The sequence below is a fragment of the Medicago sativa genome, chromosome 6 (genome assembly GCF_051527215.1).
Source record: "Medicago sativa cultivar Bolivia chromosome 6, Bolivia_mono, whole genome shotgun sequence".
NCBI lineage: Eukaryota > Viridiplantae > Streptophyta > Magnoliopsida > Fabales > Fabaceae > Medicago > Medicago sativa.
The window spans coordinates 27,481,044-27,553,132 of record NC_140754.1 but is presented as its reverse complement, the minus strand read 5'-3'; the positions used below and the strand labels follow the sequence as shown (position 1 = coordinate 27,553,132).

The following is a 72,089-nucleotide window of genomic DNA, read 5'->3' as shown; positions in this document are numbered from 1 at the left end:
ATCTGCCCCTCAAGTATACGACATTGTGCAGATAGAAGACAAGTTTCAGTTTCTTCCAAAAGTTGTAGAAGAAGATAATCATTAAAATCTTCCATACTTTACGGTCGTTAAATATCTCAACAAAGAAGAAAAATAATACTAACACACGACATTAGAAAATCAACAAAAATAAAATAAAATTTTTATTGTAGAGCAAAAAATTTGAATTGAGAAAAAAAATAAAATCTAACAGTGATTTGGCAATCCCCGGCAACGGCGCCAAAAACTTGATAGCGATTTTCGCAAGTGTACGAACTCGTGCAAGTAGTAAAGTAAAACGGTAAGACCGAGTGTCGAACTCGAGGATCGCGTTATACTGTCGAATAATATTTATAACTTAATTGAACAAAAAGGTACTGAATTTGGTCGATTGCAATAATGAAAATTAAGCAAAGTAAAATTAGTTTAAACGTTATAATAATAAAATTGTCAGGGATGAGTTTCACTAGATGACTGTCTTGAGTTAACAACTTGAATATGACTATTGAATCGACTTATCGAATCATTACCGAATTCGCTACTTTATTCTTGCCCTAATTCCTTAGTGACAGAACCATTAATCCTAACCTAATTCCTTAGTGAATTTAAGATTAGAATTAAGCATGATTGAACAAGAATTCGTAATTGGTTTCAAGGGTTTGCATCTATTCCTAGACTACAAGGCAAGAATTTCTTATCTCAAGCGTTTATAAATTCAACTTCCGTTTCACATTATAAACCGTAAATCAATTTAAAGGCAGCCAAGCAATAAAAGCATTAAAAACAGAGATAAGAAAAATGATTCAATAAACTTCTTCAATAATCAAAAGAAAGTCACATAACAAAAGTTGTCATCTGAATAATCTCATCCCTAACAACAGGAAAATTAGCTACTCATGATGTTTGTCAAAAGCTAAAAGAGAATTGAAAATTACACATAAAATTGCAGTTGAATGATGATCAAAACCAGTTGAATCACCCTCCAATTGGTCTTCGAAACCGCAGCCGTCACTGTGCTTCGCGTAATCGTATTTCTCCTTCAGTTCTTTCGACCCCTCAATTCTTCTTTTCCTCTGGCTTTTATACCCGCTTTCTCAAATACCATGCTCCTCCACGTGTGCAGATTTTTTTAGGCTTTTTCTCTTGTTTCTCGTTGACCTTTCTTTGCTGCATTAGTGTAGTGAAAGTGGGCCCTTGTACATTGAGTTTTTTTCTTTGTGGCAAATGCATACAATTTTGGTGTAAGGCGACAACATGAGTAAAAGATAAGGCCAATTACACATCATATGTGCTACCAATGCAAAACACAATCGACTTCAATAAAAAGCTAGTAGAGAAGATGGTTATGCACTTGTTGGAAATTTGTCTCGTGTTGAACATTGCTCATCGGTCTTTGATGCTTCAAAACATGACTGCTCGAAACTAAGTTCACTTTATCAACTCAACCTATCAAAAATAAATAGAGACAGAAACTCCAAGAATTTGTTTGGTTAAAGATAATTATAAACAAGAATAACCAACACAACCGCGAATTTTCAAAATCCTCTTTTAATATCAGTTTGACTCCAAAAACACTCTGAATTGATTCAACTTAACTTAAAACTACTTAAAAATGATGGTAAAAATTCTAACTATTGAAGAATTATCACAACCCCAAACTTAATATGTTGCTTGTCCTAAAGTAACGAAATTAACAAAAGTTAGAATTTGCACAAATTCAAAAATGACATACCTTTCTGGGAGGGTGCTCAGATCCTCATTCGTCCCACTTCCGGCGTTGACTAACTTACCAATTTCGCTCAAGCGGGGCAGACTTAGAGAAGATAATTCATACTTTCAACCACACTCTATTTCCTATTCTCTTCCTCACCAATTCTCAAAGGCAGTGGGGCTGGTCATGGCGTTTGCCCGCTCAAATCAACATGTTAATGAATTTTGCTATGAACTTGTAGAAATTCTAAACAGTCATTCAAAGTCATATAATCACGCACACTTTAGAGGTCTTTCAAGGTTATAACGTGGCTTAGGTTAAGGTGGGATATATTTGGGAAAGTAGGTTAATCAAAAGAATTGGAGTTAGATACACTACATATCCCTAAACATTAAAGTACTACTCACCTTCAATCTCTTTGTCAAAACAACATGAGTACTAGTAGAACTGCTTATTTATTTTATACATTTTTTTTTCATCTTTGAAGAGACCAATTTTTTTGATTGCTTGGCTCTAATTTTTCTATTTTTTTCTTGTAGACCAATTTTATTTTATTTTTATAATTAAGTCTACCAATTTTCTTTCACTTATTTTTGTTTTGTTTTTTTTTTTGACAAGGTTCTACTAGTACCCCACCCCAAACTTAAAATGTTGCTAGTTCCAACAGCAACCCCAAACTTAGTTTCAAACCAATACCAAGTACCTATGTATCTATCTAACTCAAAAAGAAATTAAACAAATATAATATAGTGGGTTCAAAACTTGTGACATGATTCGTCACCAAAACAACAAATAAAATTTTGCATGAAGGCTCAAAGGGGTTAGCAAAGGATAATTATAATAATAAGGGTGGCTTGAAAAGGCTCAGAGTACCAAACAAGTGCCTCATGTGTATGAAAATACGACCAATAGTCTGTAGAAAACCAATACAGGCTCCAGAAAAATAACATTCAAACATGGATACTCACATATGAAAGAATTAAAGTAAAAAGTGGAAAATGTTTGGCTCAAATTCTCACCGGTTATGCTATAGAAAAGAGATGGTGATTCTGATGAATATCTTCTGCAGCAAGCCCCATAGCCATTATGCTCTTGAACTTTGTCAGTAAGCTAGCCCTCTGCCGTGGCGGTCAGAACAATTCTCTGAGACAAAAACAATTTTTTTTTTGAAATGGAAAGGTTAGAGTATTCATGCAAACTCAACAATCAATGCTACGAGTGGCAACCAGTAAGTGGTTATGTGATAATAATTTTTATTTGAGAAAAATAAAAAGCAGAAAGAAAGGAAAAAAAAATTGCTTACCGACGTGGGTTGCCTCCCACGAAGCGCTTTTTAATGTCATTAGCTTGACACATCAACCACTGTTAAGGTGGCATATATGATACAAAGAACGCATCATCCTTCTTCTTCCTTTTGTTGGGTAAGAACTCCATGAACTTGAAAAATAGATGATGTTGCTTCCATATCCTTTTCAAGTTGGCAACAATGAACACGACATAAATGGCATCTAGGACCTCATCAATCTCTTCCTTTTTTCTTGCCTTGCTGCTAAAAAAATTTGGAGAAATGTTTTGTTGATGAATATTTGGTTGGGCATCTAAATCTCCACAAAGTTGAGACTTTTGAGTTTCCTTACCAACTAGACCATCCTTAATGTTTATCAATTCCCCCTCATCTTCTTTCTTTTCCACAACACTGAATTTATCTTCAATCTTCAGCTTCTCAAACTCAACCACTTGCTCAAATAACCTTTGACATTGACTCTCAAATCTTTCGATTGAACCTTGATTATTATTCATGAATTCAATCAAAACATCCTTGATGTAAAATTTCTTGTCATATGATTCGTTGGGAAGAATTTTAATAGGTAGCATTTGCTCCAAATTAATTTTTTCCATGAGAAACTCATCTTGTGCTTCCAAAACCAATAGATCTTCACCTTCTGGTAGTGGGACATAACAATCAAAAGTGTCACTCTTATGCCCTTCTATACAAAAATCAAATCTATGAGGTAAAAACCGAAGGAGGTCCTTTTCAAATGTATCTCTCATGATCTGCCCCTCAAGTATACGACATTGTGCAGATAGAAGACAAGTTTCAATTTCTTCCGAAAGTTGTAGAAGAAGATAATCATTAAAATCATCCATACTTTACGGTCGTTAAATATCTCAACAAAGAAGAAAAATAATACTAACACACGACATTAGAAAATCAACAAAAATAAAATAAAAATTTTATTGTAGAGCAAAAAATTTCAATTGAGAAAAAAAAAATCTAACAGTGATTTGGCAATCCCCGGCAACGGCGCCAAAAACTTGATAGCGATTTTCGCAAGTGTACGAACTCGTGCAAGTAGTAAAGTAAAACGGTAAGACCGAGTGTCGAACTCGAGGATCGCGTTATACTGTCGAATAATATTTATAACTTAATTGAACAAAAAGGTACTGAATTTGGTCGATTGCAATAATGAAAATTAAGCAAAGTAAAATTGGTTTAAACGTTATAATAATAAAATTGTCAGGGATGAATTTCACTAGATGACTGTCTTGAGTTAACAACTTGAATATGACTATTGAATCGACTTATCGAATCATTACCGAATTCGCTACTTTATTCTTGCCCTAATTCCTTAGTGACAGAACCATTAATCCTAACCTAATTCCTTAGTGAATTTAAGATTAGAATTAAGCATGATTGAACAAGAATTCGTAATTGGTTTCAAGGGTTTGCATCTATTCCTAGACTACAAGGCAAGAATTTCTTATCTCAAGCGTTTATAAATTCAACTTCCGTTTCACATTATAAACCGTAAATCAATTTAAAGGCGGCCAAGCAATAAAAGCATTAAAAACAGAGATAAGAAAAATGATTCAATAAACTTCTTCAATAATCAAAAGAAAGTCACATAACAAAAGTTGTCATCTGAATAATCTCATCCCTAACAACAGGAAAATTAGCTACTCATGATGTTTGTCAAAAGCTAAAAGAGAATTGAAAATTACACATAAAATTGCAGTTGAATGATGATCAAAACCAGTTGAATCACCCTCCAATTGGTCTTCGAAACCGCAGCCGTCACTGTGCTTCGCGTAATCGTATTTCTCCTTCAGTTCTTTCGACCCCTCAATTCTTCTTTTCCTCTGGCTTTTATACCCGCTTTCTCAAATACCATGCTCCTCCACGTGTGCAGATTTTTTTAGGCTTTTTCTCTTGTTTCTCGTTGACCTTTCTTTGCTGCATTAGTGTAGTGAAAGTGGGCCCTTGTACATTGAGTTTTTTTCTTTGTGGCAAATGCATACAATTTTGGTGTAAGGCGACAACATGAGTAAAAGATAAGGCCAATTACACATCATATGTGCTACCAATGCAAAACACAATCGACTTCAATAAAAAGCTAGTAGAGAAGATGGTTATGCACTTGTTGGAAATTTGTCTCGTGTTGAACATTGCTCATCGGTCTTTGATGCTTCAAAACATGACTGCTCGAAACTAAGTTCACTTTATCAACTCAACCTATCAAAAATAAATAGAGACAGAAACTCCAAGAATTTGTTTGGTTAAAGATAATTATAAACAAGAATAACCAACACAACCGCGAATTTTCAAAATCCTCTTTTAATATCAGTTTGACTCCAAAAACACTCTGAATTGATTCAACTTAACTTAAAACTACTTAAAAATGATGGTAAAAATACTAACTATTGAAGAATTATCACAACCCCAAACTTAATATGTTGCTTGTCCTCAAGTAACGAAATTGACAAAAGTTAGAATTTGCACAAATTCAAAAATGACATACCTTTCTGGGAGGGTGCTCAGATCCTCATTCGTCCCACTTCCGGCGTTGACTAACTTACCAATTTCGCTCAAGCGGGGCAGACTTAGAGAAGATAATTCATACTTTCAACCACACTCTATTTCCTATTCTCTTCCTCACCAATTCTCAAAGCCAGTGGGGCTGGTCATGGCGTTTGCCCGCTCAAATCAACATGTTAATGAATTTTGCTATGAACTTGTAGAAATTCTAAACAGTCATTCAAAGTCATATAATCACACACACTTTAGAGGTCTTTCAAGGTTATAACGTGGCTTAGGTTAAGGTGGGATATATTTGGGAAAGTAGGTTAATCAAAAGAATTGGAGTTAGATACACTACATATCCCTAAACATTAAAGTACTACTCACCTTCAATCTCTTTGTCAAAACAACATGAGTACTAGTAGAACTGCTTATTTATTTTATACATTTTTTTTTCATCTTTGAAGAGACCAATTTTTTTGATTGCTTGGCTCTAATTTTTCTATTTTTTTCTTGTAGACCAATTTTATTTTATTTTTATAATTAAGTCTACCAATTTTCTTTCACTTATTTTTGTTTTGTTTTTTTATTTGACAAGGTTCTACTAGTACCCCACCCCAAACTTAAAATGTTGCTAGTTCCAACAGCAACCCCAAACTTAGTTTCAAACCAATACCAAGTACCTATGTATCTATCTAACTCAAAAAGAAATTAAACAAATATAATATAGTGGGTTCCAAACTTGTGACATGATTCGTCACCAAAACAACAAATAAAATTTTGCATGAAGGCTCAAAGGGGTTAGCAAAGGATAATTATAATAATAAGGGTGGCTTGAAAAGGCTCAGAGTACCAAACAAGTGCCTCATGTGTATGAAAATACGACCAATAGTCTGTAGAGAACCAATACAAGCTCCAGAAAAATAACATTCAAACATGGATACTCACATATGAAAGAATTAAAGTAAAAAGTGGAAAATGTTTGGCTCAAATTCTCACCGGTTATGCTATAGAAAAGAGATGGTGATTCTGATGAATATCTTCTGCAGCAAGCCCCATAGCCATTATGCTCTTGAACTTTGTCAGTAAGCTAGCCCTCTGCCGTGGCGGTCAGAACAATTCTCTGAGACAAAAACAATTTTTTTTTTTGAAATGGAAAGGTTAGAGTATTCATGCAAACTCAACAATCAATGCTACGAGTGGCAACCAGTAAGTGGTTATGTGATAATAATTTTTATTTGAGAAAAATAAAAAGCAGAAAGAAAGGAAAAAAAAATTGCTTACCGACGTGGGTTGCCTCCCACGAAGCGCTTTTTAATGTCATTAGCTTGACACATCAACCACTGTTAAGGTTGCATATATGATACAAAGAACGCATCATCCTTCTTCTTCCTTTTGTTGGGTAAGAACTCCATGAACTTGAAAAATAGATGATGTTGCTTCCATATCCTTTTCAAGTTGGCAACAATGAACACGGCATAAATGGCATCTAGGACCTCATCAATCTCTTCCTTTTTTCTTGCCTTGCTGCTAAAAAAATTTGGAGAAATGTTTTGTTGATGAATATTTGGCTGGGCATCTAAATCTCCACAAAGTTGAGACTTTTGAGTTTCCTTACCAACTAGACCATCCTTAATGTTTATCAATTCTCCCTCATCTTCTTTCTTTTCCACAACACTGAATTTATCTTCAATCTTCAGCTTCTCAAACTCAACCACTTGCTCAAATAACCTTTCACATTGACTCTCAAATCTTTCGATTGAACCTTGATTATTATTCATGAATTCAATCAAAACATCCTTGATGTAAAATTTCTTGTCATATGATTCGTTGGGAAGAGTTTTAATAGGTAGCATTTGCTCCAAATTAATTTTTTCCATGAGAAACTCATCTTGTGCTTCCAAAACCAATAGATCTTCACCTTCTGGTAGTGGGACATAACAATCAAAAGTGTCACTCTTATGCCCTTCTATACAAAAATCAAATCTATGACGTAAAAACCGAAGGAGGTCCTTTTCAAATGTATCTCTCATGATCTGCCCCTCAAGTATACGACATTGTGCAGATAGAAGACAAGTTTCAGTTTCTTCCGAAAGTTGTAGAAGAAGATAATCATTAAAATCATCCATACTTTACGGTCGTTAAATATCTCAACAAAGAAGAAAAATAATACTAACACACGACATTAGAAAATCAACAAAAATAAAATAAAAATTTTATTGTAGAGCAAAAAATTTCAATTGAGAAAAAAAAAAATCTAACAGTGATTTGGCAATCCCCGGCAACGGCGCCAAAAACTTGATAGCGATTTTCGCAAGTGTACGAACTCGTGCAAGTAGTAAAGTAAAACGGTAAGACCGAGTGTCGAACTCGAGGATCGTGTTATACTGTCGAATAATATTTATAACTTAATTGAACAAAAAGGTACTGAATTTGGTCGATTGCAATAATGAAAATTAAGCAAAGTAAAATTGGTTTAAACGTTATAATAATAAAATTGTCAGGGATGAGTTTCACTAGATGACTGTCTTGAGTTAACAACTTGAATATGACTATTGAATCGACTTATCGAATCATTACCGAATTCGCTACTTTATTCTTGCCCTAATTCCTTAGTGACAGAACCATTAATCCTAACCTAATTCCTTAGTGAATTTAAGATTAGAATTAAGCATGATTGAACAAGAATTCGTAATTGGTTTCAAGGGTTTGCATCTATTCCTAGACTACAAGGCAAGAATTTCTTATCTCAAGCGTTTATAAATTCAACTTCCGTTTCACATTATAAACCGTAAATCAATTTAAAGGCGGCCAAGCAATAAAAGCATTAAAAACAGAGATAAGAAAAATGATTCAATAAACTTCTTCAATAATCAAAAGAAAGTCACATAACAAAAGTTGTCATCTGAATAATCTCATCCCTAACAACAGGAAAATTAGCTACTCATGATGTTTGTCAAAAGCTAAAAGAGAATTGAAAATTACACATAAAATTGCAGTTGAATGATGATCAAAACCAGTTGAATCACCCTCCAATTGGTCTTCGAAACCGCAGCCGTCACTGTGCTTCGCGTAATCGTATTTCTCCTTCAGTTCTTTCGACCCCTCAATTCTTCTTTTCCTCTGGCTTTTATACCCGCTTTCTCAAATACCATGCTCCTCCACGTGTGCAGATTTTTTTAGGCTTTTTCTCTTGTTTCTCGTTGACCTTTCTTTGCTGCATTAGTGTAGTGAAAGTGGGCCCTTGTACATTGAGTTTTTTTCTTTGTGGCAAATGCATACAATTTTGGTGTAAGGCGACAACATGAGTAAAAGATAAGGCCAATTACACATCATATGTGCTACCAATGCAAAACACAATCGACTTCAATAAAAAGCTAGTAGAGAAGATGGTTATGCACTTGTTGGAAATTTGTCTCGTGTTGAACATTGCTCATCGGTCTTTGATGCTTCAAAACATGACTGCTCGAAACTAAGTTCACTTTATCAACTCAACCTATCAAAAATAAATAGAGACAGAAACTCCAAGAATTTGTTTGGTTAAAGATAATTATAAACAAGAATAACCAACACAACCGCGAATTTTCAAAATCCTCTTTTAATATCAGTTTGACTCCAAAAACACTCTGAATTGATTCAACTTAACTTAAAACTACTTAAAAATGATGGTAAAAATACTAACTATTGAAGAATTATCACAACCCCAAACTTAATATGTTGCTTGTCCTCAAGTAACGAAATTGACAAAAGTTAGAATTTGCACAAATTCAAAAATGACATACCTTTCTGGGAGGGTGCTCAGATCCTCATTCGTCCCACTTCCGGCGTTGACTAACTTACCAATTTCGCTCAAGCGGGGCAGACTTAGAGAAGATAATTCATACTTTCAACCACACTCTATTTCCTATTCTCTTCCTCACCAATTCTCAAAGCCAGTGGGGCTGGTCATGGCGTTTGCCCGCTCAAATCAACATGTTAATGAATTTTGCTATGAACTTGTAGAAATTCTAAACAGTCATTCAAAGTCATATAATCACACACACTTTAGAGGTCTTTCAAGGTTATAACGTGGCTTAGGTTAAGGTGGGATATATTTGGGAAAGTAGGTTAATCAAAAGAATTGGAGTTAGATACACTACATATCCCTAAACATTAAAGTACTACTCACCTTCAATCTCTTTGTCAAAACAACATGAGTACTAGTAGAACTGCTTATTTATTTTATACATTTTTTTTTCATCTTTGAAGAGACCAATTTTTTTGATTGCTTGGCTCTAATTTTTCTATTTTTTTCTTGTAGACCAATTTTATTTTATTTTTATAATTAAGTCTACCAATTTTCTTTCACTTATTTTTGTTTTTTTTTTTTTTGACAAGGTTCTACTAGTACCCCACCCCAAACTTAAAATGTTGTTAGTTCCAACAGCAACCCCAGACTTAGTTTCAAACCAATACCAAGTACCTATGTATCTATCTAACTCAAAAAGAAATTAAACAAATATAATATAGTGGGTTCCAAACTTGTGACATGATTCGTCACCAAAACAACAAATAAAATTTTGCATGAAGGCTCAAAGGGGTTAGCAAAGGATAATTATAATAATAAGGGTGGCTTGAAAAGGCTCAGAGTACCAAACAAGTGCCTCATGTGTATGAAAATACGACCAATAGTCTGTAGAGAACCAATACAGGCTCCAGAAAAATAACATTCAAACATGGATACTCACATATGAAAGAATTAAAGTAAAAAGTGGAAAATGTTTGGCTCAAATTCTCACCGGTTATGCTATAGAAAAGAGATGGTGATTCTGATGAATATCTTCTGCAGCAAGCCCCATAGCCATTATGCTCTTGAACTTTGTCAGTAAGCTAGCCCTCTGCCGTGGCGGTCAGAACAATTCTCTGAGACAAAAACAATTTTTTTTTTGAAATGGAAAGGTTAGAGTATTCATGCAAACTCAACAATCAATGCTACGAGTGGCAACCAGTAAGTGGTTATGTGATAATAATTTTTATTTGAGAAAAATAAAAAGCAGAAAGAAAGGAAAAAAAAATTGCTTACCGACGTGGGTTGCCTCCCACGAAGCGCTTTTTAATGTCATTAGCTTGACACATCAACCACTGTTAAGGTGGCATATATGATACAAAGAACGCATCATCCTTCTTCTTCCTTTTGTTGGGTAAGAACTCCATGAACTTGAAAAATAGATGATGTTGCTTCCATATCCTTTTCAAGTTGGCAACAATGAACACGGCATAAATGGCATCTAGGACCTCATCAATCTCTTCCTTTTTTCTTGCCTTGCTGCTAAAAAAATTTGGAGAAATGTTTTGTTGATGAATATTTGGCTGGGCATCTAAATCTCCACAAAGTTGAGACTTTTGAGTTTCCTTACCAACTAGACCATCCTTAATGTTTATCAATTCTCCCTCATCTTCTTTCTTTTCCACAACACTGAATTTATCTTCAATCTTCAGCTTCTCAAACTCAACCACTTGCTCAAATAACCTTTCACATTGACTCTCAAATCTTTCGATTGAACCTTGATTATTATTCATGAATTCAATCAAAACATCCTTGATGTAAAATTTCTTGTCATATGATTCGTTGGGAAGAGTTTTAATAGGTAGCATTTGCTCCAAATTAATTTTTTCCATGAGAAACTCATCTTGTGCTTCCAAAACCAATAGATCTTCACCTTCTGGTAGTGGGACATAACAATCAAAAGTGTCACTCTTATGCCCTTCTATACAAAAATCAAATCTATGACGTAAAAACCGAAGGAGGTCCTTTTCAAATGTATCTCTCATGATCTGCCCCTCAAGTATACGACATTGTGCAGATAGAAGACAAGTTTCAGTTTCTTCCGAAAGTTGTAGAAGAAGATAATCATTAAAATCATCCATACTTTACGGTCGTTAAATATCTCAACAAAGAAGAAAAATAATACTAACACACGACATTAGAAAATCAACAAAAATAAAATAAAAATTTTATTGTAGAGCAAAAAATTTCAATTGAGAAAAAAAAAAATCTAACAGTGATTTGGCAATCCCCGGCAACGGCGCCAAAAACTTGATAGCGATTTTCGCAAGTGTACGAACTCGTGCAAGTAGTAAAGTAAAACGGTAAGACCGAGTGTCGAACTCGAGGATCGTGTTATACTGTCGAATAATATTTATAACTTAATTGAACAAAAAGGTACTGAATTTGGTCGATTGCAATAATGAAAATTAAGCAAAGTAAAATTGGTTTAAACGTTATAATAATAAAATTGTCAGGGATGAGTTTCACTAGATGACTGTCTTGAGTTAACAACTTGAATATGACTATTGAATCGACTTATCGAATCATTACCGAATTCGCTACTTTATTCTTGCCCTAATTCCTTAGTGACAGAACCATTAATCCTAACCTAATTCCTTAGTGAATTTAAGATTAGAATTAAGCATGATTGAACAAGAATTCGTAATTGGTTTCAAGGGTTTGCATCTATTCCTAGACTACAAGGCAAGAATTTCTTATCTCAAGCGTTTATAAATTCAACTTCCGTTTCACATTATAAACCGTAAATCAATTTAAAGGCGGCCAAGCAATAAAAGCATTAAAAACAGAGATAAGAAAAATGATTCAATAAACTTCTTCAATAATCAAAAGAAAGTCACATAACAAAAGTTGTCATCTGAATAATCTCATCCCTAACAACAGGAAAATTAGCTACTCATGATGTTTGTCAAAAGCTAAAAGAGAATTGAAAATTACACATAAAATTGCAGTTGAATGATGATCAAAACCAGTTGAATCACCCTCCAATTGGTCTTCGAAACCGCAGCCGTCACTGTGCTTCGCGTAATCGTATTTCTCCTTCAGTTCTTTCGACCCCTCAATTCTTCTTTTCCTCTGGCTTTTATACCCGCTTTCTCAAATACCATGCTCCTCCACGTGTGCAGATTTTTTTAGGCTTTTTCTCTTGTTTCTCGTTGACCTTTCTTTGCTGCATTAGTGTAGTGAAAGTGGGCCCTTGTACATTGAGTTTTTTTCTTTGTGGCAAATGCATACAATTTTGGTGTAAGGCGACAACATGAGTAAAAGATAAGGCCAATTACACATCATATGTGCTACCAATGCAAAACACAATCGACTTCAATAAAAAGCTAGTAGAGAAGATGGTTATGCACTTGTTGGAAATTTGTCTCGTGTTGAACATTGCTCATCGGTCTTTGATGCTTCAAAACATGACTGCTCGAAACTAAGTTCACTTTATCAACTCAACCTATCAAAAATAAATAGAGACAGAAACTCCAAGAATTTGTTTGGTTAAAGATAATTATAAACAAGAATAACCAACACAACCGCGAATTTTCAAAATCCTCTTTTAATATCAGTTTGACTCCAAAAACACTCTGAATTGATTCAACTTAACTTAAAACTACTTAAAAATGATGGTAAAAATACTAACTATTGAAGAATTATCACAACCCCAAACTTAATATGTTGCTTGTCCTCAAGTAACGAAATTGACAAAAGTTAGAATTTGCACAAATTCAAAAATGACATACCTTTCTGGGAGGGTGCTCAGATCCTCATTCGTCCCACTTCCGGCGTTGACTAACTTACCAATTTCGCTCAAGCGGGGCAGACTTAGAGAAGATAATTCATACTTTCAACCACACTCTATTTCCTATTCTCTTCCTCACCAATTCTCAAAGCCAGTGGGGCTGGTCATGGCGTTTGCCCGCTCAAATCAACATGTTAATGAATTTTGCTATGAACTTGTAGAAATTCTAAACAGTCATTCAAAGTCATATAATCACACACACTTTAGAGGTCTTTCAAGGTTATAACGTGGCTTAGGTTAAGGTGGGATATATTTGGGAAAGTAGGTTAATCAAAAGAATTGGAGTTAGATACACTACATATCCCTAAACATTAAAGTACTACTCACCTTCAATCTCTTTGTCAAAACAACATGAGTACTAGTAGAACTGCTTATTTATTTTATACATTTTTTTTTCATCTTTGAAGAGACCAATTTTTTTGATTGCTTGGCTCTAATTTTTCTATTTTTTTCTTGTAGACCAATTTTATTTTATTTTTATAATTAAGTCTACCAATTTTCTTTCACTTATTTTTGTTTTTTTTTTTTTGACAAGGTTCTACTAGTACCCCACCCCAAACTTAAAATGTTGTTAGTTCCAACAGCAACCCCAGACTTAGTTTCAAACCAATACCAAGTACCTATGTATCTATCTAACTCAAAAAGAAATTAAACAAATATAATATAGTGGGTTCCAAACTTGTGACATGATTCGTCACCAAAACAACAAATAAAATTTTGCATGAAGGCTCAAAGGGGTTAGCAAAGGATAATTATAATAATAAGGGTGGCTTGAAAAGGCTCAGAGTACCAAACAAGTGCCTCATGTGTATGAAAATACGACCAATAGTCTGTAGAGAACCAATACAGGCTCCAGAAAAATAACATTCAAACATGGATACTCACATATGAAAGAATTAAAGTAAAAAGTGGAAAATGTTTGGCTCAAATTCTCACCGGTTATGCTATAGAAAAGAGATGGTGATTCTGATGAATATCTTCTGCAGCAAGCCCCATAGCCATTATGCTCTTGAACTTTGTCAGTAAGCTAGCCCTCTGCCGTGGCGGTCAGAACAATTCTCTGAGACAAAAACAATTTTTTTTTTGAAATGGAAAGGTTAGAGTATTCATGCAAACTCAACAATCAATGCTACGAGTGGCAACCAGTAAGTGGTTATGTGATAATAATTTTTATTTGAGAAAAATAAAAAGCAGAAAGAAAGGAAAAAAAAATTGCTTACCGACGTGGGTTGCCTCCCACGAAGCGCTTTTTAATGTCATTAGCTTGACACATCAACCACTGTTAAGGTGGCATATATGATACAAAGAACGCATCATCCTTCTTCTTCCTTTTGTTGGGTAAGAACTCCATGAACTTGAAAAATAGATGATGTTGCTTCCATATCCTTTTCAAGTTGGCAACAATGAACACGGCATAAATGGCATCTAGGACCTCATCAATCTCTTCCTTTTTTCTTGCCTTGCTGCTAAAAAAATTTGGAGAAATGTTTTGTTGATGAATATTTGGCTGGGCATCTAAATCTCCACAAAGTTGAGACTTTTGAGTTTCCTTACCAACTAGACCATCCTTAATGTTTATCAATTCTCCCTCATCTTCTTTCTTTTCCACAACACTGAATTTATCTTCAATCTTCAGCTTCTCAAACTCAACCACTTGCTCAAATAACCTTTCACATTGACTCTCAAATCTTTCGATTGAACCTTGATTATTATTCATGAATTCAATCAAAACATCCTTGATGTAAAATTTCTTGTCATATGATTCGTTGGGAAGAATTTTAATAGGTAGCATTTGCTCCAAATTAATTTTTTCCATGAGAAACTCATCTTGTGCTTCCAAAACCAATAGATCTTCACCTTCTGGTAGTGGGACATAACAATCAAAAGTGTCACTCTTATGCCCTTCTATACAAAAATCAAATCTATGACGTAAAAACCGAAGGAGGTCCTTTTCAAATGTATCTCTCATGATCTGCCCCTCAAGTATACGACATTGTGCAGATAGAAGACAAGTTTCAGTTTCTTCCGAAAGTTGTAGAAGAAGATAATCATTAAAATCATCCATACTTTACGGTCGTTAAATATCTCAACAAAGAAGAAAAATAATACTAACACACGACATTAGAAAATCAACAAAAATAAAATAAAAATTTTATTGTAGAGCAAAAAATTTCAATTGAGAAAAAAAAAAATCTAACAGTGATTTGGCAATCCCCGGCAACGGCGCCAAAAACTTGATAGCGATTTTCGCAAGTGTACGAACTCGTGCAAGTAGTAAAGTAAAACGGTAAGACCGAGTGTCGAACTCGAGGATCGTGTTATACTGTCGAATAATATTTATAACTTAATTGAACAAAAAGGTACTGAATTTGGTCGATTGCAATAATGAAAATTAAGCAAAGTAAAATTGGTTTAAACGTTATAATAATAAAATTGTCAGGGATGAGTTTCACTAGATGACTGTCTTGAGTTAACAACTTGAATATGACTATTGAATCGACTTATCGAATCATTACCGAATTCGCTACTTTATTCTTGCCCTAATTCCTTAGTGACAGAACCATTAATCCTAACCTAATTCCTTAGTGAATTTAAGATTAGAATTAAGCATGATTGAACAAGAATTCGTAATTGGTTTCAAGGGTTTGCATCTATTCCTAGACTACAAGGCAAGAATTTCTTATCTCAAGCGTTTATAAATTCAACTTCCGTTTCACATTATAAACCGTAAATCAATTTAAAGGCGGCCAAGCAATAAAAGCATTAAAAACAGAGATAAGAAAAATGATTCAATAAACTTCTTCAATAATCAAAAGAAAGTCACATAACAAAAGTTGTCATCTGAATAATCTCATCCCTAACAACAGGAAAATTAGCTACTCATGATGTTTGTCAAAAGCTAAAAGAGAATTGAAAATTACACATAAAATTGCAGTTGAATGATGATCAAAACCAGTTGAATCACCCTCCAATTGGTCTTCGAAACCGCAGCCGTCACTGTGCTTCGCGTAATCGTATTTCTCCTTCAGTTCTTTCGACCCCTCAATTCTTCTTTTCCTCTGGCTTTTATACCCGCTTTCTCAAATACCATGCTCCTCCACGTGTGCAGATTTTTTTAGGCTTTTTCTCTTGTTTCTCGTTGACCTTTCTTTGCTGCATTAGTGTAGTGAAAGTGGGCCCTTGTACATTGAGTTTTTTTCTTTGTGGCAAATGCATACAATTTTGGTGTAAGGCGACAACATGAGTAAAAGATAAGGCCAATTACACATCATATGTGCTACCAATGCAAAACACAATCGACTTCAATAAAAAGCTAGTAGAGAAGATGGTTATGCACTTGTTGGAAATTTGTCTCGTGTTGAACATTGCTCATCGGTCTTTGATGCTTCAAAACATGACTGCTCGAAACTAAGTTCACTTTATCAACTCAACCTATCAAAAATAAATAGAGACAGAAACTCCAAGAATTTGTTTGGTTAAAGATAATTATAAACAAGAATAACCAACACAACCGCGAATTTTCAAAATCCTCTTTTAATATCAGTTTGACTCCAAAAACACTCTGAATTGATTCAACTTAACTTAAAACTACTTAAAAATGATGGTAAAAATACTAACTATTGAAGAATTATCACAACCCCAAACTTAATATGTTGCTTGTCCTCAAGTAACGAAATTGACAAAAGTTAGAATTTGCACAAATTCAAAAATGACATACCTTTCTGGGAGGGTGCTCAGATCCTCATTCGTCCCACTTCCGGCGTTGACTAACTTACCAATTTCGCTCAAGTGGGGCAGACTTAGAGAAGATAATTCATACTTTCAACCACACTTTATTTCCTATTCTCTTCCTCACCAATTCTCAAAGCCAGTGGGGCTGGTCATGGCGTTTGCCCGCTCAAATCAACATGTTAATGAATTTTGCTATGAACTTGTAGAAATTCTAAACAGTCATTCAAAGTCATATAATCACACACACTTTAGAGGTCTTTCAAGGTTATAACGTGGCTTAGGTTAAGGTGGGATATATTTGGGAAAGTAGGTTAATCAAAAGAATTGGAGTTAGATACACTACATATCCCTAAACATTAAACTACTACTCACCTTCAATCTCTTTGTCAAAACAACATGAGTACTAGTAGAACTGCTTATTTATTTTATACATTTTTTTTTCATCTTTGAAGAGACCAATTTTTTTGATTGCTTGGCTCTAATTTTTCTATTTTTTTCTTGTAGACCAATTTTATTTTATTTTTATAATTAAGTCTACCAATTTTCTTTCACTTATTTTTGTTTTTTTTTTTTTTGACAAGGTTCTACTAGTACCCCACCCCAAACTTAAAATGTTGTTAGTTCCAACAGCAACCCCAAACTTAGTTTCAAACCAATACCAAGTACCTATGTATCTATCTAACTCAAAAAGAAATTAAACAAATATAATATAGTGGGTTCCAAACTTGTGACATGATTCGTCACCAAAACAACAAATAAAATTTTGCATGAAGGCTCAAAGGGGTTAGCAAAGGATAATTATAATAATAAGGGTGGCTTGAAAAGGCTCAGAGTACCATACAAGTGCCTCATGTGTATGAAAATACGACCAATAGTCTGTAGAGAACCAATACAAGCTCCAGAAAAATAACATTCAAACATGGATACTCACATATGAAAGAATTAAAGTAAAAAGTGGAAAATGTTTGGCTCAAATTCTCACCGGTTATGCTATAGAAAAGAGATGGTGATTCTGATGAATATCTTCTGCAGCAAGCCCCATAGCCATTATGCTCTTGAACTTTGTCAGTAAGTTAGCCCTCTGCCGTGGCGGTCAGAACAATTCTCTGAGACAAAAACAATTTTTTTTTTGAAATGGAAAGGTTAGAGTATTCATGCAAACTCAACAATCAATGCTACGAGTGGCAACCAGTAAGTGGTTATGTGATAATAATTTTTATTTGAGAAAAATAAAAAGCAGAAAGAAAGGAAAAAAAAATTGCTTACCGACGTGGGTTGCCTCCCACGAAGCGCTTTTTAATGTCATTAGCTTGACACATCAACCACTGTTAAGGTGGCATATATGATACAAAGAACGCATCATCCTTCTTCTTCCTTTTGTTGGGTAAGAACTCCATGAACTTGAAAAATAGATGATGTTGCTTCCATATCCTTTTCAAGTTGGCAACAATGAACACGGCATAAATGGCATCTAGGACCTCATCAATCTCTTCCTTTTTTCTTGCCTTGCTGCTAAAAAAATTTGGAGAAATGTTTTGTTGATGAATATTTGGCTGGGCATCTAAATCTCCACAAAGTTGAGACTTTTGAGTTTCCTTACCAACTAGACCATCCTTAATGTTTATCAATTCTCCCTCATCTTCTTTCTTTTCCACAACACTGAATTTATCTTCAATCTTCAGCTTCTCAAACTCAACCACTTGCTCAAATAACCTTTCACATTGACTCTCAAATCTTTCGATTGAACCTTGATTATTATTCATGAATTCAATCAAAACATCCTTGATGTAAAATTTCTTGTCATATGATTCGTTGGGAAGAATTTTAATAGGTAGCATTTGCTCCAAATTAATTTTTTCCATGAGAAACTCATCTTGTGCTTCCAAAACCAATAGATCTTCACCTTCTGGTAGTGGGACATAACAATCAAAAGTGTCACTCTTATGCCCTTCTATACAAAAATCAAATCTATGAGGTAAAAACCGAAGGAGGTCCTTTTCAAATGTATCTCTCATGATCTGCCCCTCAAGTATACGACATTGTGCAGATAGAAGACAAGTTTCAGTTTCTTCCGAAAGTTGTAGAAGAAGATATTCATTAAAATCTTCCATACTTTACGGTCGTTAAATATCTCAACAAAGAAGAAAAATAATACTAACACACGACATTAGAAAATCAACAAAAATAAAATAAAAATTTTACTGCAGAGCAAAAAATTTCAATTGAGAAAAAAAATAAAATCTAACAGTGATTTGGCAATCCCCGGCAACGGCGCCAAAAACTTGATAGCGATTTTCGCAAGTGTACGAAATCGTGCAAGTAGTAAAGTTAAACGGTAAGACCGAGTGTCGAACTCGAGGATCGCGTTATACTGTCGAATAATATTTATAACTTAATTGAACAAAAAGGTACTGAATTTGGTCGATTGCAATAATGAAAATTAAGCAAAGTAAAATTGGTTTAAACGTTATAATAATAAAATTGTCAGGGATGAGTTTCACTAGATGACTGTCTTGAGTTAACAACTTGAATATGACTATTGAATCGACTTATCGAATCATTACCGAATTCGCTACTTTATTCTTGCCCTAATTCCTTAGCGACAGAACCATTAATCCTAACCTAATTCCTTAGTGAATTTAAGATTAGAATTAAGCATGATTGAACAAGAATTCGTAATTGGTTTCAAGGGTTTGCATCTATTCCTAGACTACAAAGGCAAGAATTTCTTATCTCAAGCGTTTATTGATGACAGCTTGTCATTACGTAATTTTAGATGTATTTTAGCACAAAAATGGAGTTCACAATGAGACTTATGCAGCAAAAAGAGCAGAAAAACTGAAGGATTGCAAAAGAAGAAAACGTGTCACGATTGCATAGAAACGTGCCACGATTTGGGAAGCATCAGAACTCTTGGTTCGACATTGAAGAAACGTGTCACGATTGGTAAAACGTGACACGATTTGGTGAAACCCTAATTCAGTTTCTTGCTCCAGAAGGTAAAAACGTGTCACGATTCACTTAAAACGTGACACGATTTGGGCGATATTCTGTGCCTATTTAAGCTGAAGTCTATTCCAAAAACAAGGGTTACGAATTCTAGAGAGCCAAGTGCGATTTTGCAACTGCAAGGAAGGCCAGGAGGACGATTTCTTCATCTTCCAACCACTTTGTGTATGTTTTATTACCTCTAATGATTACGTTATTTGTAAACACTATTATGAGTAGCTAAATCCATTAGAGGTTAGGTCTGAGATGATTCGTTGTAACCCTAATTGAGATATTATGTTGTGAAACTCTATTTATTGTGAATGATATTCTAGTCTTTATTCAATTCAATTGTTCTTAATGCTTTTTATATCCTGATCAAATATAAATATGATTTTGTGGGAATGAATGACTACTGACCATAGCTTTCTACTTAGACCTATTGAATTGTTCTAATAAACATGGTTAGTCTAGGAATGGATAATCGTTTATTAGTGATATTAGGTTAACGTGCTTTAAACCTTCAAAGATTATTAGACCACCTAAGGGATTAGGGGCTGTAGTTTAAGAAGAGGGTCCTAACTCAAGGGATTGATTAGGACTATTTTGTTAACTATCGTGGGATTAGAAGATCATTCATACGAATAGGTGCAACATAACAATTAGGGGAACATAGATGATTCGAAAGACCTAAACTCATCTCTCTCTTATTCTTGAAAACCAATTTATTTTTAGCAATTACTTTTATGCAATCAAACCAATCTACTGCCTAGTGGCAAATCAAAATAACCTTTATACATCCTAAAATACAACGTAGTTGAATTATTGAGATTAAAAACAGTCCTCGTGGGATCGATATTTTACTACTTCGATAGTATTTGGTGCACTTGCCAAACGTCTATCAAGTTTTTGGCGCCGTTGCCGGGGACTGTTGATTTATTTCAACAAGGCAATTATGTTATAATTTAGGATTTCTGCAATTTAATTTTCTGTTTTTATTTTTTTTATTTTTCTGTTTTCATATTCATTTGATTACTTTGCATTGTGCAGTGCTACTAAGGTATTTTGCTGTTTATGCGAGGTAAAGTGAGCGCCGACGATCTCGAATTCGATCCAGAAATTGAAAGGACTGCTAGAGCACTCCGGAAAACTGTCCGGTCGCAAAGGTTAGCTCATTCAGTTCCACCGGGTGTTCGAGAACAAATACCGGAGCCACTCCCAACTGAATCTGAAACCATGGGAGAACCTGCACCAAGACCGAAGCTTGGAGATTATGGGTTAGCAACTCATCGCGGTCAACTGACCCACACTTTTCAACCAGCTAACCCCGTTGTCTTCGACATCAAGACAACTGTCCTCAACGGTTTGAGGGACAAGCAATTCGATGGGACTGAAGCTATGAGTCCTCATGAACACTTGAGCCGCTTTGCTGAAACTTGCGAGTTTTGTGTGCAACCAGCCACCGTGACTGAAGCACAAAAGAAACTAAGGCTATTCCCTTTTACCTTGACGGGAAGAGCAAAAGATTGGTTGCTAACAATTCCAAACGGGACTGTCCAAACATGGGAAGAGTTAGAGCTAAAGTTCTTGGAGAAATATTTCCCTACGTCTAAATATTGGGAAAAGAAGATGGAGATCTCTAACTTCAAGCAAGGAGAAGGTGAATCATTGTATGATGCTTGGGAGCGATTCAATTTGCTTCTGAAGAGATGCCCTAATCATGAGTTCACCGAGAAACAATACCTCCAAATTTTCACTGAGGGGGTGACACCAAACACAAGAATGTTCTTAGATGCTTCCGCTGGAGGTAGTCTCAAAAGTAAAACTGATCATGAAGTCCAAGCTCTAATTGAAAACATGGCTAGCAATGAGTATCGGGACCAAGCGAAGAAGAAAGAAAGAGGAGTGTTTGGGGTGAGTGAACAAACAGCAATTCTAGCTAACCAAACAGCCATGAACAAACAAATAGAGGCTCTCACTAAGGAGTTTCAAGGGTTTACTTTGGCTCACAAGCAACAACAAGTGGCGGCAATCAAATGCGACTTATGTGGTAAAGAACATCCCAATGGTGAATGTGTTCCAGAAGGATCAAGTGAGGAAGCTAACTTCATGGGAGGCTATCAAAGGCAAAATCAATACTACAATTCAGGTATCAACAAGCATCCCAATCTAAGCTACTCAAATAACAACGCTTTGAACTCTCAGTTGCTCACTCCTCCACAACAACAAAGAAAGCCATCAGCTCTTGAGGAAACTATGATGAATTTCATGAAGATGACTCAAGGTAACTTTGAGGAGATGAAGAAGAGTCAAGAAGCTGAAAGAAAGAATAACGAAGCCTCCAGGAAGATGCTAGAAACTCAACTTGGGCAATTAGCTAAGCAGTTGGCTGAACAAAACAAAGGCGGATTCTCAAGTAATACTAAAGAGAACCCTAAGAATGAGTCTTGCAATGCTATTGAATTGAGGAGCAAAAAGGTTTTGACACCGTTAGTTCCAAAAGCTCCAAAGAAAGTTGATGAAGTAGTGGTGGAGGTGGAAAAAGATGGTGAAGTTGAAAAAGAAATTGAAAATGGAGTAGTTGAAAATGAAAAGAAGAAAAAAATAGAGGGAGATAAAAGTGAGAAATTGATAGATGAAGACTCAATCTTGAGGAAGTCAAAGAGTCAAATCTTGAAAGATGGAGACAACCCACAAATTATTCCATCATATGTGAAGCTTCCTTACCCTCATCTAGAGAAGAAGAAAAAGAAGGAGGAAGGACAATTCAAGAAGTTCATGCAACTTGTCTCACAACTTCAAGTGAATATTCCTTTCAGTGAAGCTCTTGATCAAATGCCTTTGTATGCCAAGTTCATGAAAGATTTGCTAACGAGAAGAAGAAAGCCTAAAGATGATGAAAATATTTCTCTTTCCGAGAATTGTAGCGCCATTCTTCAAAAGAAGCTACCACCTAAGCTGAAAGATCCTGGTGCTTTTACTATCCCTTGTTCCATTGGACCGGTAGACATTGGAAGAGCTTTATGTGATCTAGGAGCAAGTATCAACTTGATGCCTCTTTCAATGATGAAGAAGCTCAAGTGTGGAGAGCCAAAACCAACGAGAATGACCATTACTTTAGCTGATCGGTCAATCTCTTATCCTGTTGGCATACTTGAAGATGTGCTAGTCAAAGTTAATGATCTTGTGTTTCCAGCAGACTTTGTGATCTTAGACATGGTTGAAGATGAAGATATGCCACTCATTTTAGGAAGACCTTTCCTTGCAACTGGTCGTGCTTTGATTGATGTTGAGATGGGAGAGCTAATGTTGAGGTTCCATAATGAGCAAGTGGTGTTCAATATCTTTGAAGCAATGAAACACCAAGAGGAAAACCCCAAGTGTTACCGGATTGATGTTGTTGAAGAAATAGTAGAAGACAACTCTCGTGAACCTCAACCACCACAACCTCTTGAAAGAGCAATTGTAAATTCTATAGAGAGTTGTGAGCATGATGAAGATTTTGAGGTGAGTGATTGTGTCAGGCAACTTGAGGCAAGCAAGCAAGAGTTAGGCCCGGTAAAAATTGAAGAATTAATTGGTAAAGACTACACAGTGGCATCTACTGTGAGTAGAGAAGGAGAGAAAAATCCAGAATTAAAAGAACTACCTTCTCACTTGAAGTATGTTTTTCTCACTAAAGACGCCTCTAAGCCAGCAATCATCAGCAACACTTTGACACCTTTAGAAGAAGAAAAATTGATGAGGGTGTTGAGGGACAATCAAGGAGCTTTGGGGTGGAATATTTCTGATTTGAAGGGTATTAGTCCAGCTTATTGCATGCACAAAATACACATGGAGGCTGAATACAAACCCGTTGTTCAACCTCAAAGAAGGCTCAACCCAACAATGAAGGAGGTGGTGAAGAAAGAGGTGCTAAAGTTACTGGAAGCAGGAATGATTTACCCCATCTCTGATAGCTCATGGGTAAGTCCGGTCCACGTGGTACCAAAGAAAGGTGGAATGACGGTGGTGGCTAATGAAAAAAATGAATTAATACCCACCCGTACCGTTACTGGTTGGAGGATGTGTATAGACTACCAGAGGTTGAACACCGCAACAAGGAAGGATCATTTCCCTTTACCATTCATGGACCAAATGATTGAGAGGTTGGCTGACCAAGCCTTTTATTGCTTTTTGGATGGGTATTCAGGGTACAATCAGATTGCGGTAGCTCCAGAAGATCAAGAGAAGACAGCCTTCACTTGTCCATTTGGTATATTTGCTTATAGGAGGATGCCCTTTGGGCTGTGTAATGCGCCGGCGACCTTTCAAAGGTGTATGCTCTCCATCTTCTCTGACATGATAGAGAAGAATATTGAGGTATTTATGGACGACTTTTCTGTGTTTGGTAAGTCTTTTGATCAATGCTTATTTCACCTAGATGCTGTCCTTAAACGATGCACCGAAACTAACCTTGTTTTAAACTGGGAAAAATGTCACTTTATGGTGACCGAAGGTATAGTTTTGGGGCATAAAATAAGTGCGAAGGGCATAGAGGTGGACCAAGCTAAAATAGAGGTTATAGAGAAGCTCCCTCCACCTGTTAATGTTAAGGGAATAAGAAGTTTCTTGGGGCATGCTGGTTTCTATCGGCGTTTTATAAAAGATTTTTCAAAAATTTCCAAGCCCCTCTGTAACCTCTTGGTCAAAGAAACTGAATTTAATTTTGATGATGAATGTTTGAATGCTTTTTCTTTGATTAAAAACAAGTTGGTAACTGCACCAATAATCATTGCACCCGATTGGGATTTACCATTTGAACTTATGTGTGATGCAAGTGATTATGCTGTTGGTGCAGTTCTAGGCCAACGCAAGAACAAGTTTTTCCATGCAATTTACTATGCAATCAAGGTTTTAAATGAGAATCAAATTAACTATTCCACAACTGAAAAAGAGTTGCTTGCGGTAATTTTTGCATTGGAAAAGTTTCGTTCTTATCTAATAGGCTCCAAAGTCATTGTTTTTACAGATCATGCAGCTCTTAAATATCTCTTGACCAAAGGGGATTCAAAGCCTCGGCTGTTGAGGTGGATCCTTTTGCTACAAGAATTCGATCTTGAGATTCGTGACAAGAAAGGAGTAGAGAACGTAGTAGCTGATCATCTATCAAGGCTGGAAAATGATGAGGTGACAAACAAAGAGAAGGCCATCAAGGCCGAATTTCCTGATGAACAACTGTTTGCTATTGGAGAAAGGCCTTGGTTTGCTGACATTGCGAACTTTAAGGCCGGTAACATAGTTCCTGATGATATGACCTATCCTCAGAGAAAAAAATTCTTCAAGGATGCAAACCACTACTTGTGGGATGACCCGTATCTGTTTAAGGTAGGAACTGACGGTTTGATAAGACGTTGTGTTGCAGGTAAGGAAGCTCATAGTATCATGTGGCACTGCCATAGCTCAGCTTATGAGGGCCACCATAGTGGAGAAAGAACCGCGGCAAAAATTTTGCAAAGTGGATTCTGGTGGCCCACCCTTTTCAAAGATTGCCACGACTTTGTTGCACATTGTGACAAATGCCAAAGGACAGGTAACATCTCTAAGAGGAATGAGATGCCCCTATCAGGAATCATCGAAGTTGAACCATTTGATTGTTGGGGCATCGACTTTATGGGACCTTTCCCTTCCTCTTACTCTTTTCTTCATATTCTTGTCTGTGTTGATTATGTCACTAAATGGGTTGAAGCGATACCATGTCTTGCTAATGATGCTAAGACAGTTGTTAACTTCCTGCATAAAAACATTTTCACTAGGTTTGGAACACCTAGAGTCTTGATCAGTGATGAGGGGAAGCACTTTTGCAATAATTTTCTTGAAAATTTGCTCAAAAAGTATAACATAAGGCACAAAGTTGCAACTCCCTACCACCCACAAACAAGTGGTCAAGCAGAGGTTTCAAACCGTCAGCTGAAACAAATCTTAGAGAAAACGGTTGCGTCAAATAGGAAGGATTGGTCTAAAAAATTAGATGACGCACTATGGGCATATAGGACTGCCTATAAGACTCACCTCGGGCTCTCACCCTATCAGTTAGTCTATGGAAAGGCATGTCATCTACCAGTTGAGCTAGAACATAAGGCATACTGGGCCATTAAGACCTTAAAATTTGATCAAGAAGCCGCTGGTAAGAAAAGACTCTTGAAACTTAATGAACTGAAGGAGATGAGGCTTAGAGCATATGAAAATGCGCTCATTTATAAAGCCAGGACTAAAAGGTATCATGACAAAAACTTAGTGTCTAGGGATATTAACTGTGGGCAATTAGTTTTGTTGTATAATTCCAGGTTGAAACTGTTTCCTGGAAAGCTCAAGTCAAAGTGGTCTGGACCGTTCTTGGTGAAAAGTGTGTCACCTCATGGAGCTGTCGAGTTGATGACACCTGAAGGTGACCGAAGTTTCAAGGTAAATGGGCAAAGAGTTAAGCCATATCTGGGTGGCGACCTACCGAAGGCAAGGGTAGGACTTATTTTGAATGATCCTTAGGGGTCGTCATGAGTCAAGCTAGTGACGGTAAAGAAGCGCTTGGTGGGAGGCAACCCACATTTAGATTTCAGGTAGTATTTCTTATTTCTTTTTATTGCTTTCAAATATTCAAAAATACAAAAAGATTTTTTTTTTGCTGAAACGAACAGAGGAAGAAAATTTTTGTTTTCCAATACTGTGCAAATCGTGACACGTTTTGGGCAAAACGTGACACGATTTGCCTCCCTCTGAAGCTCCTCTCAGAAATTTTTCTAAGTTAAAAAGGTGCCCATTCGACATTTTCAAAAACGTGGCACGATACTGAAATCGTGACACGATTTTTGGTGCCTAAAAATTTTTCTAAGTCTCAAAATGGTGCAATTCGACAATTGGAAATCGTGACACGTTGGCCAAAACGTGACACGATTTCTGGGCAAGAAATTTTTCAAAAATGAGCAATCGTGACACGTTTAGCCCAAACGTGACACGATTTTAGCAGTTCAAAAATTTAACCGTTACAAAATCTAATCGTGACACGTTTTTGGCCAAACGTGACACGATTTTCCCAGCCTATAAATAAACCCAACACGATTTTCATTCCATCCACTTCCAAAAGTAACAAAACTCTGCCAAAATTTTCCCAGAACCCTAACCTACGATTTTCTAACCCTTTTCTACCAAGAATCTTCATCTTTTCATCTTCCAATCATCAAACCATCACCATTAACCTTCATCTTCACCCACAAACAACCCAAATCCAACATCTCCATCATCTTCACTCAAAACCTAACCTTAATATTCATTTTCCTTAAAACCCTAACCCTAACCATGGTTGAGACCCGCAACAAAGGCAAGTCCCAAGCCACATCCCAACCATCAAAAAAGGCCAAAATAGCCCCCAAACGAAAACAACCCGTTAAACCTAGCCCTAACACCGCACCACCACCGTCCATAAACCACCGGTTTTACAATAATGCTGCCCGTGACCGTTTCAAGGACATCCGAGGCTATAGGGTAATCCCAGAGAGAGGTTTTGATTTCACCAAACTCATCTCCAACCCCGAGTTCCATCAGGTGATCACAGAGAGAGGGTGGGAGTCCCTTGTGAGTATGATTTTCGAGCAGGCCAACAAAACTATTGGGATAGAATTCTATTCCAATGCTAGGTATATGGGGAGGAAGTATGTGTCATATGTGAGGGGGAAAGAGATCGACTATAGCCCGGAGAGGATTAATCAGTTACTGGAGATTGTGCCACCAGAGACTTGTGATGTGCAGAGGAGGATGGAGGAATGCAAGAATTGGGATGATGATAGGTGGGAGGAGTTGCTAATGCAGATTTGTGTTGAAGGTGCTAAGTGGCATGGAGGGTCACATATGCTGTTGAGGGCTGACTTCAAGCCCCATGCAAAGGCGTGGGCATCTTTTGTGGTGCAAACTATTGAGGGAACCTCTTGTACTTCAGAGATTCCGCTGCCCCGCTTGTTGACACTGTCTGCTATTCTTGATGGTACACCCATCAATGTTGGTGAGTTAATTGCCAACAATATTTATATGTTTGCTTCAGGTACTAAGAAGGCACTTCCTCACTTGAGCCTTATCAATTGGGTTTGTGAGGAAGCGGAGTGCGACTTGTTTGCTAATGATTTGAGTGCAGCAATGATGAAGCCCATCACCGACACTTACATGGATGGCTTTGTCAAGGACTATCATGACCGCATGCATGCTATCATGGTTGCCGAGGCAGCAGCAGCAGGACAGCCACATCCGCCACCACCACATCAGCCACCGCCACCACCTCAGAGTCAGACTTTTGCTGGAGAGGGGAGCAGTCAGCAAGGTACCTATGCACCCATTCATCCGATGATGCTGGACTACATGTTCGGCCATGCCAACTGGATGAATGAGGTGTCTGATCAGGAGTATTGGAACCGTCCGAGATTTGGTCAGGAGTTCACTGAGGCGGTCTGCCTCAACAGGAGGAAGATGACTGGGTCTTTCGAGTGCTTTGATGGGTCCGAGGAAGCTATGGACCACTACTTTGATGTCACCAGAGGTCGAGCTCAGGATAGAGAGCAGGAGATCCGAGCTGACTTTGCTGCTGGTGGAGCTCAGTCTAGGCAGCACTTTGGGGAGGATACCTATGCAGATGAGGACCCCAACACTTGGATTCAGGAGGACCAGATGCATGATTGAGTGGGTTACTGATGGCCCACCTTTTATTATTTTTCTGTTTTGTTTCAGCACTTTGGTTATGTAACTTTAATTTTATGTTCGAACAATTTTATTTGCTTTCATTAAGTTTAACTCGGTTTTAACCCCCGTTTATGTAATTATTCCTGCACTTGTTTATTATTGATGAATTTGTTTGTTTAGTTGACTTTTTACAGTTTAGTAACAAATAGTTGTTCAAGTGGTATTCCAAAAGTTCAAAAGGAGGAGTGACTTGGTTTTCAAAGGCGAAGTGTACGGCGTTGCTAGGTAGTCACATACTCCCAGAAATCTCAGCCATAAGGTTCATTGCCATATTTTGTTTTTCAATTTACTTATATTTAGCTTAGTTTTCCATGCAACTACATTTCTAGAACTTGCATTGTTTCTCTTTTATTGACTGGTCTTTGTTAATTACACACTGAGGCAAAAGTGCTTCGTCCTGTGAGCCTTTTGAAGCCTACCCTGATTATAATTGTTAAACTTTATCCTTTTCTTAGCCACTTTGAGCCGGTAGGATTAGAACTTTTTGTTCGGTGACAAACTACATTACAAACTTAGAGACTTTTAGGACTTGTCCCATATTGTTTTTCTGAGTTAGGCAGTGTAGAATGTTGCTAAAAATTAAGTTTGGGGTTGCTATTGGAATTTGCAACCAACTAAGTTTGGGGTGGGGGTACTAGAGAATATTAGAACAAAAGAATGAACTTTATCATGAAAAATACACACAAAAATGGTGTATCAAAAAAAAAAGAAAAAAAAAATGAAATGAATGATGAAAAAGGGACCAAACTTTGAAACATACGAGTAACTTCAAACTCGATTGTCCCTAAAGTTATAAATATTCTCTAGTACCTTTGCAACTGTGGTTCTATTAGGTGAATGAATGTGTTGGATTGAATTTTGTGCTTTAACTTTCGTAGGAATGCCTAACGCAAATTTTGTGTAGCCTACTTATTCAAACATATCCCACCTTTCACCTAAGCCCCGTTATAACCCTAAAGACCTCAAAAGTGTGTAATGATATTGACTTTGATTGATGTTGAGAAACTTTTCAAGCTTATGGTAATATGTAGACCTGCATGTCGACTGGTAGAACCCTATTTCAAATATTTGCGTGGAGTTGTGAATTGGTGGATGCATACAAGTCAAACTAGCTCATCTTTAGCTAGTAAGGTGTTGAACTTTTGGGTACTACTGCTTGATCAGGTAATTGTTATTTTACTGTCGATTGTCAGCTTTACAATTAAATTCCTTGAGGACAAGGAATGGTTTAAGTTTGGGGTTGTGATGACAGCTTGTCATTACGTAATTTTAGATGTATTTTAGCACAAAAATGGAGTTCACAATGAGACTTATGCAGCAAAAAGAGCAGAAAAACTGAAGGATTGCAAAAGAAGAAAACGTGTCACAATTGCATAGAAACGTGCCACGATTTGGGAAGCATCAGAACTCTTGGTTCGACATTGAAGAAACGTGTCACGATTGGTAAAACGTGACACGATTTGGTGAAACCCTAATTCAGTTTCTTGCTCCAGAAGGTAAAAACGTGTCACGATTCACTTAAAACGTGACACGATTTGGGCGATATTCTGTGCCTATTTAAGCTGAAGTCTATTCCAAAAACAAGGGTTACGAATTCTAGAGAGCCAAGTGCGATTTTGCAACTGCAAGGAAGGCCAGGAGGACGATTTCTTCATCTTCCAACCACTTTGTGTATGTTTTATTACCTCTAATGATTACGTTATTTGTAAACACTATTATGAGTAGCTAAATCCATTAGAGGTTAGGTCTGAGATGATTCGTTGTAACCCTAATTGAGATATTATGTTGTGAAACTCTATTTATTGTGAATGATATTCTAATCTTTATTCAATTCAATTGTTCTTAATGCTTTTTATATCCTGATCAAATATAAATATGATTTTGTGGGAATGAATGACTACTGACCATAGCTTTCTACTTAGACCTATTGAATTGTTCTAATAAACATGGTTAGTCTAGGAATGGATAATCGTTTATTAGTGATATTAGGTTAACGTGCTTTAAACCTTCAAAGATTATTAGACCACCTAAGGGATTAGGGGTTGTAGTTTAAGAAGAGGGTCCTAACTCAAGGGATTGATTAGGACTATTTTGTTAACTATCGTGGGATTAGAAGATCATTCATACGAATAGGTGCAACATAACAATTAGGGGAACATAGATGATTCGAAAGACCTAAACTCATCTCTCTCTTATTCTTGAAAACCAATTTATTTTTAGCAATTACTTTTATGCAATCAAACCAATCTACTGCCTAGTGGCAAATCAAAATAACCTTTATACATCCTAAAATACAACGTAGTTGAATTATTGAGATTAAAAACAGTCCTCGTGGGATCGATATTTTACTACTTCGATAGTATTTGGTGCACTTGCCAAACGTCTATCATTTATAAATTCAACTTCCGTTTCAAATTATAAACCGTAAATCAATTTAAAGGCGGCCAAGCAATAAAAGCATTAAAAACAGAGATAAGAAAAATGATTCAATAAACTTCTTCAATAATCAAAAGAAAGTCACATAACAAAAGTTGTCATCTGGATAATCTCATCCCTAACAATAGGAAAATTAGCTACTCATGATGTTTGTCAAAAGCTAAAAGAGAATTGAAAATTACACATAAAATTGCAGTTGAATGATGATCAAAACCAGTTGAATCACCCTCCAATTGGTCTTGGAAACCGCAGCCGTCACTGTGCTTCGTGTAATCGTATTTCTCCTTCAGTTCTTTCGACCCCTCAATTCTTCTTTTCCTCTGGCTTTTATACCCGCTTTCTCAAATACCATGCTCCTCCACGTGTGCAGATTTTTTTAGGCTTTTTCTCTTGTTTCTCGTTGACCTTTCTTTGCTGCATTAGTGTAGTGAAAGTGGGCCCTTGTACATTGAGTTTTTTTCTTTGTGGCAAATGCATACAATTTTGGTGTAAGGTGACAACATGAGTAAAAGATAAGGCCAATTACACATCATATGTGCTACCAATGCAAAACACAATCGACTTCAATAAAAAGCTAGTAGAGAAGATGGTTATGCACTTGTTGGAAATTTGTCTCGTGTTGAACATTGCTCATCGGTCTTTGATGCTTCAAAACATGACTGCTCGAAACTAAGTTCACTTTATCAACTCAACCTATCAAAAATAAATAGAGACAGAAACTCCAAGAATTTGTTTGGTTAAAGATAATTATAAACAAGAATAACCAACACAGCCGCGAATTTTCAAAATCCTCTTTTAATATCAGTTTGACTCCAAAAACACTCTGAATTGATTCAACTTAACTTAAAACTACTTAAAAATGATGGTAAAAATACTAACTATTGAAGAATTATCACAACCCCAAACTTAATATGTTGCTTGTCCTCAAGTAACGAAATTGACAAAAGTTAGAATTTGCACAAATTCAAAAATGTCATACCTTTCTAGGAGGGTGCTCAGATCCTCATTCGTCCCACTTCCGGCGTTGACTAACTTACCAATTTCGCTCAAGCGGGGCAGACTTAGAGAAGATAATTCATACTTTCAACCACACTCTATTTCCTATTCTCTTCCTCACCAATTATCAAAGCCAGTGGGGCTGGTCATGGCGTTTGCCCGCTCAAATCAACATGTTAATGAATTTTGCTATGAACTTGTAGAAATTCTAAACAGTCATTCAAAGTCATATAATCACACACACTTTAGAGGTCTTTCAAGGTTATAACGTGGCTTAGGTTAAGGTGGGATATATTTGGGAAAGTAGGTTAATCAAAAGAATTGGAGTTAGATACACTACATATCCCTAAACATTAAAGTACTACTCACCTTCAATCTCTTTGTCAAAACAACATGAGTACTAGTAGAACTGCTTATTTATTTTATACATTTTTTTTTCATCTTTGAAGAGACCAATTTTTTTGATTGCTTGGCTCTAATTTTTCTATTTTTTTCTTGTAGACCAATTTTATTTTATTTTTATAATTAAGTCTACCAATTTTCTTTCACTTATTTTTGTTTTGTTTTTTTTTTTTGACAAGGTTCTACTAGTACCCCACCCCAAACTTAAAATGTTGCTAGTTCCAACAGCAACCCCAAACTTAGTTTCAAACCAATACCAAGTACCTATGTATCTATCTAACTCAAAAAGAAATTAAACAAATATAATATAGTGGGTTCAAAACTTGTGACATGATTCGTCACCAAAACAACAAATAAAATTTTGCATGAAGGCTCAAAGGGGTTAGCAAAGGATAATTATAATAATAAGGGTGGCTTGAAAAGGCTCAGAGTACCAAACAAGTGCCTCATGTGTATGAAAATACGACCAATAGTCTGTAGAGAACCAATACAAGCTCCAGAAAAATAACATTCAAACATGGATACTCACATATGAAAGAATTAAAGTAAAAAGTGGAAAATGTTTGGCTCAAATTCTCACCGGTTATGCTATAGAAAAGAGATGGTGATTCTGATGAATATCTTCTGCAGCAAGCCCCATAGCCATTATGCTCTTGAACTTTGTCAGTAAGCTAGCCCTCTGCCTTGGCGGTCAGAACAATTCTCTGAGACAAAAACAAATTTTTTTTTTTGAAATGGAAAGGTTAGAGTATTCATGCAAACTCAACAATCAATGCTACGAGTGGCAACCAGTAAGTGGTTATGTGATAATAATTTTTATTTGAGAAAAATAAAAAGCAGAAAGAAAGGAAAAAAAAATTGCTTACCGACGTGGGTTGCCTCCCACGAAGCGCTTTTTAATGTCATTAGCTTGACACATCAACCATTGTTAAGGTGGCATATATGATACAAAGAACGCATCATCCTTCTTCTTCCTTTTGTTGGGTAAGAACTCCATGAACTTGAAAAATAGATGATGTTGCTTCCATATCCTTTTCAAGTGGGCAACAATGAACAAGGCATAAATGGCATCTAGGACCTCATCAATCTCTTCCTTTTTTCTTGCCTTGCTGCTAAAAAAAAATTGGAGAAATGTTTTGTTGATGAATATTTGGTTGGGCATCTAAATCTCCCCAAAGTTGAGACTTTTGAGTTTCCTTACCAACTAGACCATCCTTAATGTTTATCAATTCCCCCTCATCTTCTTTCTTTTCCACAACACTGAATTTATCTTCAATCTTCAGCTTCTCAAACTCAACCACTTGCTCAAATAACCTTTCACATTGACTCTCAAATCTTTCGATTGAACCTTGATTATTATTCATGAATTCAATCAAAACATCCTTGATGTAAAATTTCTTGTCATATGATTCGTTGGGAAGAATTTTAATAGGTAGCATTTGCTCCAAATTAATTTTCTGCATGAGAAACTCATCTTGTGCTTCCAAAACCAATAGATCTTCACCTTCTGGTGGTGGGACATAACAATCAAAAGTGTCACTCTTATGCCCTTCTATACAAAAATCAAATATATGAGGTAAAAACCGAAGGAGGTCCTTTTCAAATGTATCTCTCATGATCTGCCCCTCAAGTATACGACATTGTGCAGATAGAAGACAAGTTTCAGTTTCTTCCGAAAGTTGTAGAAGAAGATAATCATTAAAATCTTCCATACTTTACGGTCGTTAAATATCTCAACAAAGAAGAAAAATAATACTAACACACGACATTAGAAAATCAACAAAAATAAAATAAAAATTTTATTGCAGAGCAAAAAATTTCAATTGAGAAAAAAAATAAAATCTAACAGTGATTTGGCAATCCCCGGCAACGGCGCCAAAAACTTGATAGCGATTTTCGCAAGTGTACGAAATCGTGCAAGTAGTAAAGTAAAACGGTAAGACCGAGTGTCGAACTCGAGGATCGCGTTATACTGTCGAATAATATTTATAACTTAATTGAACAGAAAGGTACTGAATTTGGTCGATTGCAATAATGAAAATTAAGCAAAGTAAAATTGGTTTAAACGTTATAATAATAAAATTGTCAGGGATGAGTTTCACTAGATGACTGTCTTGAGTTAACAACTTGAATATGACTATTGAATCGACTTATCGAATCATTACCGAATTCGCTACTTTATTCTTGCCCTAATTCCTTAGTGACAGAACCATTAATCCTAACCTAATTCCTTAGTGAATTTAAGATTAGAATTAAGCATGATTGAACAAGAATTCGTAATTGGTTTCAAGGGTTTGCATCTATTCCTAGACTACAAAGGCAAGAATTTCTTATCTCAAGCGTTTATAAATTAAACTTCCGTTTCACATTATAAACCGTAAATCAATTTAAAGGCGGCCAAGCAATAAAAGCATTAAGAACAGAGATAAGAAAAATGATTCAATAAACTTCTTCAATAATCAAAAGAAAGTCACATAACAAAAGTTGTCGTCTCGATAATCTCATCCCTAACAACAGGAAAATTAGCTACTCATGATGTTTGTCAAAAGCTAAAAGAGAATTGAAAATTACACATAAAATTGCAGTTGAATGATGATCAAAACCAGTTGAATCACCCTCCAATTGGTCTTCGAAACCGCAGCCGTCACTGTGCTTCGCGTAATCCTATTTCTCCTTCAGTTCTTTCGACCCCTCAATTCTTCTTTTCCTCTGGCTTTTATACCCGCTTTCTCAAATACCATGCTCCTCCACGTGTGCAGATTTTTTTAGGCTTTTTCTCTTGTTTCTCGATGACCTTTCTTTGCTGCATTAGTGTAGTGAAAGTGGGCCCTTGTACATTGAGTTTTTTTCTTTGTGGCAAATGCATACAATTTTGGTGTAAGGCGACAACATGAGTAAAAGATAAGGCCAATTACACATCATATGTGCTACCAATGCAAAACACAATCGACTTCAATAAAATGCTAGTAGAGAAAATGGTTATGCACTTGTTGGAAATTTGTCTCGTGTTGAACATTGCTCATCGGTCTTTGATGCTTCAAAACATGACTGCTCGAAACTAAGTTCACTTTATCAACTCAACCTATCAAAAATAAATAGAGACAGAAACTCCAAGAATTTGTTTGGTTAAAGATAATTATAAACAAGAATAACCAACACAGCCGCGAATTTTCAAAATCCTCTTTTAATATCAGTTTGACTCCAAAAACACTCTGAATTGATTCAACTTAACTTAAAACTACTTAAAAATGATGGTAAAAATACTAACTATTGAAGAATTATCACAACCCCAAACTTAATATGTTGCTTGTCCTCAAGTAACGAAATTGACAAAAGTTAGAATTTGCACAAATTCAAAAATGTCATACCTTTCTGGGAGGGTGCTCAGATCCTCATTCGTCCCACTTCCGGCGTTGACTAACTTACCAATTTCGCTCAAGCGGGGCAGACTTAGAGAAGATAATTCATACTTTCAACCACACTCTATTTCCTATTCTCTTCCTCACCAATTATCAAAGCCAGTGGGGCTGGTCATGGCGTTTGCCCGCTCAAATCAACATGTTAATGAATTTTGCTATGAACTTGTAGAAATTCTAAACAGTCATTCAAAGTCATATAATCACACACACTTTAGAGGTCTTTCAAGGTTATAACGTGGCTTAGGTTAAGGTGGGATATATTTGGGAAAGTAGGTTAATCAAAAGAATTGGAGTTAGATACACTACATATCCCTAAACATTAAAGTACTACTCACCTTCAATCTCTTTGTCAAAACAACATGAGTACTAGTAGAACTGCTTATTTATTTTATACATTTTTTTTTCATCTTTGAAGAGACCAATTTTTTTGATTGCTTGGCTCTAATTTTTCTATTTTTTTTTGTAGACCAATTTTATTTTATTTTTATAATTAAGTCTACCAATTTTCTTTCACTTATTTTTGTTTTGTTTTTTTTTTTGACAAGGTTCTACTAGTACCCCACCCCAAACTTAAAATGTTGCTAGTTCCAACAGCAACCCCAAACTTAGTTTCAAACCAATACCAAGTACCTATGTATCTATCTAACTCAAAAAGAAATTAAACAAATATAATATAGTGGGTTCAAAACTTGTGACATGATTCGTCACCAAAACAACAAATAAAATTTTGCATGAAGGCTCAAAGGGGTTAGCAAAGGATAATTATAATAATAAGGGTGGCTTGAAAAGGCTCAGAGTACCAAACAAGTGCCTCATGTGTATGAAAATACGACCAATAGTCTGTAGAGAACCAATACAAGCTCCAGAAAAATAACATTCAAACATGGATACTCACATATGAAAGAATTAAAGTAAAAAGTGGAAAATGTTTGGCTCAAATTCTCACCGGTTATGCTATAGAAAAGAGATGGTGATTCTGATGAATATCTTCTGCAGCAAGCCCCATAGCCATTATGCTCTTGAACTTTGTCAGTAAGCTAGCCCTCTGCCTTGGCGGTCAGAACAATTCTCTGAGACAAAAACAAATTTTTTTTTTTGAAATGGAAAGGTTAGAGTATTCATGCAAACTCAACAATCAATGCTACGAGTGGCAACCAGTAAGTGGTTATGTGATAATAATTTTTATTTGAGAAAAATAAAAAGCAGAAAGAAAGGAAAAAAAAATTGCTTACCGACGTGGGTTGCCTCCCACGAAGCGCTTTTTAATGTCATTAGCTTGACACATCAACCACTGTTAAGGTGGCATATATGATACAAAGAACGCATCATCCTTCTTCTTCCTTTTGTTGGGTAAGAACTCCATGAACTTGAAAAATAGATGATGTTGCTTCCATATCCTTTTCAAGTGGGCAACAATGAACAAGGCATAAATGGCATCTAGGACCTCATCAATCTCTTCCTTTTTTCTTGCCTTGCTGCTAAAAAAAATTGGAGAAATGTTTTGTTGATGAATATTTGGTTGGGCATCTAAATCTCCCCAAAGTTGAGACTTTTGAGTTTCCTTATCAACTAGACCATCCTTAATGTTTATCAATTCCCCCTCATCTTCTTTCTTTTCCACAACACTGAATTTATCTTCAATCTTCAGCTTCTCAAACTCAACCACTTGCTCAAATAACCTTTCACATTGACTCTCAAATCTTTCGATTGAACCTTGATTATTATTCATGAATTCAATCAAAACATCCTTGATGTAAAATTTCTTGTCATATGATTCGTTGGGAAGAATTTTAATAGGTAGCATTTGCTCCAAATTAATTTTCTGCATGAGAAACTCATCTTGTGCTTCCAAAACCAATAGATCTTCACCTTCTGGTGGTGGGACATAATAATCAAAAGTGTCACTCTTATGCCCTTCTATACAAAAATCAAATCTATGAGGTAAAAACCGAAGGAGGTCCTTTTCAAATGTATCTCTCATGATCTGCCCCTCAAGTATACGACATTGTGCAGATAGAAGACAAGTTTCAGTTTCTTCCGAAAGTTGTAGAAGAAGATAATCATTAAAATCTTCCATACTTTACGGTCGTTAAATATCTCAACAAAGAAGAAAAATAATACTAACACACGACATTAGAAAATCAACAAAAATAAAATAAAAATTTTATTGCAGAGCAAAAAATTTCAATTGAGAAAAAAAATAAAATCTAACAGTGATTTGGCAATCCCCGGCAACGGCGCCAAAAACTTGATAGCGATTTTCGCAAGTGTACGAAATCGTGCAAGTAGTAAAGTAAAACGGTAAGACCGAGTGTCGAACTCGAGGATCGCGTTATACTGTCGAATAATATTTATAACTTAATTGAACAGAAAGGTACTGAATTTGGTCGATTGCAATAATGAAAATTAAGCAAAGTAAAATTGGTTTAAACGTTATAATAATAAAATTGTCAGGGATGAGTTTCACTAGATGACTGTCTTGAGTTAACAACTTGAATATGACTATTGAATCGACTTATCGAATCATTACCGAATTCGCTACTTTATTCTTGCCCTAATTCCTTAGTGACAGAACCATTAATCCTAACCTAATTCCTTAGTGAATTTAAGATTAGAATTAAGCATGATTGAACAAGAATTCGTAATTGGTTTCAAGGGTTTGCATCTATTCCTAGACTACAAAGGCAAGAATTTCTTATCTCAAGCGTTTATAAATTAAACTTCCGTTTCACATTATAAACCGTAAATCAATTTAAAGGCGGCCAAGCAATAAAAGCATTAAGAACAGAGATAAGAAAAATGATTCAATAAACTTCTTCAATAATCAAAAGAAAGTCACATAACAAAAGTTGTCGTCTCGATAATCTCATCCCTAACAACAGGAAAATTAGCTACTCATGATGTTTGTCAAAAGCTAAAAGAGAATTGAAAATTACACATAAAATTGCAGTTGAATGATGATCAAAACCAGTTGAATCACCCTCCAATTGGTCTTCGAAACCGCAGCCGTCACTGTGCTTCGCGTAATCGTATTTCTCCTTCAGTTCTTTCGACCCCTCAATTCTTCTTTTCCTCTGGCTTTTATACCCGCTTTCTCAAATACCATGCTCCTCCACGTGTGCAGATTTTTTTAGGCTTTTTCTCTTGTTTCTCGTTGACCTTTCTTTGCTGCATTAGTGTAGTGAAAGTGGGCCCTTGTACATTGAGTTTTTTTCTTTGTGGCAAATGCATACAATTTTGGTGTAAGGCGACAACATGAGTAAAAGATAAGGCCAATTACACATCATATGTGCTACCAATGCAAAACACAATCGACTTCAATAAAAAGCTAGTAGAGAAAATGGTTATGCACTTGTTGGAAATTTGTCTCGTGTTGAACATTGCTCATCGGTCTTTGATGCTTCAAAACATGACTGCTCGAAACTAAGTTCACTTTATCAACTCAACCTATCAAAAATAAATAGAGACAGAAACTCCAAGAATTTGTTTGGTTAAAGATAATTATAAACAAGAATAACCAACACAGCCGCGAATTTTCAAAATCCTCTTTTAATATCAGTTTGACTCCAAAAACACTCTGAATTGATTCAACTTAACTTAAAACTACTTAAAAATGATGGTAAAAATACTAACTATTGAAGAATTATCAAATATCATGGGGTTGTCTAATATAAATCCATTTCGATCTCTCCTATTTTCTTCACAAATTGTAAAGGTTCACCTTTGAGCTATGTTTAAGAGATTCATATTAAACACATCTAAATAATATATCAATTTTATTATATTATATATTATCATTATAAAAGTAAATTTTTTATTTTTAACTAGATAAGGGTCCACTTTTGGACCTTGTAGTATAAGGAAAAAAGTCATCATTTTGATATGATTGAAATAATTATTTTTATGATCATATGATGTTAAATAAAATGATTTTTTTTAATGACAAATGTTAGATTAATTGTTTTACTTCTTCTCTAGGTTCGAATAATATGATTTTCAATAAATCGAGTGACTAACATATATTTTACATTTGATTTTTGTTAGGTGGGTCAAATGTTAATTGTACTTCTCATTATTTTCAATAAAATTCATTTTGCCGTTAAAAAAAACTAAGGTTGAATATGTTCCTAGTCCCTATAAATATGTCAACTTTTCATATTAGTCCCTCTAAAAAAAAATTTCAATTTTGACTCATTCAAAAGTTTTGTATCTTCACTTTTGGTCTCTCCTTTAAAGTAAACTCATATGAAGAATTCATATTTTTGAATAAAATTATGCAGAAAAATTGGTAATATAATAAAAATCTCTAAAACAAAATGGAATTTTTATCATAACATTAATTAAATATGAATTTTTATATTTTTTGCAGTTAAAAATTCATATTTAATTTATGTTTTGTCAAAAAATTCTATTTTTTTTGGAGAGATTATTACAATACTTTACACATTTCTGCACAATTTCATTAAAAAATACAAACATTAACATAAAAATAGGGATCAAAACATTAGAGGAACTAAAATAAAAAGTTGATATATTTATAGAGACTAAAAACATATTTAATCAAAAAAAACTAACTACAACATAAAATAATTGTAACTAACTACAACATAAAATAATTAATTTTGTCAAAAAAAAAAACATAAAATAATTAATTAAAGTAACAAATTCTATGCGATTTACCGTGGCTTTCTTCAAAGAAAGTGGATTTTGGGTAAGATATATAATTGACCACATCATTGCAAAACCTGTTGTTTCGTGACCACCAAATAGAAGCGCTATAAAAAAATCAATAATGTCACCATCCACCAATTTTTCTCCCATCTTGTCATTCATTTCCAAAAGAAGGTCTAGAAAATCTTTCTTTTCCCCAGTTGTCCCATTTTCTATCATCATTCTCCTTTCATCAACAATAGATTTAACTATTTTCACCAGCTTCTCACGCGCCTAAAATAGCCATGCAAAGTGAAAATAGAAAATTGAAACTTATTCATAACACACATAAAAATAATATACCATTTGGTCACTATTATAAATAAAAGTTTGTTTTTTAGATTCATTTAATAAATGATGTAAATAGAATAAGAAATAGAATAAATAAACCTTTAATGCTTTGTAGTAGAAAAAACCAGGAGCATTTATAGGCATCAAAGATAACACACCATCACCCAAAACATTAAATAAATCTCCAAATTTCTTAAAGATACTTTGATCGCAAGCACCCATAAAAATGTGAATGATGACTTTAAAGGAAATCTTCCTGGTCTCATTCAGTAACTCGATCGGGTGTTTCATGCTAGACAATTCTTCTAACTTATCGATTATAATATCCTCAATACGATCTAAGTACATTGCTAATGCATTATAACCAAAGATAGGAGCCATGACATGTCGTTTAAAACGCTCGTGTTCATTAGTTAAGTATCTATTCTTTGTTAGTTCTCTAATAGGTTTTGGATAACCAAGCTTAAAGTTCACATCATCTGTTGACACTTTCTTGCACATTGCAGGTGCAATGACAATGATGCTTGGATTCCCGAACAAGTGTGTCTTGTAGATACCAGTTCGTCCATATCTGAAACATTGTCAATGTGTTATACCAAAAGAAAATTTAAGAAAACAAAAACATGAGACAGAAAAATTAAATATACTTGAGAACAATGTTTTCGATGAATGTATCAGGTTGACCGGATGAAAAACTTTTGAAGAAGTGCCATAGGTTTCCAATAATCGGCCATCCCATGTCACCAGGAGGTAGTGGATATTCTTTATTTCCAAATTTAAGATTATAATACCACTCATTAAAATTCCTCACAAATTTGTTAGTGAAAATGTAGCATGCCAACAAAGTGGCAACGGTTATCCAAACCAAATGAATTTCCATTTCTCTTTCGTACTTCTTTGGATCCACTCCTCTTCTTGTATATATAGATATATAGTTACATTACCTCCTTTGAATATAGTTATAGTACCCAGAAAATACGATGTAATCTTATTTTCAATGTCTATATTATATCAAGTTGCATTTAGCTGGCTTTGAAAAACGGTAAGTATCACATGTATGATAGTAAATATATAAACTGACAGTGGAATTCTAACCCCATTTGTCCATACGAAAGTTCCATCTTGCGTAGCTTTTGGTAGTCAGATTGCTCTTTGTTGTGAATAATGAGGAAAGTTTGAATTGTATATGATGGCATGTATTCAATGATAACGTCATATTTAAGTAAAAGAACATATCTATAAAAATAGGCAAATGTTAACTTATGCCCTCAAGGGCACATGTTAAGAAACTCCTTATAGAAATATACGTATCAAAAGTACTCCTTATAAAAATATCTCCTAAAAGAAATATAATAATATCCTCGAGTAAAATCCTATGATCTCCTGTTAATTTTGTTTTACTTTGTAGTTTATGATCTCCTATCTTTTTAAAAATTGTTTGGAAACATACGTAGAAATATATTTTTTATAGTGTTGAAGAGGGATTTTATGGATTCAACCCCGCACACCAATATATTAAACGTCCTTGCAACATTTAGTCATCTAAATGCACTTACGAGACAATTCTACTACAACTTTATAATACATAGATATTAATGTCTTTGATTTTCGGAATATATAGTGGTCAAGTTTTTGTAATCTCCGTTATTGGCTGAATAATAAAGATGTCATTCTTTTATCTTTATATTGATGTATTTTTTTTGTAAATATATGTTATTTGTATAAATGTAATTTTGACTCCACTACTATTCAAAATTTATTGATTCGTCCCTGCTTCATAAGAGAGCTAGTGAGGTGGATGATAAGTTAGATGAAATTGAAGTAGATAAAATAGTCACAAGGAAGGCCGGGGGTTTGAATTGTGACCCTTTAAAAATGAACATGTAACTTAAAAATTAATTCCCAAGTCACTACAAGAAATGAAAGTAATTCCGACCAAAAAATCCCGAGGAAACTTGGTTTCCGCTAAAATAAAGGTTTTTCGAGGAACAATTTCCTCGCGAGGAATCTCTGCACCATTATCTGCACAATCAGTTTAACACGGTTTTCAAGATTACATACCGAGGAACTACCGAGGACAATGTTTCTCGGAATACATGCTGTCAATGTATTCTCTATTACATAATACAATATTGAAATTTAGAAAGAAGAAGAAAGAAAAAAAGCTGAACGTGCTCCATCATCTCTCTTAAGTGCGACACCATGCTCTCTCTCACCCATACCTCACAAAACCTCCATTTTTGAGCAATTGAAGGTTTGCATCATGTATCTTTTTCTTCTCAAACCCTTTAATAGAAGCTAAAAAGAATCAAGGTGAGTTGACATTCTTCAATTTTCGTTTTTTATTTTTTGCTGAACCCACAAAACCCTTTTTCCCCAAAATTCCATTTTTCACTTTTAATTGAATCCCATTTTTCCCTTTTTGATTTCGTTTTTTAAATTGGGTATTTTTTGTTGCTGTTTCTGAAACTTTCAATTAATATTTTTTCCTTTCCCAGACAACAATGTTCATGTTAATATTAATCTCATAAAACAAACAAGATGAAGTTGTTGATGGTGACAGTGGATTATAGGCCGAAGATACTTATTTATGGTGGTAGTTCTTATCTTTGAGAATGGGATTATGCAAGGTTTAGGAAGATTGCTGATAATGTTGAGTTGTTTTGACGTGTGACAAATGCAACATAGTCCATTTGATTACTGTGATATTGTTACCCACTTCAGATTTTTTTATTATTTGTGTTGCTGTTACACATGTAACAGCCCGATTTTCGTTAGATTTATTTTAATTGTTTTAATATGTGTTTATATATGCTCATGTGTGATTAATTGTCTTTGTGTGTATTTTTGGTTGGGATTGTTAGAATTCGGTGTTAGAAGGGTATTTTGGTTATTTCGTGAGGAAGAGTAATTTAGTAATTTTGGTGAGAGTTATTTTTAATGCTTAAATGAGAGCCATTATTATTTTACTGAGTTACTAGTGTAGTAATTAGTTGTGAGTCGGTAGGTGACCGTTATTAATATTTTACCGTTAAGTGAGTAGAAACATTTTTGCGAATGATTTAGTAAATGGGTTAAGCCCATTAAGGCATTATGAGTTGAGCCCAATTAGAAGAGAACTATTTAAACTTTAGCCTTTGAGGAAATTAGGTCACATAGTGTCATTTTGCTCATTTCATAAAAACATTTGGAGAGGTAGAGAGAGGAGGAGCATGAGAGAGGGTTTGAAGAGAGAAGACTTTGGGAAGCAAGAGGAGAGTAGAATCTCAAGGGTTTTGAGCTAAAGTGAAGCACTAGCTTGGGTTTGTGAAGAATTAAGGTAAGGGGGTTAGATTTCAATCATAATCAATTAGTTGGAATCTTCTCTCTAATTCTTTGTATAAGTGCTTAATTTGGATAAGTGATTATTGTGAACTTATTGTTGAAGTTCGTGCTCTAGTTTTAGTAATATGTTTGAGGATATGAAATTGTTCATAGTTGAATTGTTGATGGTGAAATTGCATGTTCATAATATGTGAAAATGGGTATATTGTCAATTGTGCTCTAATTGTTGAATTGTGCTATGTTGTTGTTAATTTGTGGTGGAATTCATGTTTAACTGATGTTGTTCTTGTTATGAAATATTATTGTTGATGATTCATAACTTGAGTGTTGATAATCATGGATTTAAGATGTGGTTTAAGTTGTTGTGGATGGTTTTGTGGAAATCGGTTGATTTGGTGAATCATATGAAATGACATTTGTTTTCATGTTCAATGTGTTTTTTTGAAAGCCCTTTTTAGTTTATGGACCTATAGACAATCTTTGGAAACATATTTGGGTGTTGGGAGATAAAAATTTGGGATGTTAGGTGAAAAAGGGTTGGAACCCAAGAGTTTTTCTGCAGAACTGATGATTGTTCGCTTAAGCGAACGCTAAGCGAACAGCAACAGAAAGTTACTGGAGCTTGTTCGCTTAAGCGAGTTGTAAACAAACATCCACAGTAAGTTTCTGGAACTTGGTCGCTTAAGCGAACAAGCCCAGTTTCAGCACCATTTGATTTTCGTTCCGGACTTTCGGCGGCCAATCCGAGCTTTCTTAAATGCTTCTTTCAACTTGTTTAATTACTGTTTATGCTCTGAAACCTACTGGAACATCTCCTAGATGGAATTGGACTTGATTTGTGATTTTGAACTTAGCTTTCGAAAATTGTCCAAGAACGTCGACTTTTCCAAAACTTATTTTTCACAAGGAAATGGAGTAGGGTTAAGGTTGTATACTGATTATACGTTTCCTAAAAATAGTTGTGATTAGTTTCATGGAGTTTTAACTTGCTTTGCTTTGAAAATGAGATTTCTTGGAAAAATGTTAAAGGGAGACGAACCTTGTCGAAAGTGGTTCCTTAAAGCCGATTAACTTATACATCTTTCGTGAATAACTTTATATGATTAAATGAAGATATGTGAATGAATGATAAGTGTTGAATATGATGTTTATCATTAGATGTTTTATTTTCTCTTTACTTGAATTGTGAGAAAGTGTATGGAGTTGTTGAGCTATATTATATAGTTGAAGTTGATTGATGTATATATGACAATTATGTGTTGATTGAATTGTGAATGTTGTTGGTGGTTGCATATATGAAAAGTGATGGTGAATTGTTGACGAATACATATATGCTAGATATTTGGTGATGGTGTGGTGAATTGTTTGTGTGAACATATGCATTTGTGGTTGAGTCATATGTTCATGCATTCATGACTAATGGTGACGGATTTTATATCCAATTGAGGTGACTTTGATGTTCAGTTGGCATCATGGGGTGACGGCCTAGACGTTGTTGATGTCGGTACCGCATGCATTTAGGTGTCATGTCTAGGAACATATCATTTCCTGGCATGAGTCCTAATTGTTATAATACTTGATATGCATGTAAATGTGAGTGATTGGTGGTGATATATGGAATTATTATATGAAGTGTTTATTGAGGTTAAATGTTCATGTTAAATAGTTGAAACTTGGATTAGTTATTTATGTTTAATCTATTTTGTTGATTATGATTGATGTGAAGCTTACCTCCAGTGGTTTTGACCGCCTACCTGTTTGTATGAATGGGTAGACGGAGTGCAGGAGTAGTTGCTTTCGGTGAGTTGCTTGGTGATTGCTTGGATAGCGGGAGCTAATCTTCGTTATCGGTCCGTTAGAGTCTTAGGTTTAGGCTCTGATTAGGTGTTGGTCTTTTGATTTCTGAATTTATTTATGTTATGGAGGTTTTTGGATATTTTATTCATGGATGTATGCTGATCTTATGACATGTACAATTGGTTATGTATGATTTATTTCTATTGCGACTGTTGAGAATTTTGTTATAAATGCATGTTGTTGGAATTTTGTTTGAAGACGTAGCGTCTATTTCTTGAATAAATGTTTTATTCGCGTGTTTTATCGCTTTAATAGAAATAGGGCGTTACAACACACATCTTCCATATTGTTCCGATTTTGTTCATTATCTATGTTGATGTTACAAACTTCTTTGATTTTGTGAAAAACAAAACAATAAATTCCTGCAAGTGTAAAAGTAGTGAAAAAATAGATTTTTAATGTGAAAAATTAGTAAAATTATGTTGTTTGAAATTTGAAAATAAATTTGGCGTTTTTTTGAAATTTGAAAATAATATTGGTGGTCTTTTAAAAATTTAAAAGTTTCAGAACCCAAAAAAATAATTATATTTTTTTTAATTAAATATATTACGAGGACAAAGTTCCTCGGGCTTTTGCAGATGCGTCAGTCTGTGGTGCCGTTGTCAAATCATTATTCCGAGGACATTTTTCCTCGGAAACTAAAGTTCCTCGGAAATTTCCTCTGTAATAGGATTACAACCAACTATTTTTCCAGGACATGTGTTCCTCGAAAAAAAAATTGGCATCCCGAGGAGATATAGACGATTTCCAAGGAGTTTTGTGCCTCGAAATTTCAATGCTTTCTTGTAGTGAGTTATTTACTTGGAATAGATAAGTTAGTAGGATGACTTTAACACGTTCTAAAGTTCTTATGCAGAAATTGTTTAATAAAATAAATGTGCTTGTGTGTATAGTTTATACTGAAATGAAAGAGTGTAGGGAAGAAAAAAGAACTCACAAAGATTTATAGTGATTCACCCAGTGTGGGCTAGTCCACTCCTCAAAATCTTGTGAGAGTTTCCACTATGATGCTTGAGATAACCTCTCAAATCCTGCACCTTACAATCTTTGTTCACTTGAACAATTACAACACCTGTATTCTCTAAGCCTCAGCAGACTTGCACCTTCTTGCTAAGTTGCCCACTTAGACTTTTACAATCTTTGCTCAAACTAACAATTTAGTACCCCTAAAGCTAGATGATATTTTGATTACAATTTGTATGGAGTTTGAATGATTGAAATCTGACAAAAGAAGAATGGAGGAAGAAATTATCTTTAACAAGATAAGAGAGAATTGATTTACACTTTAAGAGACAATTTGAAATCCCAGTGATGATCAATTCAAATGCTAAAGCTTCAAACACTTTTCAGATGTTTTCTTGTATGCTTTGCAATGGTGCAAGTAATGTTGAGCCTTTGATCTCTATTTATAGAGTTTTTGGGCTCTTGTAGCCGTTGCAGGGTGACCAATGGTCTTGTGCCATGTGTCCTGGGCCCTACTAGCTTTTACTTAAAAATCTGGATGAACAATTTGACCATCAGAACGTTGTTATGTTCTTCATTAGAATGCTGATGTTCATCATGATTTTCATCTAGGTTCATCATTTATGGGTGTATGATGAGTTTCTGGGTTTATCCAATGTGTGCCTTATGATTTTCTGAGCATTATTCATGTGTTGTGTCTTTTGCACAAACATCAGAATGTTGGTTGGATAAAGTTATTCCAGATCTGCATTGGATTATCTGCAGGAGAGAGAATAGTGGTTCTGCAACTTCAGGCTTGTGCTCCTAGGAGATTTGCATGATATTGTACAGTAACAAATCTCATACGTGTCCATCTTTAATTTATTAGGACAAGATCTTAACTTTTGCTTTGCTTTTTAACTTTTCATATATTGTACTATTCACAGTATAAAGCATGTGCAGAGTTGAACATTTTGACCATCCGAATGTTCCATTTGTTTCACTTAGGATGATTTGTAAGACTTGTATTTGATGTAATCAATCCTAATAGTGAAAACATAATTGAAATGCAGTGATTGCAACACCTAAGATGATATTCTTATTGGAATATTCTTGGTACTTCAATGCTCATAGTCTTAAATGAACATTGAATATCCTTTTTGACATTAACCTTGTAGATACCTTTATTGCTTGATTAATCCATGCAAATGTACTTTTCTGGACATTTGTTCATGTCACGTATGACTTGCATGTTCTTGATAATGTTCTTGAGTCTCTGGGCTTGTATAAGAACAACATTCTGAACTATGCTTGAACATTCTAATCAACTCACTGAGTAACATTCTGAACTAATTTGATGAACTCGTAACTTTGTGAACTTTCTCAACTACATTCTAAATTCATAATTGATAAAAGACAAAAAAAATAAAATGTTAAATGATGATAATAAACATAAATGAAATGAAATGCAAAATGATAAATAATAAATAATAAAAAGAAAATTAAAAAAATGCGGAAATGAAAATGAAAATGAAAGAAACAGGGGGTGCAATCAGCAAAATAAAGGGGTGTGAATATCAATGGACAAGGCTGACTGGGTTAAATAGGCTCAGAATGCATTGGACCACAGAAGTTGAATCTGGACCGTCTGATTAATCAGAGGGCCCTGATTTAATCTCAGGAGGAAGCACCTCAGGCCGTCTGATCAAAGATCTGATGGCCTAGGAGGCGAAGGTGCATGTTAAGGCATGCACCCACACGCATTAGATCTGTGGGAGGTATAAATACCCTAACCCGCATGAAAAACTCTCATTTTCCATTCTTTTCTCTCTCCAGCTTTTCCCTCTCTCTTTCTTTTCTCTAGGATTCACTGTTCTCTCTCTCTCTTCCCCTCTCTTCTTCTCCGACCGGAATCCGGCGGAGTTCCGGTTGCCGATGGATTTCCGACGTGGTGGCCGGCCACCCAAGGTTGCGGCGCCACCGCCAGAAACACCATTTTTTTTTCTTTTTTTTTGGTTCTCTTTTCTTTCTTCCTCTTTCTTTTTTCGTTTTTTTAAACAATAAACAAAGAAACTCTCAAGATATAAAATCTTTTCAAAAAAAAAACGAAAAGATTAAAACCTTTGATTTGTTTATCCGAATCCGGATTTTGGTGGTTTTTCGGATTGGTTTGTGTGATGGTTTGGGGCTCGGTCGGTTTGTGTTGTATAGTGGTTGTTGTTAGGCCGGTTTAGTGGCTTTTGTGTTTGGATTGGGTTTGTTGTTTATGTGCAGTTTTTGATACGGCTTTGATACTGGTTGTAACTGGTTTGTGGTTTCGGATTTGGCTGCTTTGTGGCCGGTTTAAGGTTTGTTATTGATGTATAAGTTTGGTGGCTTATGGATCTGAAAAATGGTTTTCTGTGGTGGCCGATCTGGTTTGAATGTGTTTGTATGGTTTGTGGTGGTTTTGTGAACTTTTGGTGATACTGGTCCGGTTGTGTTACTGCTCTGATGTTTTTTGATACATGTTTTTTTGGCTCAGTTTTAAAGGTTTCAGGGGTGATGAAAATGGAAAATAAGTTAATGAGATTTGATGTGCTTGAATGGTTATTAAAAATGGTTTAATGGCTGGAATGCATTCAGGTGAAGAAAATGGAAAAAATGAAGCTGATTCTTGAATCTTGCCATAAAAAAAATGGACCCTCAACGTTTATTTTGGACTCTTTGGACTATTCTAATAACAAATAAAAAAAGATAAAATAACCTAAATATTAAAAAAAAAACTAAAAAAACTAAACAAATAAAATAAAAGATAATAATAAAATAAAATAAAGACTAATAAAAATAAAATAAAATAAATAAATAAATAAATAAAAGACTAATAATAAAATAAAATGAAAACGGACCTGAAAACGAACCAAAATGAGGTATTTTAAAATACCTCTCTGCCGAAATTTTCTTTGAAAAGTGAAAGAATATTCCGGATCAGAGAGTGTATGAAAGTAGGATCTTAGAACAAAATTTGGCGTATGATAAGGACGCTTGTCGATGGGCGGTTGAAGGAGGGTGGGAGAGATAGTTCGTTGTGGTGGTGGATGGTGTCTATTATCCGTGGTGGGGTGGGAATGGAAGTGGGGAGTTGGTTTTTGGGTAATACTCGTCGTTTCGTTGGTAATGGGTGTAGTACTTACTTTTGGGCGGATAATTGGGTTGGTGGATTTCCATTAGGGGTCAAGTTCAGTAGATTTTTTGAGTTGGTCGAGAATAGATGGACTTCGGTGGAGGATATGGCGCGGTTAGGGTGGGAGGAAGGGGGAAACGCGTTGAAGTGGAGGAGGCATCTCTTTGCATAGGAAAAGGAGAGTGTTGGGAGTTTTCAACTTTGTTACATAACATTGTGTTGCAGGCTCATGTTCTTGACAAATAGAAGTGGCTTCTCGTTTCTATTAAAGGCTACTCTGTTAGCAGAGCTTATCGTTTCCTCACGGCAGCGGAAGAACCTATTGATAGGGGACTGGTTGATAATGTATAACATATGCAGGTTTCGTTAAAGGTCTCGTTGTTTGCTTGGCGTCTTCTTCGCAACACGCTTTTAACCAAAGATAATCTTGTGCGGCGGCGAGTTCTTCAACCAGACGACACTGTGTGTGTAGGAGGATGTGGCTTATTGGAAACGGCGGATCATCTCTTTTTAGGTTGCAATTTCTTCGACAGTGTGTGGTCTCTTTTCTGGCAGTGGCTTGGCATTTCTACGGTTGGCTCTGGTGTGTTACGTGAACATTTTCTTCAGTTTAGTCCATTGGCAAGTCTACCACGATTTACACATTCCTTCTTGAAGTTAATTTGGCTTGCTTATGTCTAGGTTATCTGGAAGGAAAGAAATAATTGCGTTTTTAAAAATATGGCATTGGATTTACATGAGATCTTAGGCAAAGTAAAGTTGCAATCTTTTCTGTAGTTGAAGGCAAATCTGTTTACTTTTGCATCCAGCTATCATGATTCGTTGATAGATATTTGGCAAGTGTACCAAATTTACCAAAGTAATAAATAATTCGTATCCACAAGGACCGTTGTTAACTTCTACATAGCAATTTCATTATCAAAAGGATGTATTAAATTCAAGGTTTCCCTAGGCAGTCGAGTTGTTTGTTGTAACATAAACTGAGTAAAGACGGCAAAAGTTGGTTTTAGAAATTTATGAGAAAAATATGTTTAAGACCTTCGAGTCCTCTAATGTTCCTCTACGGTAATTTGCACTCATAATTCAAGCAATGTTCATCTAATTTAACGATAGATTAACACGATAATTCTACTCAATCTCTTTTGCTAGAATTATCTCCGCAAGCGACAATCCCTTAATCTCTTAAGTGAATTCGGGACTATGTGTACTAAACGGTGTAAATGGATTTGCATGTTCTGTAAATGCGGGAATATTATGTAAACTTGCCATCATTGAAGTTGGCTTATCGTATGGTTGATCCCTAGAAGAGTTATGCGTATTTATGACCCTAGGAGAAGTAAGGACACTTGTAGACATGGGTACACCAGCCGTAAATTGTGGCACTAAGGTCCCCATTTCAAGTCGTGTGATCTGGGCGGTTATAGTCGAAGTGGTTACGGGAGCAGTTACTCCCTTTTCCGTCGAAACCTGCATGGCCATGGTTGCCCCCAAGGCCGTTGGTACACTCGCATCCATTGCTGGGATGGATGTTTGTGTAATTTGTGCTTGTGAAGAGGATTGCAATGATTATGATGACATAGAAGCACCAGTACTGGCGATTTAGTCATTTTATTCAAAACTTTACAACATCGTAAATGCATGCACAAAGATGCAGATTTTCTCAGGAAAAGTTTTACTAAAAATAATTGCTAATCTTCAGAAAGACGTTTCCACAAGAAGGGTTTTTTTTTTTTTTTATATAAAAACAAGTTTTCTTAGAAAAAGTTTTGAAATTTTTTGGAAGATTATGACAATCTCTTCCAAAGGTTTTTTGATTGAAAATGCAAAATGAGATTTCTCCCAAAGGTTTTTGAAAAAGTTTTTTTAAAACTACAATGGAAATTTCTTTCCAAGGTTTTGAAAAGGACAACAATGGAAATTTCTTTCTAAGGTTTTAAAAACATACAATGGAGGTTACTTTCCAAGGTTTTGAATTTTTTTTTTTTTAAAAGATGCACAAACAGGGTCCCACTGGGCGTGCCAATTTGTTTGCAGGTGTTTTTGGCAAACAGATATCGACTGGTTTTGATTATAACAAGAAGGACCAAACCAGAGATCCTAGGACATGTTATGCATTTTGTTGGTGTGTGTTCATCGAGTTCGTAGGTTGTATAACGAACGGGACGAGACTGTGTGGCGTCTTTTGACAAGTTTTAATGCATAAGTTTAAATTGCAGAAACTTAAAGAAAAAGAAAAAGTGCAAATGTAAGTGCATTAAAAGTAAAATTGAATCGACAAATCCTTTACATACATTCTTTATGACTCTATTCTCTCGGGACGGTACTTCAAGTGTTTTAGAATTCTGCATAGGCGATTTGCGACCCGTTTTCCCTATGGAAAACTACTATTGAAAAAGCCTAACTCTACGATCAACACTTCTTCCATGTAGACAACTGCTTGTCTCCCACGTTATCGCTTGAGGAAACCGCTTCTCTTTTGAAATTCGAATATTCCCGCTTCAAAGGCAGTTGCTTGACTTTGACGGCTTCGCTTCTTTCTTCGTGTCTTGTCGAACTTCCAAGCTTTAAGGTTTCTTTCGCTAAGTCTAACATCTCGTCGAACTCCTTTGATTAGAGAAAAGACTTTGATTCCTGCAAGAGTAAAAGTCAACTAATGTTGACCACATTACATGAGGCTGGTGAAAATACCAGCTAACACCACCGCAGCGAGAATTACATAAACAGACAACGCAATAACAAGAGTAACAAGCCTATTCTAACTAATCAATCCTAGCCTCCGGAGGCAAGAGTTATGTCTGGCTGAAACATGCATAATTGTTAATATTAAGAGCAAGTCAGGCAACACACCCTCAGCCAGGAGAAGATTCGAGCCCTTCAATAGATGGGAAGAATCCGTCGAGCGACACAAAACCCGCTAGGAAGAAGCCCGACCCCAGAAAACTGAATGATTATAGATACTGGGAGGAAGCATAGCGAGTTCCTTGTCCTTGCCACAACATCCATAACCTTCACTTATACGTTAAAAGGTGATTTTTTTTCCTTAAAAAAGTTATAACAATCCCCTATGTCTAGGCAAATGATAATTGCAGTTCTCGACATAACAATGGATAATGAAACAATCGGGGTTCTTAATCTTCTAAGGGGAGCTTCCTCTGAAAGAATCCACTGCAATTCTCAACCCATGTCATATATTCATCATAATTTAGATTTCTCATATTTGAAAATAGCTCCTTATAATGCATTAATAAAAGGTATGTTGTCTTGCCAGCTAGTCAACCTCTCCATGAATTTTAAGTATAATTTTGGTATTAACGTATAATTTTAAGTAAATTTGTGTATAATTTATATTTACTATAATTATATGGGGTGCGACTAGAAAAATTTAAGTTCGAAAGATTTATGGTTTTTTTAACACCCACGGCTGACGAGGGCAGGGGAGTGATCGCCGGTGCACAAGGCACAACAATGAGCGGCTCCCGACAGCTTATAGGAACCGAATCACATCGGAATGAGAGGGATCCTGAGGCCGTGTAGGTATGGGACTACATGGTTGAAGGAAGGCTTATAAAAATTGTTTGGTACTACCTATATCAACAAGATGCATCTTCTTTTCGGTAGCTCATTCCATAAGAACTCCACAGTTAAGTGTGCTTGACTTGGAGCAATTTTGGGATGGGTGACCTACCGGGAAGTTTCCCGGTAAGCGTGCGAGTGAGGACAAAGCACGCTGAAAAGACTCGTGTTGGTCTGTGGGGTCAGTCGGCAATCCTGAAAGCAGTTTGGGATGTTACAGTTTTACTTAAATTTCTTTAGTTGGTTTGTGGGGTCAGTCGGCAATCCTGAAAGTTGTTTGGGATGTTACAGTTTTACTCAAATTTCTTTAATACAAGTGCAACTTTATGTAGTTAAATAGAAATTTAACTTTATGTATTCTGAGTACAAAGTTGAATTTTATGTATTTTGAGTACAAGTGCAACTTTATATATGTAGATCTATAATTGTCAACCTTAATTCAATTTGATGTCATTAGTCATAACAAAAGGCAGATGCAAGTGCATTGTATTACATGATAATACTAATAAGGATACCTTAGAATCCAAGCAAGATAGTTTAGCTTAGTTTCTTGCTCTATAAGCTACTGCAGTACCATAGTATGTTATGGTGCAACTGCATTTCTCTATAAATACTCTTGTACTCTTTGATCAACTAAACTATAAGATTCCATTTTTCTAGTTTCCTAATATGGTATCAGATTTTCCCTCCAAGGGAAAGTTTGTTACGGACATGTAACCGTTTTTCGCTGTGCTTCGTAGATGCAGATTCGTTGAATCTTCATCTTCTTCCTTGAGTTCTTTCGCCATTGTTCCTGCTTCTTCTTGCAGTGATTCTTGTTGATTTGCGAAGAACTTCTTCTCTTCTTCGTTTCGTTTGATTGAGTTTTGATTTTACTCAATTTGTTACTCTGTTTCTTTGATTCAATCTTTCTTCACCTTTTTTCGCCATTGTTGAACCGTTTATTCACCATGGTTCGTAACAACGCTCAACAATCTCAATCCGATTCTGAATCTGCATATTTCGTTCACCCTAGTAAAGGTCCGAATTCTGTTGTAGTTTCCCCCAAATTCAATGGTTCCAATTATCTTTCATGGAGTCGCTCTATGCAACGCGCTTTAGGTGCTAAGAACAAGCTCCCTTTCATCAATGGAACTCTTCCTGAACCAGATGTTGATGATCTAAATCGCAACGCTTGGGAAAGGTGTAATCATCTTGTTCATTCTTGGTTGATTAATTCAGTTTCAGACTCCATTGCTCAAACAATTGTCTTTCATGATAATGCATTTGATGTTTGGGAGGATCTCAAAGAACGCTTTTCCAAAGTTGATAGAATTCGCATTGATCAATTAAGATCTTCCATCAATACACTTAAACAAGGTACAAAATCTATTTTTGACTACTTCACTGAGATGAAGGCTTTATGGGAGGAATTACATTCACATAGGCCACTTCCAAATTGTCATTGTCCATTTCAGTGTAAATGTGATGCTGTTAGAGTACCTAATACCTATAGAATTAAAGATCATATAATTCAATTTCTTACTGGTCTTAATGAGCAATTCTCAGTGGTTAAGACTCAAGTTCTTTTAATGAATCCACTTCCTTCATTGAACAAGGTTTTTTCTTTGGTTGTTCAAGAAGAGAGTAACAATATCTCTGTTCCTACTATGCCAACTCTTGAAGATAGCAATGTTTCCATCAATGCTTATGATTCAAGAAAGTCTCAGGGACGTGGTAAAGGAGCCTATAACAAACCTACTAGACATTGTACTTTCTGCAACAAAACTAATCACATTGTTGATTTTTGTTATCAAAAGCATGGATTCCCTAATGTGAATAAGCCACATTCACAGGCAAATGCCACTTCTAGTGATGTATCTGAGGTTAACAACTCTTCTGGTTTATCTGGTTTGTCTCAAGACAAAATGGAACAACTTGTAGCTTTATTGCAGCAGGCAAATTTGCTTCCTTCAGCTGCATCTTCCTCTACCAATACTGCCAACAATATCAGTGCTTCCCCACAAGTTTCTTCCAGCTATGTTGTTCCTTCTTCAAGTTCTCATACTTGTGCAGGTATAATCAATGCCACTTCTTGTTCCTCTTTATCTGACTCTTATTGGTTAATTGATTCTGGTGCTAATGAGCACATTTGTTGCAATCTAAAATTGTTTAGTTCATATCATTCTATTCCTCTTGCAAATTTTACTTTACCTAATGGATCTGTTGTCACTGTCACTCACTGTGGCAACATTCATTTTAGTCCTCAGTTTTATCTTAATAATGTTTTATATTCTTCATCTTTTAGACTAAATCTCATGTCTGTAGCCAAAGTGTGTGAATCATTGTCTTGTTTCTTTAAATTTTCACCTGACCAATGCATCATACATGACTCCCTCTCCCTGAAGATGATTGGTTTGGCTAGTCAACAAGATGGTTTATACAAGTTCCATGCTTCATCTGTTTCTGCCAATAAAGTGCAAGATAGTTTAGCTTTATCAGTTTCTTGTAATTCCAGTACTGTTATTCCTAATAAAGCCATTTGGCATTTTAGGCTTGGACATCTATCTCATTAGAGATTGAATCTGATGTCTTCTTTGTACTCAGATATTGTTTCAGATAATAAAAATTTTGTTTGTGATATTTGTCAATTTGCTAAACAAAAGCATTTGCCCTTTTCACTGAGTACATCTCATGCTTCTTCCAATTTTGAGCTTTTACATCTAGACATTTGGGGTCCTTTGTCTGTTCTCTCTATACATGGTCATAAGTACTTTCTTACCATTTTTGATGATCATAGTAGATTCTTGTGGATTATATTACTCAAAAACAAATATGAGGTTTCTCATCATGTTAAATCATTCATTAAAATGGTCCAAACTCAATTTAATCTCACTCCAAGATGCATTAGATCTGACAATGGCCCTGAATTTTCCATTCCTTCATTTTATGAATCACATGGCATTTTACATCAAAGATCTTGTGTTGAGACCCCCCAACAAAATGGTAGGGTAGAAAGAAAACATCAACACATTTTAAATGTAGGAAGAGCTCTTATGTATCAGTCCAAACTTCCTGCATCTTATTGGTCATATGCTTTATTGCATGTTGTCTTTCTTATTAATAGAGTGTCCACCCCTTTACTTCAAGGTCAGTCTCCTTATTATATGCTTCATCAGAAATTACCTGACATCAATACCTTCAAAGTTTTTGGATGTCTCTGTCATGCTTCCTCTCTTCAATCTCATAAAACCAAACTCCAAGCTAGAGCCAGGAAAACTGTTTTCTTGGGCTACAAGTCAGATTATAAAGGCTTCCTTCCCCTTGATATTCATTCCAGAGAAGTCTTTGTTTCTAGACATGTTGTTTTTCATGAACATTACCTACCTTATCCATCAAACAATGAGTCTATCACTACTCAATGGGAGTATTTTTCACCCACTTCAACTCCCATTCATAATTCTAAATCTATTGATACTATATCACCAACTCCCATTATTGATGATGATGATTATTCTTCATCATCTCCTCCCCTTTCACCTACTCATTCTTCACCAGATACATCCCCTGATGTCCCTCCATCACCTATTCACTCCTCACGAGATACTCCTCCTGATATTCTTCATTCACCCAGAAAATCAACAAATAAAATTGCACATGTTTATCTTCAAGATTATGTCTGTAACAATTTGCATTTCTCTCCTTACCCTATTTCCAATTATTTGTCTCGTCAACATTTATCTAACACTCATTCTCATTTTGTCCTGTCTTTACATTCACACACTGAACCTAAAAACTATACTGAGGCAAGCAAGCCTGAATGTTGGAATAAAGCTATGCAAGTTGAACTGTCAACTCTTGAGACAACTGGTACCTGGGAGATAGTTGATTTACCAGATCACATCAAACCTATTGGCTGCAGATGGATTTACAAAATCAAGTATCATGTTGATGGCTCAGTGGAGAGATACAAGGCTAGATTGGTTGCAAAATGTTACAATCAAATTGAAGGCCTTGATTATTTTGATACTTATTCTCCAGTTGTCAAAATGACCACTATCAAGCTTGTGATTACTTTAGCCTCTATACACAACTGACATCTTTATCAATTCGATGTTAATAATGTCTTTCTTCGTGGAGAGTTGCAAGAAGATGTATACATGATGCTTCCTCCTGGGTTCACATCTTCAAAGCCCAATCAAGTTTGCAAGTTAATCAAATCTCGGTATGGTTTAAAGCAAGCCAGTAGAAAGTGGTATGAGAAGTTAACTTCCATCCTGCTTCAACAAAACTACACTCAGGCATCTGCAGATCATTCGCTTTTTACTAAGCAGACCGATTCATCTTTCACTGTTTTACTAGTTTATGTAGATGACATCATATTGGCAGGCAACTATTTCTGGGTTTCAGCACTTCAAATCCATTCTACACTCTTCCTTCAAGATCAAATATTTGGGACAATTGAAGTATTTTCTTGGTCTTGAAGTTGCTCGCTCTAAGCAAGGCATTTCATTATGTCAAAGAAAATATTGCTTAGATTTGTTATCTGATTCAAATACAATCAGTTCCAAACCAGTCTCCACACCTTCTGATGCATCTCTGAAGCTTCATAATGATTCTTCTCCACCATATGAAGACATCCCTTCTTATAGAAGATTGGTTGGGAGACTCCTTTATCTCAATTCCACCAGGCCAGATATTACCTTCATAACACAACAGTTAAGCCAGATTCTATCTATACCAACACAATCTCATCATCATGCAGCTCTGAGAGTTCTCAAATATCTTAAGGGATGCCCAGGCAAAGGTCTATTTTCCCCAGGAATTCTTCTCTTCACCTTCAAGGATTTTCAGATGCTGACTGGGCTGGTTGTGTGGATAGTGTAACACCCTATTTCTATTAAGCGGTAAAACGCACGAATACATCAGAAATATTCTAGAAATAGATGCTACGTCTCAAAATAAACCAATTAATGTCATGCATATATATATATATATATATATATATATATATATTATTTCAACGGTCACAGCGGAATTCAAATCATAAACTTCAACATATACATGCCATGGTCAAATATATCCTCATATGAAAATACTCCAAGTCCGACAAGTGGACAATAGCAACAACATAGCAACAGAATCCAAAAACAACAAATAGACACTAAGCCTAATCAGAGCCTAGATACTACGACACTGACACGACAACGGAGAAAGCTCCCGTCGTCCAAACATCCAACAAGCAAAATCACCAAGCGTCTAGTCCTGCACAACGTCTACCCATCCATACAGACAGGTAGGCGGTCGAAACCACTGGGGGTAAGTATTACATTAATCATAATCAAATCATAATAGACAGATGTACCAATATAAAAGAGTTCATAGATATTTGCATACATGTCCAACATCAACATTCAATCATGTAAGCAATACAAGTCCACACTTACCACCCATCATCAACAATCACAAACACAACCATCTGACAATTAAATTTATGCAATGCGCCTAGACTTGACACATATATGCATGTGGTACCAGATCAACAACAACAGATGCCACCAAAACATCTAAGTAAGAGTACACCTCCTCTTACTATGTAAAAGTACACCTCCTTTTACATTTCAACAACAACAACAACAACATGGTATGATGCATGGACATATAGCAATGACTCGATAATGCAAAACTCCAACATAACAACTACCAAAGACAATGTAAAAGTACACCTCCCTTTACATTTCAACAACTCAACAACATTGCATTATCAAGAATCATGCCCACACATTCAACAATCACATCTCACATAAGATTCATCAACATTCATCAACATCGATTTACAATCCATTTCCATTTACATCACCTAGTTCAAGTAAAATGGATTAACACAATAATTTATGACAAACATCATTCCCAACCTTCCACAATCATTCAAACACGATTATTTAATCATATGTGACCATTCACAAAAGATTCATAAGACTTTAGTTCATCAAGGTTCATTTCTACTAAGTTCGTCTCCAAAAGTCACCATTAAAAAAATAATAGAAGTTGTGAACCAAAACCAACTCTACAAGCTCAATTGCCTATGCCATGTATTCTCACAAGTCACTTATAGGTGTAGTAGAGGATACATAAGCATTTCATCGGCCAAAAACGACGAATTCAAGAAAAACTCAAAGTTCGTCTCACTTTTCCACTCTTTACAAAATTTTCCATTTTCAAAGCAAAACAAGTTAGATCCATCACCTCATAGATTAGATAGTATTAAACACCTTAATTGAACTCATAAAACCCAAGTTTGAAGTTTGGAAACAATCCATAAGGTTTGGGTCGACTTAGAAATAGTTATGCGGATTTTTCGTAAAATTTTCTCTAAGACCTCCTTGGAGTATTTTCCTCATAACTCAAAAACCAAAAATCATTTTCAAGTCAAACCAAAGCCATTGGAAAGCGTACAAAATTATCTACAACTTTCATGTTTACACCGAAAACCAATTCAAAACAGAAACATGCGAAAAAGACACAAGAACGCGAAACAGGGAGTTATGTCCTGTGCAACTCGCAGCTGCGAGTAACTTTACTCGCAACCGCGAGTAGCTCCCAGGAAGCCACTCCTGCTCGCATCCAACTCGCAGCTGCGAGTGCAGTGCGAGTTGTGACAGTAGTTTCGGCAAAAAGATCCATTTTCACCCCAAAACCCCAATTTTGACTCCCCAATGCCCAAATTTGATTCCAAAGTTTGTTTAAACATTTCTAAACATGAAAAGACACTCAAAATCATATACAACTTGCCCCAAAACATTCTCTTAACCAAAATCATCATTTGACCCATTTTCATGGAAACTTCAAATAAACAACACAAGTTCAAAATTATGAATACCCAAGGTTCAATTCATCAACAACATCATCTCACAACATCAACAACAGCAACCAATCATGAATTTACCACCAATTCAACAACTACAACATAATTCATCAACTATTTCACTCAAGAACATGTTATATGTATATAAACCCATTTTGTCATGCAAATTCAACAACAACAACAACACAATTATCATTCAATTCACATACCCAAACATTGCATCACAACATAAGCACGAATTTCACCATTAATTTCACAAATAATCAATTATCCAAATAAGCACTTATGTAAGAAGTTAGGGTAGAAGCTACAACTAAGTGATTATGAGTAAAGACTAACCCCCTTACCTCTAACACCAACAATCCTTAATTCAAGCCTCAATTTAGCTCCTAGGTGTTGAATCCCCTCTTCTAGCTCTAGCCCTTGCTCTTGTTGTTGTCTCTAGTCTCTATCTCTTCTCCTCCCAAATGAAATGAAATGTGAAATGTTGTGAAACCTAATTTTCACCAACAACTAGAGTTTATATATGTGCTCTATTCAATTGGGCTTATCTCTCAAACCTTAATGGGCCTAACCCATTTCTATTCTAACACCCAAAATGTCACTACTCACTTAATGGTAAATTACAACACTAACGGTCACTTACCGGTAAATAAAATGATTACTACACTCTCTCTAGTAACTTGGTAAAATAACATTTTTACTAACACTCAAAGTAATTCTCATCTAAAATTACAAAATTACCCCTACTCTCAAAATGACCAAAATGCCCCTAAGTCCAAAATGACTAAAATACCCTTCTACACCGAATTCTACGAATCCCAACCAAAAAATACACACAGAGGCAAATAATCACATATAGACATATATAACACACATAAATAAATAATAAAATAAAACTAGCGAAAATCGGGCTGTTACAGATAGCAGACGCTCTATCTCTGGCCAATGTTTCTTCATAGGTAACTCTTTGATATCATGGAGAACCAAGAAACAAACCACTGTCTCTAGGTCTTCTTCTGAAGCTGAGTATCACGCTTTAGCCTCAGCCACTTGTGAGCTTCAATGGATCCTTTACCTTCTCAAGGATCTTCACATTCAGTGTCCTAAGCTCCCTGTGTTATTCTGTGACAATCAAAGTGCTCTCCATATTGCTGCCAATCCCGTTTTTCATGAGCGCACTAAACATTTGGAGATTGATTGTCATCTAGTCAGAGAGAAACTTCAAGCTAGGATCATGAAACTTCTACCTGTTTCATCTCAGGATCAACTTGCGGATTTTTTTACCAAGTCTTTACTCCCTCAGCCCTTTAGTATTCTTTTATCCAAGTTAGGGTTGTTAGATTTGTACCAACCTCTAACTTGTGCGGGGCTATTACATGATAATACTAATAAGGATACCTTAGAATCCAAGCAAGTTAGTTTAGCTTAGTTTCTTGCTCTATAAGCTACAGCAGTACCATAGTATGTTATGGTGCAACTGCATTTCTCTATAAATACTCTTGTACTCTTTGATCAACTCAATAATAAGATTCCATTTTTCTAGTTTCCTAATACATTGCTCTCTTCCTTTTAAAAAATGATTCCATATTGTTATGAAGATGCAATTTAATTAGGGAACAAAAAAAAATATGGATAAAAAACAAAAAAAAAAGTATGGATATTATGCATGATTTTAGAAAGCACGAAAATCAAGGTAAACCAAAAAGTATTTCAATGATATCTTGAGTATATATACGATATTAATCAGGATCAATAAAGTTTATAAGAGGTTCAAATGTATTTGGAAATATTTCAATCAAGACTTTATGCTTGTATGATATGAAGTTTCCCACGTGTGAGCCTCTTGTTTGCAATACTTTCTCTATAAATTAGTTGTAAGTGGTATTGGAGAATTAGAATTTAAATAAACCTATTAAAACATAACAATCTTTAAATTTAATGAATTTATTTATATAGATCTTTGTTGTGTTTCCTAAGTGCAACACCTTGTTTATCCTCCTCCACTCAACAAATTTTTCCCATTCGTTCATGATCATTTTCCCCTTCACCTTTGGAGACACGGTTGTTTTATCTTGGTTTTTCGGGTGTCAAACATTGATTAAGTTTGAACCTTTTTAACCTTTGATATCTCATTTTTTCTTGGGAAGGGAAAAATAAGAAAAACCCTTGAGAATCGAGGTCCGGGAGTTGTTTTCGTCATGGGAAGGTGTTAGGCACCCATAACGACTATAGTATCCTATAGGAACCGTCTTTACTTTCTACACACGCGCTTTATTTTTAAATGCTATTTGAAATTGTCATTTACACCTAAGGGTTTACTAGGTTAAGAATTGGAGGGAGAAGAATGTGATTGAATTTTTGTTTTATTGGAATTGAAGGAATATTGGTTCCTTGCCTACGTACCCTTTTAAGGGATCAAATCCACCGTAGTTCTCTTCCAAAAATGTTTTTGCTTTTGTTGGTTGATTTTAATTTTGAAAATGGAACTTTGAAGAATAAGAGAGAGAGGCCTCAAGGGCATAAGATTTGGAAAATGTGAGGTGGAATTAGTTATTTTGCAAAGAAAGTCCAAGTATGGTTAAAGTTGATTGAGATTTTTATTTAAGAAAATAAAGGGAAAATTCAATGGGATTTTGATCCCAAGGTTTCTTTGGAAAATTATTTGAGTGATGTTGTTCATGTTTTTTGGAAAAGAGGATTTTTCTAAGTATCGTGATTCCTAAACATACATCTAGGCATACATTCCCTAAGCATACATCTAAAGTATCCATGTGATGTGTGTGCATGTGTCGGTTGTAACAACCCGATTTTCGCTAGTTTTATTTTATTATTTATTTATGTGTGTTATATGTGCTCTTATGTGATTATTTGCCTTTGTGTGTATTTTTGGTTGGGAATTGTAGAATTTGGTGTAGGAGGGTATTTTAGTCATTTTGGACTTAGGGGCGTTTTGGTCATTTGAGGGCAGTGGCAATTTTGTAATTTTGCAGAAAGTTATTATTTTTTTAGTGCTTAGTAGGAGTATTATTTTACCAAGTTACTAGAGAGGGGGTAGTAATTATTTTTAATTACCATTAAGTGACCGTTAGTGTTATAATTTACCATTAAGTGAGTAGTGACATTTTGGGGTGTTAGAATAGAAATGGGTTAGGCCCATTAAGGTTTAAGAGATAAGCCCAATTGAGTAAAGATAGTATATAAACTCTAGTTGTGGGTAAAACTAGGTTTTACTAACATTTTTCATTCCATTTCATTTGAGATAGAGATAGAGATAGAGACTAGAGGCAACAACAACAACAAGGGTTAGAAGGCAAAGAGGGGATTCAACATCTAGGAGCAAAATTGAAGCTTGGGTTAGAGAATCTTGGTGTTAGAGGTAAGAGGGTTAGGTTTCAACCATAATTCACAGCTTTTTCTCTTTACCCATTTTTGTAAGATTGTTGAATTGAACCTATTTGTTTTCAAATTCGTGTTCATGTTTTGATGCAATGTTTGAGTATGTAATTTGAATGATAATTGAGTTGTTAGTGATGAAATTACATGCTTAAGTGGTGGTTATATGTATACTTTGCATTTTTGTCCAAAAATGGTGAGGTGAGATGTTGTTGTGATGAATTGTTGGTAAATTCATGAGATATAGCTACTGTTGTTGCTGATATATGTTGTTGTTGATGAATAAAACATTGGGTAATCATAATTGGAGGGTTTGATATGAGTTTGTGTTGTTTTTGAATATTTGATGAAAATGGGTCAAATGATGATTTTTGTTTAGAGAATGTTTTGGGGCAAATTTTATATGGAATTGAGTGTCTTTTCATGTTTAGAAATGTTTAGACAAACTTTGGGATCAAATTTGGGCATTGGGAAGTCAAAATTGGGGTTTTGGGGTGAAAATGGGTTTTATTCCTGAGAGGAACCTGTCACAACTCGCAAAGGCGAGTAACGTTTACTCGCAATTGCGAGCACTCGCAATGGCGAGCAACCTGCTCGCACTTGCGAGCTGTTCAGTGCAGGCCCCCTGTTTTTGCGTTTTCGTGCCTTTTCACTCGTTTTTGTTTTGAACTGGTTTTTGGTGAAAACATGAATATTGTAGAGAATATTTTTATCTTTCTAAGGGCGTTGGTTTGACTTGAATACGATTTTCGGTTTGCAAGTTATGGGGAAATTACTCTTGAAACATTTTATGGAAAAATCCCCCGTAACTTGTTCCAAGTCGACCCAATCCTTGTGGAATGTTTTTAATCTTTGAAAAACTTGATTTTTAAGAGTGCAACAGTGATGATTAAGCTGTGTTGAGATGAACCTACTTATTTTTTTTGGGAAATCCTTTGAAAAATGATAATGGAGACGAACTTTGTGATTCTTATGAATTCGTCGGTTTTGGCCAATGAAATGCTTACGTATCCTCTACTGCACACCCATGTGGACTGTGAGAGTACAAGGCATAGGATATTGAGCTTGTTTACTTGGTTTTGAATTAATTGTTCAATTAATTTTAAGTTATGACTTGGAGAGACGAACTTGAATAAAGATGACTTTTGAGCACCAATTGATTGTGAATCTTTTATGGAGAATTGTTATATGTTATGTGAAGATGATTGGTGGTGTAATTATGTAACATCTTCATGTTGTGTGTTTTTGATGATTATTGGTGATTGTATATATGTTATATTGGTGGTGAATTATCGATGAATTGCATATATACATGTATTGGTGATGTGAGGTGATTATTGTTTGTGTGAACATATGCATTTGTAGTTGAGTCATATGTTCATGCATTCATGACTGATGTGTTGGAACAAAATTTGTTTAACAATGAACCTTAAAGAGTTTTGATGATAACAAGGTATTAAAAATTGTAAATTGGACTAGCTAATATTTGTTCAAGTGTACAGGACCACAGTTAAAAAGTTACATCATTAATTGGTTCTGAATGAGCAAATAAAGAGCAAAAGAAGATGAAGCTAAGACGATTTTGAAGGCAATACGCTCCTGAAAGTAAAAGCGCTCCTGAAGTCAAGCTGCTCCTGAAGAAATAGTGCTCCTGAAGACAAGAGGTCCAGAAGCCACATTATCAGAAGCTGCATCATCAGAAGCTGCACCTGCAGAAGCTGCATCATCAGAAGCTGCCTCATCAGAAGTCATTTCACCAGAAGCTGAAGATCAACTGGATTTGCAGAAGATTCAAAGATTGAAGAATCTACATTGCAAAAGCTGTCTATTGGATTCGAAAACACAGCAGAAAATTAGTGGAACATTGCAACGGTCATTTCAAAGGTGTTTGAGGGCATGTGCTTGCAATTTGGACGAAAGCGTTGACATTGTACTTTGTACGAATTGTACAACCACGTTCTCCACTACTCTGTTTTGTGTCCACGCTACAAGACAAGAAAACAGCTTCAGAATACGGCTTCGCCTGCAAAGATGTTCCTTTGGATAAGGAATGGATTTCAAATTTGTTCTTCATAGGACAACAACCAAATCAGGCAAAATATCATTGGTGAAAGATCAAGCTTCAACAACGACTCTTTGGTGTGCTGGCAATTTCACAACGTCTCTTTCACACCTCTATATAAAGGAGTGAAGACCTAGAGATTTGGTAATGCAAGAACGCTGAACGAAAGACTCACAAGATTTTTACAAGTGCCAAACCTCTGCTGAAATTGTTCTGCATTCACTTAGAATTTCTGTGTCTCAAAGTCATATCTTAGAAATTCTTAAGTCCATTGAGTCTGTATCTGATTTGTATTGTGAGCACCTCTGATTGTATATCAAGTGTTCAACCTTAAACAATTTTCTGTGTAATTTTGTTTAGTTAGGAAGTCTCTTGCAGTTGTGCTTGAGCAGGAAGTCTCTTGATTGTGTTCTTGAGCAAAGGAAGTCTCTAGCTTGTGTGCTTGAGCAAAGGAAGTCTCTTGCTTGTGTGCTTGAGCATTTGTAATCAGATATTACTCATAGTGAACTCTCCTTGGAAGTGCAAGGGGGATAGGACTACTTCCGGTTTGTGGAAGGAACCTGTATAATTGCTTTGTGTCTTTCTTCTTCTCTCTCTCTGTTTTATTCCGCTGCATATAGATTCTGATAATCACTTCAGAAGTTGTCTCACTTAGCTTCTGATCAGTGTGTTCAGTTTTTAGGAGAAACGAAGAATTTTCCAGAAACACAATTCAACCCCCCCCCCCCTTCTTGTGTTTTTCTCACCTTCAATTGGTATCAGAGCCCTGGTCTGTTGTGTCTCACTTAACCGTGTAACAGTCAAAGATCTGAGAAAAACATGTCTACTCCTCCTCCTACTGGTTCTGGTGATACTAGCTATAAAAATGTCTCACATGATTATAGTGATAGTAAGAAATCCAGTGTTGGGAAGATTCCAAAATTCAATGGAGATGCTGAAGAATTTTCTTGGTGGAAAACCAACTTCTATAGTTATATCATGAGCTTAGATGAAGAATTATGGGATATTCTAGAAGATGGTGTTGGTGACTTAGTCCTTGATGAAGAAGGAGCTGTTGTGGATAGAAAGAAACATACTCCTGAACTGAAGAAACTCTACAAGAAGCATCATATTATCAGAGGAGCTCTTGTCACTGCTATTCCTAAAGCAGAGTACATGAAGATGAGTGACAAATCCACTGCCAAAGCTATGTTTGCTTCTCTCTATTCAAACTACGAAGGCAGCAAGAAGGTCAAAGAAGCAAAGGCTCTCATGCTTGTACATCAGTATGAGTTATTCAAGATGAAAGATGATGAAACTATTGAGGAGATGTACTCAAGGTTTCAAACCTTAGTCTCTGGGCTACAAATCCTGAAAAAGAGCTATGTTGCTTCTGATCATGTAAGCAAGATACTCAGAAGCTTGCCTGCCAGGTGGAGACCAAAAGTAACTGCCATTGAGGAAGCTAAAGATTTAAACACTTTAAGTGTCGAAGATCTTGTTAGTTCTCTCAAAGTTCATGAGATAAGTCTTAATGAACATGAGTCTACTAAGAAGAGTAAATCAATAGCTCTTCCATCCAAAGGCAAGTCATCAAAAGCGCTCAAAGTGGTTGAATCTGAAGAGGAAGATCAATCAAGTTCAGATTCTGAACCAGATCCTGCTGAGATGGCTATGCTCTCAAGCAGACTTCAGTATCTGGCCAAGAAGAACAGAAAGTTTCAAGCCAGAAAGGGTAACTTCAGAAGCTCAAGGAAAGAAGATCAGAAGGGATGCTTCAACTGTAAGAAGCCTGGACACTTCGTTGTTGAATGCCCTGATCTTCAGAAAGAGAAATCAAAGGACAAGTCAAAGAAATCAACGTTCAAACCAAGCAAATTCAAGAAGCAGATTAAGCAGAGTTTAATGGCAACCTGGGATGATTTAGGAAGTGAATCAGGATCTGACAAAGAGGAAGCTAATGAAGATGCAAAGGTAGCTGTTGGGTTGGTAGCAACAGCAACTTCAGAAGCTGGATCAGATTCAGACTCAGAAGATGAAAATGAGGTATATTCCAAAATTCCCAGAAATGAACTTGTTGAGTCACTTAAAGAACTTCTTACACACTTTGAAGTAAGAACCAATGAGTTGAAGGATTTAAAAGAAAAATATGCTGATTTGGTACAACAGCAAAAATCAACTCTATTGGATCTGAAATCTTCTGAACAAGGACTTAGGGGCTTTGACTTCATGTGTAAAACATATGAAGATCAGCTCAGGTTCTTATGTCAGAAGCTACAAGAAAAGTGTAATGAAAAACCTTTAAGTAACCATGAAATTGCTCTTGAAGATTTTAGTATATCTGGCATTGACAGAAGCAGAGTAGCTTCTATGATTTATAGCATTTACAAGAACAATGGCAGAGGAATTGGTTTTCCAGAAGTGAAACTTGAGAAAACCAACCTAAAATCTTGTTGTGAATGCATCAAGGAAGGTCTGAAAACCTTCTTTGTACTAGAAGGGGCTGAGTTGGAAACCGTTGTTCAATCAGAACCTGAAGCTTCTAGTTCTAAGGCTAAGATTACTTCAAAGCCAAAGAACTTTAAGTCAAAGGCTATGATCAAATCTGATTCCAAGACTTCAAAGGTTAGGATACTGAAAAGATCAGAACCTATTCCTCAGAGTCTGGTGAAACCAAAATCTGAGGCTCTGAAATCTAAGTTTCAGAAGAAGACAGTTACTGCTTCTGAAGTACCAAAACCTAAGGTGATGGTTAATCAGAAGCAACCCAACTCACAGCACAAGGTACAAGAAGTGAAGAGTAAAGCCTTAAGTACTAACCTTCCAGGACCCATAGGACAATGGGTACCTAAATCTAAAAATGTCAATAATGCAGGTATGTCTAAGAGCAGCGCCAAAGCAAAAATCATGGTACCTAGACAGCGGTTGCTCAAGACACATGACAGGAGAGAAGTCCATGTTCCTCAGCCTAACAATGAAAGAGGGAGGAAATGTGAAGTTTGGAGGCAACCAGTCAGGCAAGATCATAGGTACAGGAACTATTGGTAATTCCTCTACCTCAATTAATAATGTATGGTTGGTAGATGGTCTTGAACATAACCTTTTGAGCATTAGTCAATTTTGTGATAATGGTTATGATGTGCTTTTTGAGAAAACCAACTGTACAGTAATCAACAAGGAAGACAAATCCATTGTGTTCAAGGGAAAGAGAGTTGACAATGTCTATAAAATCAATTTTTCTGAACTGGCTGATCAGAAGGTGATTTGCCTTCTATCAGTGAATGATAAGAAATGGATGTGGCACAGAAGGTTGGGACATGCTAACTGGAGGTTAATCTCTAAGCTTAGTAAGTTACAACTTGTCAAAGGGCTACCAGACATTGACTATCATTCAGATGCACTCTGTGGTGCATGTCAGAGAGGAAAAATTGTGAAATCATCTTTTAAATCCAAAGACATTGTTTCAACCTCAAGACCCTTAGAACTATTTCATATTGATTTATTTGGACCAGTGAGTACTGCATCCTTATATGGAAGTAAATATGGATTAGTCATTGTTGATGATTACAGCAGATGGACTTGGGTGAAATTCATAAAGAGTAAAGATGTTGCGTGTGATGTATTCAGTAGCTTCTGCACTCAAATTCAATCTGAAAAAGAATCAAAAATTTTGAAAGTCAGAAGTGATCATGGTGGAGAATTTGAAAATGAGCCATTTGAAGCTTTTTGTGAAAAACATGGAATTTTCCATGAATTCTCTTCTCCTAGAACTCCACAACAAAATGGGGTTGTAGAGAGAAAGAATAGAACTTTACAAGAAATGGCAAGAACCATGATTCATGAAAACAATTTACCAAAAGATTTTTGGGCAGAAGCAGTGAATACAGCATGCTATGTTCAAAACAGGATCTATATCAGACCTATTTTGGAGAAAACAACATATGAACTCTTTAAAGGAAGAAAACCCAATATCTCTTACTTTCATCAATTTGGATGTACATTTTACATTCTGAACAACAAGCTCTACCTAAAGAAATTTGATGCCAAGGCCCAAAGAGGAATCTTTTTAGGTTACTCTAAAAGGTCAAAGGCATACAGAGTGTATAATTCAGAAACACTCTGTGTTGAAGAATCTATGCACGTTAAATTTGATGACAAGGAGCTTGAAGATAAAACTTCAAAGCAAGATGAAAGTTTTGCAGAGATACAGGTTCCTGAAGCTACCCCAGAACCTGATCAGATAGCTGAATCTGAAGATAGTCCAGAAGCTGAACCCACATCAGAAGCGTAATATGAAACTGCTTCTGATGAAGCACAAGATGGCTCACATCAAGCAGATCCTCCCAGAAACACATTCAAGCACAAGTCTTCACATCCTGAGAAGCTAATCATTGGAAACAAATATAGTCCAAGAAGAACAAGATCACATTTCAGACAAGTAGAGTCAATGATTGGACTAATCTCAATGATTGAACCTACAACAGTTGATGAAGCACTTTCAGATGATGGATGGATCTTGGCTATGCAAGAAGAGTTGAATCAATTTCAAAGAAATGATGTGTGGGATCTGGTACCCAAACCTCAGCACAAGAACATTATTGGAACAAAATGGGTATTCAGAAACAAGCTGAATGAGCAAGGTGAAGTAACAAGAAACAAAGCCAGGCTTGTTGCACAAGGGTATAGTCAACAAGAAGGCATTGATTACACTGAAACGTTTGCTCCAGTTGCAAGATTGGAAGCAATCAGGTTACTTCTTTCCTATGCAGTTAATCATGGGATAATATTATATCAGATGGATGTCAAGAGTGCATTTCTCAATGGTGTCATAGAAGAAGAAGTGTATGTCAAGCAACCTCCTGGATTTGAGGATATTAAATATCCTGACCATGTTTTTAAACTGAAGAAATCACTATATGGCTTGAAACAAGCTCCCAGAGCTTGGTATGATAGACTAAGTAATTTCTTAATCAAGAATGATTTTAAAAGAGGACAGGTTGATACTACACTCTTCAGAAGGACCCTTGGGAAAGATATTCTTGTTGTGCAAATATATGTTGATGATATAATATTTGGTTCTACTAATGCATCTCTTTGCAAGGAATTTTTTGAGTTAATGCAGGATGAATTTGAAATGAGCATGATGGGAGAGCTGAAGTTCTTCCTTGGCATTCAAATCAATCAATGCAAAGATGGAGTCTATGTTCATCAATCAAAGTACACAAAGGAGCTTCTGAAGAAGTTCAAACTTGAAGATTGTAAAGTGATGAACACTCCAATGCACCCTACGTGCACCTTAAGCAAAGAAGATGAAGGAGCTAAAGTAGATCAGAAGCTGTATAGAGGTATGATGGGTTCTTTGTTATACCTCACTGCATCTAGGCCAGATATTTTATTCAGTGTATGCTTGTGTGCAAGATTCCAATCAGATCCTAGAGAATCTCATATGACTGTTGTCAAGAGAATCTTCAGGTATTTGAAAGGAACAACTAATCTTGGACTCCTTTATAGGAAATCCTTAGATTATAAGCTAATTGGATTCTGTGATGCTGATTATGCTGGTGATAGGATTGAAAGAAAGTCAACCAATGGCAATTGTCAATTTCTGGGTGATAATCTTTGTTATACCCTAATTTTGGACCTATAAATACTTGTTCAATTCTTCTTTTCTTGCATTATAGGCCATTTGATATGTCTCTGATCAATTGCATCTTTCTCTGCATTTTATTTCAATGTTATTTGAAAAATTCACATGTAAGGGTATTTTAGTCATTTCCTGCATTCAACTCATTTTAATCCTTGAAAATTGTTTGAGTCTTTTAAATAGTTTGAATAAGTCCTCATTTCAATTCTATGTCAAAATCATTTTAAAATTGCATTTGAGTCGTTTTTAGTCGTTTTAGTCCCTAGGGGCGTTTTGGTCATTTCACATAAAAAAACTCTTGTCTGCTTCGTTGTTTTTAATCGTCTCGCTTTACGTTAATTTTCAATTTACTTTTTCAATTCAATTTTAGTTTTAATTTTCATTTTGGTCCTCGTACTTTTGTTATTTGCATTTTAATCCCTTT

The 72,089-nt window shown here is 35.7% G+C and overlaps 3 protein-coding genes and 1 non-coding gene across 4 annotated transcripts in view; 1 reads left to right on the top strand and 3 right to left on the bottom strand.

The window, feature by feature from the left end:
• LOC146914287 (uncharacterized) overlaps positions 1–102 on the bottom strand; it is a 790-nt gene extending 688 nt beyond the window's left edge. Inside the window, exon 1 of the mRNA XM_085716253.1 lies at positions 1–102. This exon is cut by the window's left edge and continues 688 nt beyond it. Within this exon, the coding sequence (XP_085572379.1) occupies positions 1–95 (95 nt within the window). The 5' untranslated portion in view covers positions 96–102.
• Positions 103–21,488: 21,386 nt separating this feature from the next.
• Positions 21,489–21,594, bottom strand: LOC146914286 (small nucleolar RNA R71). The gene has a single exon (XR_015017254.1). It is a non-coding gene; the product is annotated as a small nucleolar RNA R71 (small nucleolar RNA).
• A 15,580-nt stretch (positions 21,595–37,174) lies between these two features.
• Positions 37,175–38,208, bottom strand: LOC146914285 (uncharacterized). Its single transcript, XM_085720659.1, has one exon. The coding sequence runs from the start codon at positions 37,955–37,957 to the stop codon at positions 37,175–37,177; it is 783 nt and encodes a 260-aa protein (XP_085576785.1). The 5' UTR covers positions 37,958–38,208.
• Positions 38,209–50,254: 12,046 nt separating this feature from the next.
• On the top strand, positions 50,255–50,848 carry LOC146914284 (uncharacterized). Its single transcript, XM_085721038.1, has 2 exons — positions 50,255–50,398; positions 50,528–50,848. The coding sequence occupies exons 1-2, from the start codon at positions 50,255–50,257 to the stop codon at positions 50,846–50,848; spliced, it is 465 nt and encodes a 154-aa protein (XP_085577164.1).
• Positions 50,849–72,089: the final 21,241 nt, after the last annotated feature.

Bases quoted from the DNA above. Each gene is read 5' to 3' on its own strand.
- LOC146914285 (XM_085720659.1), bottom strand. From the start codon at position 37,957: ATGGAAGATTTTAATGATTATCTTCTTCTACAACTTTCGGAAGAAACT.
- LOC146914284 (XM_085721038.1), top strand. From the start codon at position 50,255: ATGGACTTCGGTGGAGGATATGGCGCGGTTAGGGTGGGAGGAAGGGGG. The intron at 50,399-50,527 runs GTTCTTGACAAA...TAACATATGCAG, and splicing joins ACATTGTGTTGCAGGCTCAT to GTTTCGTTAAAGGTCTCGTT.